The 72089-nt window shown below is 46.1% G+C and overlaps 1 protein-coding gene across 2 annotated transcripts; it reads left to right on the top strand.

Annotated features, from left to right (window-relative positions):
- Positions 1-35288: 35288 nt before the first annotated feature.
- On the top strand, positions 35289-42144 carry LOC780641 (MADS-box transcription factor 15). Of its 2 annotated transcripts, none has more exons than XM_044601126.1 (8): positions 35289-35757; positions 38305-38383; positions 40690-40754; positions 40876-40975; positions 41189-41230; positions 41314-41355; positions 41435-41625; positions 41715-42144. In XM_044601126.1, exons 1-8 carry the CDS (start codon positions 35573-35575, stop codon positions 41830-41832), a joined length of 822 nt encoding a protein of 273 aa, XP_044457061.1. In that variant the 5' UTR covers positions 35289-35572; the 3' UTR covers positions 41833-42144. The 2 variants fall into 2 exon arrangements, with proteins under 2 accessions (XP_044457061.1, XP_044457060.1); XM_044601125.1 differs by having other exon boundaries at positions 35290-35757; positions 41712-42144.
- The last annotated feature ends 29945 nt before the right edge of the window (positions 42145-72089 follow it).

Genomic DNA, 72089 nt, shown 5'->3' with positions numbered 1-72089 from the left:
TCGAGGAGTCCACGAGGCCGGGGGGCGCGCCCTCCACCCTCGTGGGCCCCTTGTTGCTCCACCGACCTACTTCTTCCTCCTATATATATATTCATATACCCCGAAAACATCCAGGAGCACCACGAAACCCTATTTCCACCGCCACAACCTTCTATACCCACGAGATCCCATCTTGGGGCCTTTTCCGGAGCTTCGCCGGAGGGGGCATTGATCACGGAGGGCCTCTACATCAACTCCATGGCCCCTCCGATGATGTGTGAGTAGTTTACTTCAGACCTTTGGGTCCATAGCTAGTAGCTAGATGGCTTCTTCTCTCTCTTTGGATCTCAATACAAAGTTCTCCTCGATTCTCTTGGAGATCTATTCGATGTAATCTTCTTTTGCGGTGTGTTTGTCGAGATCCAATGAATTGTGGGTTTATGATCAAGTCTATCTATGAACAATATTTGAATATTCTCTAAATTCTTTTATGTATGACTGGTTTATCTTTGCAAGTCTCTTCGAATTATCAGTTTGGTTTGGCCTAGTAGATTGATCTTTCTTGCAATGGGAGAAGTGCTTAGCTTTTGGTTCAATCTTGCGGTGCTCGATCCCAGTGACAGAAAAGGAAACGACACGTATTGTATTGTTGCCATTGAGGATAAAAAGATGGGGTTAATATCATATTGCATGAGTTTATCCCTCTACATCATGTCATCTTGCTTAAGGCGTTACTCTGTTCTTATGAACTTAATACTCTAGATGCATACTGGATAGCGATCGATGTGTGGAGTAATAGTGGTAGATGCAGGCATGAGTCGGTCTACTTGTCTCAGACGTGATGCCTATATACATGATCATACCTAGATATTCTCATAATTATTCGCTTTTCTATCAATTGCTCAACAGTAATTTGTTGACCCACCGTAATATTGATGCTATCTTGAGAGAAGCCACTAGTGAAACCTATGGCCGTCGGGTCTATTCTCCATCATACAAGTTTCCAATCTATTTTATTTTGCAATCTTTACTTTCAATCTATATCATAAAAATACCAAAAATATTTATCTTATTATTATCATCTCTACCAGATCTCACTCTTGCAAGTGGTCGTGAAGGGATTGACAACCCCTTTATCGCGTTGGTTGCGGGGTTCTTATTTGTTTGTGTAGGTACGAGGTGACTCACGCGTGGTCTCCTACTGGATTCATATTGTGGTTCTCAAAAACTAAGGGAAATACTTATGCTGCTTTACTGTATCACCCTTTCCTCTTCAAGGGAAAACCAACGCAGTGCTCAAGAGGTAGCAATGGGCCTTAGTGGGCTTTAAGGGAAAAGGAGGAGAAGCCACGAGGGCTGGCCGCGCGCCCCCCATGGGCCTAGTCCGAATTGGACTAGGGGAGGGGTTGCACCCCCTCTTTCCTTCTCATCCCCTACTCCTTCATTCCCCCTCCTAGTAGGACTAGGAAAGGAGGAATCCTACTCCTATTAGGAGGAGGATTCATCCCCCCTTGGCTCGCCTAGAGAGGCCAGCCGGCCTCCCCCTTGCTCCTTTATATATGGGGGCAGGGGGCACCCCAAGACACACAAGTTGATTTTTCCAAGCCGTGTGCGGTGCCCCCCTCCATCATAATCCACCTCGATCATATCGTAGCAGTGCTTAGGCGAAGCCCTGCGTCCTTAGCAACATCATCACTGTCATCACATCGTCGTGCTGACGGAACTCTCCCACAAAGCTCTGTTGGATCAGAGTTCGTGGGACGTCATCGAGCTGAACGTGTGCTGAACTCGGAGGTGTCGTGCATTTGGTACTTGGATCGGTCGGATCGTGAAGATGTACGACTACATCAACCGCGTTCTCATAACGCTTCCGCTTATGGTCTATGAGGGTGCGTGGACGATACTCTCCCCTCTCGTTGCTATGCATCACCATGATCTTGCGTGTGCGTAGGAAAATTTTGAAATTACTGCGTTCCCCAATAGTGGCTTATGAGCCAGGTTTATGCGTAGATGTTATATGCACGAGTAGAACACAAAGGAGTTGTGGGCGTGGGTGACGGAGTCCTGGACTAAGGGGTCCTTGGGCATCCGGCCTGTTATCCATGGGCCGGATGATACATCTCCAACGTATCTACTTTTCCAAACACTTTTGCCCTTGTTTTGGACTCTAACTTGCATGATTTGAATGGAACTAACCCAGACTGACGCTGTTTTCAGCAGAATTACCATGGTGTTATTTATGTGCAGGAGCAAACGTTCTCGGAATGACCTGAAACTTCACGGAGACACTTTTTAGAAAATAAGAAATACCTGCAAAAGATGAAGGCCAGGGGGCCCATCACCTCTCCATGAGGGTGGGGGCGCCTGCCCCCTAGGGCGCGCCCCCTACCTCGTGGGCCCCCTATTGCCTCTCCGACTCCAACTCCGCCTCCATATATTGAGTTTCGGGGAGAAAAAAATCTAGGAGAAGAAATCATCGCGTTTTACGATACGGAGCCGCCGCCAAACCCTAAAACCTCTCGGGAGGGCTGATCTGGAGTCTGTTCGGGGCTCCGGAGAGGGGAATCCGTCGCCATCGTCATCATCAACCATCCTCCATCACCAATTCCATGATGCTCACCGCCGTGCGTGAGTTATTCCATCGTAGGCTTGCTGGACGGTGATGGGTTGGATGGGATATATCATGTAATCGAGTTAGTTTTGTTAGGGTTTGATCCCTAGTGTCCACTATGTTCTGAGATTGATGTTGCTATGACTTTTCTATGCCTAATGCTTGTCACTAGGGCCCGAGTGCCATGATTTCAGATCTGAACCTATTATGTTTTCATCAATATATGAGTGTTCTTGATCCTATCTTGCAAGTTTATAGTCACCTATTATGTGTTATGATGCGTTAACCCCGAAGTGACAATAATAGGGATACTTACCGGTGATGACCGTAGTTTGAGGAGTTCATGTATTCACTATGTGGTAATGCTTTGTTCCGATTCTCTATTAAAAGGAGGCCTTAATATCCCTTAGTTTCCGTAAGGACCCCGCTGCCACGGGAGGGTAGGACAAAAGACGTCATGCAAGTTCTTTTCCATAAGCACGTATGACTATATTTGGAATACATGCCTACATTACATTGATGAACTGGAGCTAGTTCTGTGTCACCCTAGGTTATGGCTGTTACATGATGAACCGCATCCGGCATAATTCTCCATCACTGATCCATTGCCTACGAGCTTTCCATATATTGTTCTTCGCTTATTTACTTTCCCGTTGCTATTGCTATCATCACTACAAAATACCAAAAACATTGCTTTTACTACCGTTACCTTTTGCTACCATTACCACTACTATCATATTACCTTGCTACTAAACACTTTGCTGCAGATATTAAGTTTCCAGGTGTGGTTGAATTGACAACTCGGCTGCTAATACTTGAGAGTATTCTTCGGCTCCCCTTGTGTAGAATCAATAAATTTGGGTTGAATACTTTACCCTCGAAAACTGTTGCGATCCCCTATACTTGTGGGTTATCACCGGACTGATGGGCTGTGAAGACATGAAGGCCGAAGACTATACCTGAGTCCGGATTGGACTCTCCTTGGCGTGGAAGGCAAGCTTGGCGACCGACTATGAAGATTCCTTCTTATGTAACCAACTCTATGTAAACCCTAGATCCCCCCCGTGTCTATATAAACTGGAGGGGATAGTCCGGAAAGGACACACTCATTACCATAGACATATAGGCTAGGCTTTTAGGGTTTAGCCATCACGATCTCGTGGTAGATCGACTCTTGTAACACCCCTATTCATCAATATCAATCAAGCAGGACGTAGGGTATTACCTCCCTAGAGAAGGCCCGAACCTGGGTAACATTGTGTCCCCTGTCTCCTGTTACCATCGATCCTAGACGCACAGTTCGGGACCCCCTACCCGAGATCCGCCGGTTTTGACACCGACATTGGTGCTTTCGTTGAGAGTTCCACTATGCTGTCCATGAAAGGTTCGATGGCTCCTTCGATCATCTACAGCGACGCTATCCAAGGAGAAACCTTCCTCCCCGGACAGATTTTCGTGTTCGGTGGCTTCATACTGCGGGCCAACTTGCTTGGCCATCTGGAGCAGATCGACAGCTACGCCCTTGGCCACCAGGTCAGGTCAGGAAGCCTGACCTACATCGCGTATATCCGTGGAGACTTGATCTTCAATGGATTTGAGACCGCAGTGATCGCTCCCCCTCGCTCTGATGAACATGGCCTAAATCTATCACCGAATCAGATCCAGCGGATGGTCCCTGCTGCTACAATGGCCTTAGAACCGGAGCAAACCGCGCCATCCAAAGCCATAGAGTCCCCGGCGTTGGAGCCACACATGGACTCCGCACCCCGCAATGCATACGTCAATGGAACTCCGAACTCGTCTTCGGCCATGAGTTCGAAATCGGGTATGCCTGCGGACACCGAGCTGGATCGGTTATCGATTTTCGAATTTAGCGCCGCAGACATCTTCCAGCACTCGCCCTTGGGTGATGTGCTAAACTCTTTAAAGAATTTGTCCTTGGAGAAGGACTCACAGTCGAACTATGTTCGGTTCAAACCAAAGGCCGATGATGGGAAATTATGTTTCCCACCCGCCACCCACTTCATAGCCACTGTCGATGATTTAACCGACGTGCTCGATTACGGCTCCGAAGACATCGACGGTATGGACGACGATACCGCCCAGGAGCAAGGCCAAAGCCCGCCATTTACTAGACGTTGGGCGGCCACCTCTTCGTACAATGTGTACATGGTCGAGACACCTAAAGAAGCTAGCGACGATGACAAAGGGGATCCAGTCGCGGACAGGCCTTCTGAGACACAGTCCAAGAGCCGGTGCCCCAAACACCACTCCAAGCCTTGCCCTTCGAAAAATTACAACACTGGCACCGGAGAAAATGGTACTCCAGGCAACGCCGAAAACAATGAAGACCCTGTTGGAGCCGCATCCGAACAAAAGGAACAAGACAACGGGCAAGATGAACCCAATAAACAGGCCACACCCAATGACTCAGATGATGATAGTTATCATCCACTCTCTGAAGATGAGGAGAGCCTCGGCAGCAAGGATTTTATCGTGCCTGAGGCACCCCTAGAGCAGGAATGCTTCAAGCGCCAGCTAATAGCTACCGCCAGAAGCCTAAAACAGAAACAGCAACATCTCCAGACTGATTGTAACACCCCGGATGTAACTTTCCCAATTTGTACCCCAACTCTTGCCGTTTCCGGCGCTAAGTTATATTTATTTTACTCGGGTTCGGGTCTTTGTCTCCGTGTGTTGTTGTCGTTGTCATGCATGTCATATCATATCATCTTGTGTATTGCGTCTACATACGTGTTCATCTCATGCATTCGAGCATTTTCCCCGTTGTCCGTTTTGCATTCCGGCGCTTCGTTCTCCTCCGGTGGTCATTTCTAGCTTTCTTTCATGTGTGGGGATTAAACATTTCCGGATTGGACCGAGACTTGCCAAGCGGCCTTGGTTTACTACCGGTAGACCGCCTGTCAAGTTTCGTACCATTTGGACTTCGTTTGATACTCCAACGGTTAACCGAGGGACCGAAAAGGCCTCGTGTGTGTTGCAGCCCAACACCCCTCCTATTTGGCCCAAAACCCAACAAACTCTACTCCATGTCCTAGAGCGTTCGATCGCGATCGCGTGGCCGAAAACCGCACCTCATTTGGACTCTCCTAGCTCCCTCTATGCCTATTTAAACACCCCCGTTCCAAATCCCAGGTCTCCCCTCGTCCCAAACCCTAATCCTCAGATCCGCGCCGGCCAAACACGTCCGCCCCGGCCGGACGCGTCCGTCGTCGCCCCCACATCCAATCGCCGCCTGCCACGTGGGCGTGCGCCCACATCCCCGCCGCCAGGCCCGTGGCCGGCCCCCGAGGCCCACGCCGCCGCCTGCCTCCACCGGCTCGCCCGCGCCGCCCGAGCGCGTCGCCGGCTCCGCCGCCCCGCCGCCCAGCGCCCTCGCTGCCGACGACAGCCGCCCGCCGGAGCCGCGACCCGCCGCCGAAGCCTCCCGCGGAGGAGCCCGCCGCCTCCCGCCGGCCGTCTCGCCTTGCGCCGCCCCGGCCGCGTCGCCTCGTCGCTGGTGAGGAGCCCGGCCGCTCCGCCCGCGCCCGCCGCCGCCGACCACCACGACGCCATCACCGGCAACCTCGGCTCCGACGTGAACAGTGCCGCCGCCACCTCGGGCCGCGTGCCCCGAAACCCTAGATCTGATCCGGGGTAGTTTTTTTTTCACTAAGTCCCAGAATTTTTTATCCATATGTCCATGTTCACGGCTCCGTAACTTTACATCCGTAGCTCCGATTTGGGCATATAGCATATCAAAATGTTCAAATCAGAGAGTACATCATTTCGTTCCATTGCATCATTTTCATTTGAGCTCATCTTGATGCCCAAAATTCTGTTAGAAGAGGGCTACTTGAGATAATTGTCAGATCTGTTACTCCGTTTAGCACTTTTGTCATTTTTGCCATGATTATTGTGTGCATGATATGCCCGTGAGTTCTTCATATGTTTTGTTAAGGGTTTTGTCATCTATCCAGAGGTGCAACCCATGTATTTTTAGGATGTGTGTGGTGACTTGTGCAAGCTTTCAAAGTGGCGCACTTGCTAATTCTGTTTTCAGGGACTTAGTAATTTCACTAAGTCCTGGGATTGTTTAGTTCACGATGCCATATGTTCATGTTGTTTCCTAGTGATCCGTGCCTCTTTTGAGGATGATCAGTAAGGGAGTTTTTTTAATCTTGTAGTGCTCTATCCATCCATGTATTTGTTTGCAATTATGGATCACCCTAGCTTGAGTCAATCGAGCTCTACTTTTGCTTCGTTGTGAATCTGGGCAGATCGTCAACTTGTTTGCGATTTTGCCGATGTTATTGTAGTTGATCCGTGTATGCTATGCCATTGTTCTTGCCATGTCTAGCTTGCATTTTGTGCCTTCTTGAAGGATTTATTCTTGTCTTGCCATGACTTGCACCGTGGTGAGTGCATCGAGCTCGTAAACATGCCTTCGTGAGTTATGTTTCAGCATGTCCCAGTTTTCACTAAGTCTGAAAACTGATTATGTTTTTGCTATGTTCGTGTGCTTGTTAGTATATTTTGTGGTCCCTTTTGGCTCAAGGTCACTAAGGGACTTTTGTTAAGATTGTTGAGTAGCTCCATGCCATGTCTTTGTTTGTCATGTTCAGGTCCTGTAGCATGTTGTTTCGTTGCTCTGAAGAGGGCTATATGATCTGAAATTCCAGACAAGTGTTAATTTCACTAAGTCTGAGATCTGTTTTACCATTTTCGTTTTTGCCATGCTTGTTTGAACTTGTTAATGGATGAATTGGACGTAGCTTAGTGCTAGACTTTTGTTAAGCATCTTGTTTGCATCCCTGCCATGTATTTTGTTGTCTTGTTTGGGTGCTGTAGCATGTTCATTTCATTGCATTTAGATGCCTACTTGCTGTAAATCGCAGACCGGTGTCATTTTGAATTGCTTGCCATTTCCAAACCGTAACTCCGATTCCGGCGTTCTTTATATCGTTTTCAAGCGATTTCATCTCATCTTTCCAGTGGCACCCTGGGAATTCCAAGTTGAGGCCAGATTCATGCATTTCCTGTCATATCTTGCATTTTGCTTCCCGCATCGCATCCCGCATAGCATATCATCATTTCATCATATTGCTTGATCTTGCACGTGGTTGATTGTATCCTTGTTGCTTGTTTGTCTTGTTTGGGTAGATCCGGGAGACGAGTTCGCTAACGAGGATCCCGTTGAGTTTGCTTTTGAGGATCCAGTCAACTCTAACAACTGTGAAGGCAAGATGATCATACCCTCGAAATCACTACTATCTTTGCTATGCTAGTTTGCTCGCTCTTTTGCTATGCCATTGATACGATGCCTACCACTTGCTTGCAAGCCTCCCAAATTGCCATGTCAAACCTCTAACCCACCATTGTCCTAGCAAACCGTTGATTGGCTATGTCACCGCTTTGCTCAGCCCCTCTTATAGCGTTGCTAGTTGCAGGTGAAGGTTGGAGGCCGTTCCTTGTTGGAACATCTTTTATTTACTTGTTGGGATATTACTATATTGCCATGTTATCTTAATACATCTATATACTTGGTAAAGGGTGGAAGGCTCGGCCTCTCGCCTAGTGTTTTGTTCCACTCTTGCCGCCCTAGTTTCCGTCATATCGGTGTTATGTTCCCGGATTTTGCGTTCCTTACGCGGTTGGGTTATAATGGGAACCCCTTGATATTTCGCCTTGATTAAAGCTTTTCCAGCAATGCCCAACATTGGTCTTACCATTCCCCACCTAGCCTTTCCTTTCCCTTGGGTTCTGCAGACTCAAGGGTCATCTTATTTTACCCCCCCCGGGCCAGTGCTCCTCTGAGTGTTGGTCCAACTGAGCGATGTCCGGGGCTACCAGGGGCAACTCTGGGCTGGCCTACCCGACGTCTGGCTCATCTGAGTGTGCCCTGAGAAAGAGATATGTGCAGCTCCTATCGGGATTTGTCGGCACATTCGGGCGGTGTTGCTGGTCTTGTTTTAACCTGTCGAAGTGTCTTGAGTTACCGAGATACCGAGTCTGATCGGAACGTCTTGGGAGGAGGTCGATTCCTTCGTTGACCGTGAGAGCTTGTCATGGGATAAGTTGAGACTCCCCTACAGGGATTGAACTTTCGAAAGTCGTGCCCGCGGTTATGGGCAGATGGGAATTTGTTAATGTTCGGTTGTAGATAACTTGAACCTTAAATTAATTAAAATGAATCAATTGAGTGTGTTGCCGTGATGGCCTCTTCCCGGTGGAGTCCGGGAAGTGGACACGGTGTTGGAGTAATGTTTGCGCAGGTTGCTCTCTAGTGTCTCGCTCGTGCTTTGCCTCCTCTTCTCGCTCTCTTTTGCGAATAAGTTAGCCTCCATACTTGTTAGTCGCTGTTGCAGCTCCACTCATATTTTACCTTGCCTTACCTATAAGCTCAAATAGTCTTGATCGCGAGGGTGCGAGATTGTTGAGTCCCTATGGCTCACAGATTACCATTGCACCAGATGCAGGGCCTGATGATTCCGCTCCAGGAGATGCGTACGAGCTCATGTGGGAGTTCGACGAAGACTCCCAACGATACTATGTTTCCTTTCCCGATGATCAGTAGTGGTGCCCAGTTGGGGGTGATTGGGACCGTGTCGCATGTTGGGTTCTCTTTTATTTTGGCGCCATAGTCGGGCCATGAGTGTTTGGATGATGTAAAGTTATTTATGTACTTGATTGATGTGGCGAGTGTAAGCCAACTATGTTATCTCCCCTTTTATTATTATTGCATGGGATGTTGTGAAGATTGCCTAACTTGCTACATATGCCTTCAATGCGATTATGTCTCTAAGTCGTGCCTCGACACGTGGGAGCTATAGTCGCATCGAGGGTGTTACAAGTTGCTAATCAGAGCCTTCCCCAACCTTAGGAGCCCCATTGCTTGATCGTTTTTAGCGGCCGAGTTGTGTCTAGAAAAAATGTTTTGAGTCATTTAGGAATTATATATCGGAGAGCTTAGGAATTCTTTTTACTTCCCAGTCTCCTCATCGCTCTGGTAAGGCATCCTGACGTAGAGTTTTGACTCTTCTCTTCTCAAATTTCACTAAATTTTTTTTAGGATCACACGGGTATCTTGGAATCGTTCCGATGGTTTTATGATGAGAATATTGTCTTGGTGCCTCCTGTCAGGGGTTTAGTGGAAGTGTCCCGGGGAGTTGAGCTCTGAGGTGTTGTCATCATAATTTTATCGTTGCAATTCTGGAATACCTGAGTTTAGTACGCCGACATCGAAAATCTCTTTAATGCAGTTCATTGGTGAGATAACCTCGACGCCACCCAGTACTGGGGCGGGAGTTCGGGAGTATCGCCATAACTTGTATAACGGATGCTTTTCGAAGGTTGAGGTAGATGGTTTCCGAAGGTTTCTTGGTTCTGTGTTGAAGGATGGATACAGCTGGATGTAGGATTTGCTAGTTTGGGTGAGATATTATGCTTCCCCTATATCCCCAACACCTGATTGCATAACCGGAAAAGTTCGGGAGTTTCATAGGTGGGAATTCTTGTAGCTCTAGTTCTTCTTCCACGGATATTGGTTTGAGATTCGGATTTCTTACCGATTATTCGTTCTTGATCCGTACCTTGTTGATTTATTTCTCTACCTTAATTCTACGTGGCTTCTCAATTTATGGATATGTGACCATTTCAAGAGGAATGCATTCGTTCATTTTGTTCGGATGTGAAGACTGTATGTTGCAATTTTTCATTCCGTTGGATTCAGCTTCAATATTTATCTGTCAATGTGCTAATGGTGGTCAACCTCTTCAGGATGGCTCCTCCAACGCGCACGACTCCGAATCCTGATCCGCCACCGCCTCCACCTCCTCCAGAGGCATGGCAAGTTGTGATGGCCGCAACCAATGCAAATACACAGCTGATCATGCAAATTCTTCAAGAGCGCAATCAAGGCAGTCAAGGGAATCAAGGCAGCAATCAGAGTCACTTTGCTACACTCAACCAGTTCCTTGCTAACGGGCCAAAGACTTTCAACAATTGTGTTGAGGCAACCGATGCTGACGATTGGCTTGTGGATCTGTGCAAGCATTTCGAGTGCAGTAACGTCAGGCCTGAGGACTTTGTCAAGTTCGCTTCCTTCCAACTCAAAGATCAAGCTGCAGAATGGTTCCAGCAGTACAAGGACTCCAGAGGTGGATGTGTTATCACTTGGGATGATTTCCGTCAAGATTTCCGAGCTCATCATATTCCGCAGAGCGTGGTTGAAAGCAAGTGTGAGGAATTCCACAATCTGAAGCAAGGCTCTTTGTCTGTCTATGACTACAACAAGTTGTTCCAGAAGCTCGCCCGCTTTGCCAAGCAGGACGTCCTTGATGAGAAGAGCATGATATATCAGTTCAGGGGTGGTCTCAGAGAAGATATTCAGCTCGCTCTTGTTCTCTTTGAGCCCTTGAGATACAATGAGTTCTACAACATGGCACTGAAGCAAGAAGGCTGCTCAGTTGAGGTGTGATGCTTCCAAGAAGCAAGTCAGAGATGTTACTCCTTCTTCCTCTACTCAAGTGGCCAAGCAGCAGAAGTTTTGGCTTCCTCCTCCTCCGTTCCGTCAGCGGTTTCAGCAGAAGAGCAAAGGTGGCAGTGGTTCTTCCCACCCACCCAACCCTGGCTTTCAGAACAAGACTTTGTCTCAACCTCCAAGATCGAGTGCTCCGTATCACCGTCCGCTTTCAGAGGTCACGTGCAACAAGTGCCAACAGAAGGGTCACTATGCCAACAAGTGTCTCAACCAGAGGCGTCTTCCTCCTCCTCCTCCTGTCAGATCGACAAGTACAACTATGGTCAAGCATAACCCCAAGTCCGCCAAGGTCAACTTGATGAATGCAGCTCAGGCAGAGGACTTGTCAGATGTGATCATGGGTAACCTTCCTGTTAATGATATTCCTGCTAAAGTTCTTTTTGACACGGGTGCATCGCATTGTTTCATTTCGAGGCCATTTGTTTCTAAGCATGAGTTGCCGTTGCAAGATTTGCCTAGACAGTTATCTGTTGTTTCTCTGGGTAAATTCATGAATGCAAGCGCTTTTGCCCCAGATGTTTCTATCACATTGGGCGATTACAAGTTTATCTCTTCTCTGGTGGTTCTTGGTAACTCGGATATTGATCTTATTCTCGGAATGGATTGGCTTTCTAAGCACAAGGCTCAGCTTGATTGTGCAGCCAGGCAGATTCAATTGACTCATTCATCTGAGGATGTAATTGTCTTTGCCGCTCATGATGATACTATTCGTCTGTTTTCTCTCAATGAGAAGGGGGAATTGGATGCCATCTCTCAAATTCCAGTCGTTTGTGAATATCAAGACGTCTTTCCAGAAGAGCTCCCAGGAATGCCTCCGCACCGGCCAGTTGAATTCCTTATTGATCTTGAGCCTGGTACGGAACCTGTGTGCAAACGTCCTTACAAGCTCGTACCTGAAGAGTTAAAGAAGCTGAAGAAGCAACTCGATGAGCAAGAAAGAATGGGTCTTATCCGGCCTAGTTCTTCTCCGTGGGGTTGTGGTGTTCTTTTTGTGAAGAAGAAGGATGGAACGGACCGACTTTGTGTTGATTACCGTCCAGTGAACAAGAAGACCATCAAGAACAAATACCCACTTCCCAACATCAATGAGCTGTTCGAACAACTCAAAGGTGCCCAAGTATTCTCCAAGCTTGATCTCCGTATGGGTTATCACCAGATTCGCATTCGTGAAGAAGATATTCCCAAGACAGCATTCAGAACAAGCTTTGGTTCATATGAATACACTGTCATGTCTTTTGGCCTCGCCAACGCTCCTCCGACGTTCTCTCGCATGATGAAATTCATCTTCAATGCCTACACCAATGACTTCGTTTTGGTCTATCTCGACGACATTCTGGTTTTCTCGAAGAACAAGGAAGATCATGCCAAGCACTTGCGTTTGGTTCTTGATAAGCTCAGAGAACATCAGTTTTACGCCAAGTTCTCTAAGTGTGAATTTTGGCTCGATGAGGTTCTTTATCTTGGTCATATCATCTCTGCCAAGGGCATTGCCGTGAATCCTGAGAAGGTGTCTGCAATTGTGAATTGGAACCTCCTCAGAACGTGAAGCAACTCCGCAGTTTTCTCAGTCTCGCAAGCTATTGCCGAAGATTCGTTGAAAACTTTTCTAAGATCGCGAAGCCTCTCTCAAATCTTCTTCAGAAGCACGTCAAGTACGTTTGGTCTCCGGAGTGTGATATTGCTTTCAACACTTTGAAAGAGAAATTGATCACTGCTCCAGTTCTGACTCCGCCTGATGAATCCAAGCCGTACGAGGTCTTTTGTGATGCCTCTCTCCAAGGTCTTGGCGCAGTATTGATGCAAGAGAAGAAAGTTGTTGCTTATACATCTCGCCAATTGAAGCCTAATGAGAAGAACTACCCCACTCATGATCTGGAGTTGGCGGCAATTGTGCATGCTCTTTTGACTTGGAGACATCTTCTATTGGGAAGAAAAGTGGACATTTTCACTGATCACAAGAGTCTCAAGTACATCTTCACTCAGTCTAATCTCAACCTCAGGCAAACTCGATGGGTCGAAATGATTCAAGAGTATAATCCGAGTATCGAGTATACTCCTGGCAAGGCCAATGTGATTGCTGACGCTTTGAGCAGAAAGACTTACTGCAACAGTCTGATTCTTAAGCCTTATCAACCCGAGCTTTGTGAAGCTTTCCGCAAACTTAATCTGCAAGTTGTTCCTCAAGGTTTCCTCGCCAACCTTCAAGTCTCTCCTACCTTAGAAGACCAGATTCGCCAAGCCCACCTTCTTGATGCTATGGTGAAAAAGGTGAAGATTGGGATTGCCCCTAGACACGTGGGACCTTTCAAGATTGTCAGCAAGAGAGGCGACCTCGCCTATCAACTCAAGCTTCCTTCAAACTTTGCAAATGTTCATGACATGTTCCATGTCTCTCAGCTTCGAAAGTGCTTCAAGACTCCTGACCACACCGTCAACTTCGAGGACATTGAGCTCCAAGAAGATCTCTCTTATCGAGAGCACCCAGTTGCTATTCTTGAAGAGACTGAACGCAAGACTCGCAACAAGTCAATCAAAATTCTCAAAGTCAAGTGGTCACACCATTCCGGCTGTGAAGCTACCTGGGAACGCGAGGATCACCTCCATTCTGAGTACCCGACGTTCTTTCAGTCCTAGATCTCGGGACGAGATCCTTTCGTAGTGGTGGAGTGTTGTAACACCCCGGATGTAACTTTCCCAATTTGTACCCCAACTCTTGCCGTTTCCGGCGCTAAGTTATATTTATTTTTCTCAGGTTCGGGTCTTTGTCTCTGTGTGTTGTTGTCGTAGTCATGCATCTCATATCATATCATCTTGTGCATTGCATCTGCATACGTGTTCATCTCATGCATTCGAGCATTTAACCCGTTGTCCGTTTTGCATTCCGGCGCTTCATTCTCCTCCGGTGGTCATTTCTAGCTTTCTTTCATGTGTGGGGATTAAACATTTCCGGATTGGACCGAGACTTGCCAAGCAGCCTTGGTTTACTACCGGTAGACCGCCTGTCAAGTTTCGTACCATTTGGACTTTGTTTGATACTCCAACGGTTAACCGAGGGACCCAAAAGGCCTCTTGTGTGTTGCGGCCCAACACCCCTCCTATTTGGCCCAAAACCCACCAAACTCTGCTCAATGTCCTAGAGCGTTCGATCACGATCGCGTGGCCGAAAACCGCACCTCATTTGGACTCTCCTAGCTCCCTCTATGCCTATTTAAACACCCCCATTCCAAATCCCGGGTCTCCCCTCGTCCCTAACCCTAATCCTCAGATCCGCGCCGGCCGGACACGTCCGCCACGGCCGGACGCGTCCGCCGCCGCCCCCACGTCCAATCGCCGCCTACCACGTGGGCGTGCGCCCACATCCCCGTCGCCAGGCCCGGGAGGCCCGTGGCCGGCCCCCGAGGCCCACGCCGCCGCCCGCCTCCACCGGCTCGCCCGCGCCGCCCAAGCGCGTCGCCGGCTCCGCCGCCTCGCCGCCCAGCGCCCTCGCCGCCGACGACAGCTGCCCGCCGGAGCCGCGACCCGCCGGAGCCGCGACCCGCCGCCGCCGCCTCCCGCGGAGGAGCCCGCCGCCTCCCGCCGCCCGTCTCGCCTTGCGCCGCCCCGGCCGCGTCGCCTCGTCACCGGTGAGGAGCCCGGCCGCTCCGCCCGCGCCCGCCGCCGCCGACCACCACGACGCCATCGCCGGCGACCTCGGCTCCGACGTGAACAGTGCCGCTGCCACCTCGGGCCGTGTGCCCCGAAACCCTAGATCTTATCTGGGGTAGTTTTTTTTCACTAAGTCCCAGAATTTTTGATTCATATGTCCATGTTCGCGGCTCCGTAACTTTGCATCCGTAGCTACGATTTGGGCATATAGCATATCAAAATGTTGAACTCAGAGAGTACATCATTTCGTTCCATTGCATCATTTTCATTTGAGCTCATCTTGATGCCCGAAATGCTGTTAGAAGAGGGCTACTTGAGATAATTGTCAGATCTGTTACTCCGTTTAGCACTTTTGTCATTTTTGACATGATTATTGTGTGCATGATATGCCCGTGAGTTCTTCATATGTTTTGTTAAGGATTTTGTCATCTATCCAGAGGTCCAACCCATGTATTTTTAGGATGTGTGTGGTGACTTGTGCAAGCTTGCAAAGTGGTGCACTTGCTAATTCTGTTTTCAGGGACTTAGTAATTTCACTAAGTCCTGGGATTGTTTAGTTCACGATGCCATATGTTCATGTTGTTTCCTAGTGATCCGTTCCTCTTTTAAGGATGATCAGTAAGGGAGTTTTTTAAATCTTGTAGTGCTCTATCCATCCATGTCTTTGTTTGCAATTATGGATCACCCTAGCTTGAGTCAATCGAGCTCTACTTTTGCTTCGTTGCGAATCTGGGCAGATCGTCAACTTGTTTGCGATTTTGCTGATGTTATTGTAGTTGATCCGTGCATGCTATGCCATTGTTCTTGCCATGTCTAGCTTGCATTTTGTGCCTTCTTGAAGGATGTATGATTGTCTTGCCATGACTTGCACCTTGGTGAGTGCATCGAGCTCGTAAACATGCCTTCGTGAGTTATGTTTCAGCATGTCCCAGTTTTCACTAAGTCTGAAAACTGATTATGTTTTTGCTATGTTCGTGTGCTTGTTAGTATATTTTGTGATCCCTTTTGGCTCAAGGTCACTAAGGGACTTTTGTTAAGATTGTTGAGTAGCTCCATGCCATGTCTTTGTTTGTCATGTTCAGGTCCTGTAGCATGTTGTTTCGTTGCTCTGAAGAGGGCTATATGATCTGAAATTCCAGACAAGTGTTAATTTCACTAAGTCTGAGATCTGTTTTACCATTTTCGTTTTTGCCATGCTTGTTTAAACCTGTTAATGGATGAATTGGACGTAGCTCAGTGCTAGACTTTTGTTAAGCATCTTGTTTGCATCCCTGCCATGTATTTTGTTGTCTTGTTTGGGTGTTGTAGCATGTTCATTTCATTGCATTTAGATGCCTACTTGCTGTAAATCGCAGACCGATGTCATTTTGAATCGCTTGCCATTTCCAAACCGTAACTCCGATTCCGGCTTCTTTATATCGTTTTCAAGCGATTTCATCTCATCTTTCCAGTGGCACCCTAGGAATTCCATGTTGCGGCCAGCTTCATGCATTTCCTGTCATATCTTGCATTTTGCTTCCCGCATCGCATCCCGCATAGCATATCAACATTTCATCATATTGCTTGATCTTGCACGTGGTTGATTGTATCCTTGTTGCTTGTTTGTCTTGTTTGGGTAGAGCCAGGAGACGAGTTCGCTAACGAGGAGCCCGTTGAGTTTGATTTTGAGGATCCAGTCAACTCTGACAACTGTGCAGGCAAGATGATCATACCCTCGAAATCACTACTATCTTTGCTATGCTAGTTTGCTCGCTCTTTTGCTATGCCATTGATACGATGCCTACCACTTGCTTGCAAGCCTCCCAAATTGTCATGTCAAACCTCTAACCCACCATTGTCCTAGCAAACCGTTGATTGGCTATGTCACCGCTTTGCTCAGCCCCTCTTATAGCGTTGCTAGTTGCAGGTGAAGGTTGGAGGTCGTTCCTTGTTGGAACATCTTTTATTTACTTGTTGGGATATCACTATATTGCCATGTTATCTTAATGCATCTATATACTTGGTAAAGGGTGGAAGGCTCGGCCTCTCGCCTAGTGTTTTGTTCCACTCTTGCCGCCCTAGTTTCCGTCATATCGGTGTTATGTTCCCGGATTTTGCGTTCCTTACGCGGTTGGGTTATAATGGGAACCCCTTGATATTTCGCCTTGATTAAAGCTTTTCCAGCAATGCCCAACATTGGTCTTACCATTCGCCACCTAGCCTTTTCTTTCCCTTGGGTTCTGCAGACTCAAGGGTCATCTTATTTTACCCCCCCTAGGCCAGTGCTCCTCTGAGTGTTGGTCCAACTGAGCGATGTCCGGGGCTACCAGGGGAAACTCTGGGCTGGCCTACCCGATGTCTAGATCATCTGAGTGTGCCCTGAGAAAGAGATATGTGCAGCTCCTATCGGGATTTGTTGGCACATTCCGGCGGTGTTGCTGGTCTTGTTTTAACCTGTCGAAGTGTCTTGAGTTACCGAGATACCGAGTCTGATCGGAACATCTTGGGAGGAGGTCGATTCCTTCGTTGACCGTGAGAGCTTGTCATGGGCTAAGTTGAGACTCCCCTGCAGGGATTGAACTTTCGAAAGCCGTGCCCGCGGTTATGGGCAGATGGGAATTTGTTAATGTCCGATTGTAGATAACTTGAACCTTAAATTAATTAAAATGAATCAACTGAGTGTGTTGCCGTGATGGCCTCTTCTCGGCGGAGTCCGGGAAGTGGACACGGTGTTGGAGTAATGTTTGTGCAGGTTGCTCTCTAGTGTCTCGCTCGTGCTTTGCCTCCTCTTCTCGCTCTCTTCTGCGAATAAGTTAGCCTCCATACTTGCTAGTCGCTGCTGCAGCTCCACTCATATTTTACCTTGCCTTACCTATAAGCTCAAATAGTCTTGATCGCGAGGGTGCGAGATTACTGAGTCCTTGTGGCTCACAGATTACCATTGCACCAGATGCAGGGCCTGATGATTCCGCTCCAGGAGACGCGTACGAGCTCAAGTGGGAGTTCGACAAAGACTCTCAACGATACTATGTTTCCTTTCCCGATGATCAGTAGTGGTGCCCAGTTGGGGGTGATTGGGACCATGTCGCATGTTGGGTTCTCTTTTATTTTGGCGCCGTAGTCGGGCCATGAGTGTTTGGATGATGTAATGTTATTTATGTACTTGATTGACGTGGCGAGTGTAAGCCAACTATGTTATCTCCCCTTTTATTATTATTACATGGGATGTTGTGAAGATTGCCTAACTTGCGACATATGCCTTCAATGCCATTATGCCTCTAAGTCGTGCCTCGACACGTGGGAGCTATAGTCGCATCGAGGGTGTTACACTGATCAAAACTTGCTCATTGACAGGTGGACTGACGTCCTGGCAACCGAAGAATACGGCCTATAGCGCCAAGTCAAGAGTTACCCAAAGCGCAGACTGCTACCTCAGTTCGACGAGGAGGCACCAAATCCCATACCTCCCTCACGCAATGCGGACCGACCACCACGCGGTCAGGATAGTGCGGCGGACCGACCACCCCGCGGTCGGGATAAAGCGGAAACTCAGGCCGAACAACAGCCCGCCCCACCACCTCGCAAAAACAGGGACAGAACAGCTCGAGACCATACATACGACCTTCGGCAGGAGCTGGACAGCAGAAAAGGACACACCAGATCAATATACGAATCGCGAGGACGCTCCCCGACTCGGGATGAGGGCCACTTACGGGCGTGACAAACCTAGTCACACCCAGGCCGATAACCGCAGACGCACCCCATCAGGGGTGCGCCGTGATGCGGCCCGATATAGAGGCGTCGCACACCCTCTTTACTTTACAGATGAGGTGCTAGACCACGAATTCCCCGAAGGGTGCCAGCCCGTCAATATCGAATCATACGATGGAAGAAACGACCCCGCAGTATGGGTCGAAGATTTTATTCTCCACATCCACATGGCGCCGAGGAGATGACCTCCATGCTATCAAGTACCTCCCATTAAATCTCAAAGGACCAGCTCGCCACTGGCTGAACAGCCTGCCTGAAAATTCCATCGACAGCTGGGAGGACTTGGAAGAAGCCTTCCTCGACAACTTCCAAGGTACATATGTCCGGCCACCTGATGCCGATGACCTAAGCCACATAGTTCAACAACCCAGAGAATCGGCCAGAAAATTCTGGACTAGGTTCCTAACCAAAAAGAACCAGATCGTTGACTGTCCAGATGCCGAAGCCCTAGCGGCCTTTAAAAATAGCATCCGTGATGAATGGCTAGCCCGCCACCTCGGCCAAGAAAAGCCAAGATCCCTGACAGCCCTCACGGCACTTATGACCCGCTTTTGTGCGGGAGAAGATAGTTGGATGGCTCGCAGTACAAACACAGCCAATGAAGCAGGCCCCTCTAAGGCCAAAAATAGCACCAGCAAGCTCCGGCGCAAACAGACACAAACGCCGAAGCAATGGCGATAACACCGATGACACCACAGTTCATGCCGGATTCAGCGGCTCCAAATCCGGCCAGCGAAAGAAGCCCTATAAAAGGAACGGCGGTGGACCATCCAGCTTGCACTGCAGACTCGATCGCCCTTGCGAGATACGTGGCACCCCAGACAAACTGGCCAACCATACTAATAGGATTGTCGGGTCCTTAAGCAAGCGAGCAAGGTAAATAGCGGAAACAAGGGAGGGGAATCGCAGAGCGAGGACGAAGACGAGGAGCCTCGGACAGCCGAACACTGGGGGCAGAAGAAATTCCCGCCTCAAGTCAAAACGGTGAACATGATATATGCTACACACATCCCCAAAAGGGAGCGCAAGCGTGCACTTAGAGCTGTTTACACGGGTAGAGCCAGTCGCCCCAAAGTTCAACCCATGGTGGTCATTCCCGATCACCTTCAATCATAGTGATCATCCAACTAGCATCCGTCACGGTGGTTCGGCCGCATTGGTACTAGACCCAATCATCGACGGATTTCACATGACACGAGTCCTAATGGATGGTGGTAGCAGCCTCAACCAGCTCTATCAGGATACAGTACGCAAAATGGGCATTGATCCCTCACGAATCAAGCCCATGATAACTACCTTTAAAGGAGTTATACCAGGCGTAGAAGCCCGCTGTACGGGCTCGATCACGCTGGAGGTGGTCTTCGGTTCCCCGGATAACTTCCGAAGCGAAGAGCTAATCTTCGATATCGTCCCCTTCCGCAGCGGCTACCACGCACTGCTCGGACGAACCGCGTTCGCCAAATTCAATGCGGTGCCACATTATGCTTATCTCAAGCTCAAGATGCCCGGTCCACACGGCGTCATTACAGTAAATGGAAACACGGAACGTTCCCTTCGTACAGAGGAACATACCGCAGCCTTAGCAGTAGAAGTATAGAGCGGCCTTCTCAAGAGGCTCCATAATCCGCCCGCTGAATCTCTGGACATCGTCAAGAAGGTCCGGACTACACTGCAAAAGGGCAGCCCGGTTTGTCAAGAGCCAAATTAGTAAATTCGGCCTCCGTCCCAGCCCCGAGGAGGAAAGGGCATCTGTGCCGCGCGTACATAATTACACACTCAAAACTTCATGGGTACTAACGGAGGCATAACTCGCTCGCGATCCACAGTGCGGCTTGACCGACCCTGGGATTCGCACGCCTTTATTTTTTCTTTTTATTATCACGGGTATTTTTCTCTTTTCGAGGTCTATATGGATGACCCACTTATAGAACACACCAAGGAGGCAAGAAGCTCTAGCATACAAGGGATTCCCCAGGTGGTCTCCATTAAACGATTGCCATACTTGTTTTACATACCCGCACGTAGCTTGCCCTTGGTTTGCGACATGTTAAATAGCTTTACTTGCTTATCACATTACTCGCACAAAGTACGCCTCGGCGTACTAATTACATCACAATGGTGAATAAATGGTGACATCAGCTTATTACTTAATTTTTCCTCTTTCCTCACCTTTGCATATATTATATATTACACACGTATACTATGGTACGTATTACTACGCCAGGGGCTCCATTACACCCCGTTCTATGGCAATAAAAGTCCAAACATTTTTTCTAGTATAGTTCGGCACCCCAAACTTATAGCATTATATGCATCGGCTTCGAATCATGTCTTTGGTCAATAGTTGGGTTGCCCGGCTCCTGTGCTTACTACCTTACATTCCGATATATCGGCTAGGGTAGTAAAGGGAGAACTACTGCGATTGTGTCCCAGTTCTTCCGGACGAGCACCTTAGTAGAGAAAGCCGAAAACTGTCTATCATGATGCGGCGAGAGCCGGTCAGCCGTTCGAGAGGTTCCAAATCGTTAGAGATTTTTCCGCTTCGTGCGAAGAATCGGTCCCTCCGATTTGGGTGTATAATGCCCCTAGTTCGGCCTTCCGAATACCAGGGGCTTCGCCAACTTTTTAAATTGCCAAACTCCTATGGCTAAGTGAGGGCAGTAAAGGCCGCATAGTCCGATTGCCTTGTTCGTTGCGCTAAACACCTCCTTTAAGGACCAGAATGTGGAGTAAAGAGTGTTTAGATTTATCCCGAACACCCCCGTACTGTCTACGTGGGGGCAGAAGCCGACGACTGGTCAACCCTCAGATTTCATAAACGGCCGCACAGGAGGTAAAATGTAAATCATAAGCATTATAATACATAACATCACTGCTCCATATTACAGGACAAGATAATACAAATGTTCTCATGGGAAAATGATATCCTTCGAACATTGTTCCGCCACAAGGCGGGACCCCTCCAGACGCCATCAAAATAGAGCTCGGGTCGACGATGCTCTTTGCCCTCCGGCGGTCCCTCGGTCATCAGCTTCTTGGCATCCAGCTTTGCCCAATGCGTCTTGACGCGGGCAAAGGCCATACGCGCACCTTCAATACAGACCGACCGCTTCACGGTTTCGAGCCGCGGACAGGCATTTACAAGCCGCTTAACAAGTCCAAAATAGCTGCTAGGTACAGGCTCGGCAGGCCACAACCGGACTATCAGGTCCTTCATGGCTAGCTCTGCCGACTTGTGCAACTCAACCAACTGCTTCAGCTGGTCGAGGAAGGGCAACTGATGTTCGGTTCCAAGATACTGGGACAGAATAGCTTCTCAGTAGACATCCCTTCTTCGGCTCTGTAATGCTCGACAGCATCCGATATACTGCGCGGCAAAACCGCAAACGGCCCTGGAAAACCCAAATTCGGATAAGTACATGGAACGTTTCTTTTACATACTTGATTTGCATGGTGAAAGAATTACCCGCCGCAATCTCCTTGGCCGCCTGAATTTCCTGGAGGGTGTTCTGGGCTTTGGCTCGTGCATCCCATGCGCTCCGGCGGGCCTTCGCCAGTTCGGACTCTTGCGCCTTACAATCACGCTCCAAGGACTCAAATCTCTTGATCGTGTCCTGGAGCTGTTGTTGTGCCTCGCCGACCTGGGCCTCGTGCTTCTCACTCACGGCACGCTCCTTGGCTGCTTTGTCCTCGGCCTCGGTCAGCGCCTTCTTGAGGGCTGCCACCTTGGTCGTGGCCCCTAATAAAGTTCACGACAACTCAGTCTGGATGGACTTTTCATTTTTTCTTAAAAGGTACCAGCAGATCAACACATACCTTGGCTATCCTCTAGCTGCTTCTTTACGAGGCCGAGATCTTCCTCGGCCTGCTCCAGTTTCCGCTTTAGACCGGAGACCTCTGCAGCGTGAGCGGTGGCAGCCTGCAGCGACACCTGCTTATTCACAAAGAAAACTTATGTTAGTCTCCTGCGATTTTTTCTCTTTGATCCTCTGTTCGGCTTCTTTTCGAACACCAAACAGAGCATCAGGGGCTACTGTCTATACTGTGATATTGTTCCTACAAACGCGTTACTTACCTCAAAGCCTGATAGAAGGCTAGTGCAGGCTTCGGTCAGTCCGCTTTTCACGAACTGGACCTTCTATATTACCGTGCCCATAAGGGCGCGGTGTGCATCCACAATAGAGGCGCCTCGTAGCGCCTCCAACAGGTTATCCGGTGCCTCTAGTTGGATAGAGGTCACCGGCAGAACAGGCACACTCCCTTCTCTTGGAGTATGCCGTTCGCTGGACTCCGGAGACGCATAGGTCTCCGGAATGGTGCCCGGCTCAGGTCCAAAGGGAACCCGGCCCCGTCGCCGGTCCTCGCAGGGGCTTTTCCCCCCATGCGTCCGACAATTGAGGAATCATCCTGGGGCACCGCCCCGACGATCTCCGGAAGCCCCCGCGGTCGAGGATGATCTTTTGCGACACCACCTCGTCGTCACCCATGGGAGAGACGGAATGAGCAGGTGGCAAAGACATGCTAGCCATCTCCTTTGAGTCTAGCGATCCCTCGGACGAAGATCGCGGGGAGCCATCGCGCGCTGGACTGCAATAACAAGGTTTATCAATATTACAAACCTGGAAAGCCAGACGTTTTCGGATCCTGATACTTACGAGGCGGCCTGAGGCTTGGTCCGACGAGGTCGCCCCAGACTGCTTTCCACACCCCACACGGAGTTATCCACGTGGGAACCTCTAACCCTTTTAGGCGCTCCCGCCTCCGGATTTGTGGAGGCCGCTCTCTTCTTCCTCCCCACTTCAGGTGAGGAGTCGCTTTCTTCTTCCTCTTTGTCATCATCGTCGGCGGACGAAGAGGAAGTCTCGTCTTCGGACATCATGTCCGGAGCACCTTTTCGGCGAAGGCCCTTCTTGGCCCCTTTGGCCGCTTTCTTTGGCCGTCTTCTCCGGCACCTCATAAGGTGCTGGAAAAAGCATTTTCGTCAACAATGGGAATTCTTAGTCTTCAGGTAGCGGAGCCGGACTATTAATCCCCTCCGCTATCTTGATCCAGGCCTAAAACACGGGTAGGAAGGCTTAGTCTTTTTCTCAAAATATGCTAGTAAGGGTACGCCTTCAAAACATTAGAAGAGCTTACCGGGTTAGCCTGTCGTTTTAAGTTAAGCTCGCGATCTTCGGTCGTGGGCGGTGGCGTCTCACTGGTCTTGAAGAGCACTTTCCAGATTTCTTCGTGCATTGTGCCAAAGAGCTCTTGTAGCGTCTGGTGCTTGGCCGGATCGTACTCCCGACAAATGAGCATGATCTAGACCACATTGACGAGTTTGACCTTCCTATCCATCATATTCTGGACACACGTCTGGAGCTCAGTCAGTTCGTCTGAAGGACCCCAGGTTAGGCCCCTCTCTTGCCAGGAGGTGAGCCACATCAGGAATCCAGATCTGAATTCGGGGGCCGCTACCCAGTTGGCGTCGCGTGACTCGGTGATATAAAACCACCCCGATTGCCACCCTTTCACCGTCTCCACGAACGAGACTTTGGGCCAGGTAACGTTGGGCATCTTACCCACCATGGCACCTCCGCATTCTGCTTGTTGGCCGCTCACCACCTTCGGCTTCACATTGAAGGTCTTCAACCATAGGCCGAAATGAGGCGGGATGCAGAGGAAGGCCTCGCACACAACAATGAATGCCGTAATGTTGAGGATGATGTTGGGGGCTAGGTCATGGAAGTCTAGCCCGTAGTAAAACATCAGTCCACGAACGAAGGGGTGGAGAGGGAAACCCAGCCCGCGGACAAAATGTGTGAGGAAAACAACCCTCTCGTGGGGCACTGGAGTAGGGACGATCTGTCCCTTATCCGGGAGTCGGTGAGCGATCTCCTTGGCCAGATATCCAGCCTCCCGGAGCGCTTTGATATCCTTCTTGACAGAGGAGGCCATCTACTTACCCCCAGCTCTGGGTCCGGACATTTTTGGAGTGTTTTCTCGGTTGAGGGAAAAGCTAGAAGCTTGGGCGCTGGAGCTCAGGGACGGAAAGGCTGAGGAGGGGCTGAGGTGTGGGTGAAGGTAGGGGATCCTTATCTCCTTATAAAGGCCGCGAATGTCAAGCGTCTCCCCACTCGCCTTGAACTCGCCTATTTCCAAGGGCCGTGCAAAACGACATGGTTGGGTCACCCACGCCCGTATTGATGAGAATCCCGTAATAAGGGGGCACGATCTCTACTTCGACAAAACGTGCAAATGGCAACCGCGTCTCGAAACATGGAGCGGCAGATGAAAAACGGTCCAAAATTATGACCGGACAGGTGTGATGTCATATTGTAAAAAGCTGTCAGCGGATTAGACTCGTGCACAAATATATATATATATATATATATATATATATATATATATATATATATATATATGTTCTCTCTACGGTTTTGAATGGTGTGTGTGACAGGTCCGGATACTATCATCGCATCCGAAGACTATTTTGAAGTTCGGATAAAAGGGAACCCGCCTTGCAATGCCGAAGACAATCTGCACGCCGAACTCCTCGTCATTTAAGCCAGGTTCAAGGGCTACTGAGGGAGTCCTGGACTAAGGGGTCCTCGGGCGTCCGGCCTGTTATCCATGGGCCGGACTGATGGGCTGTGAAGACATGAAGGCCGAAGACTATACCTGAGTCCGAATTGGACTCTCCTTGGCGTGGAAGGCAAGCTTGGCGACCGACTATGAAGATACCTTCTTATGTAACCGACTCTATGTAAACCCTAGATCCCCCCGGTGTCTATACAAACCGAAGGGGATAGTCCGGAAAGGACACGTTCATTACCACAGACATATAGGCTAGGCTTTTAGGGTTTAGCCATCACGATCTCATGGTAGATCGACTCTTGTGGCACCCCTATTCATCAATATCAATCAAGCAGGACATAGGGCATTACCTCCCTAGAGAGGGCCTGAACCTGGGTAACATTGTGTCCCCAGTCTCCTATTACCGTCGATCCTAGATGCACAGTTCGGGACCCCCTACCCGAGATCCGCTGGTTTTGACACCGACAGTGGGTATGTACATATTGATTTCCGTCACTAGTTGATTCTTGATTCAGCGGCATTGTTGGATGAAGTGGCCCAGACTAACATTACGCGTACACTTACGCGAGACTGGTTCTACCGACGTGCTTCGCACACAGGTGGCTAGTGGGTGTCTGTTTCTCCAGCTTTAGTTGAATCGGATTCAATGAACAGGGTTCTTTCTGAAGATAAAAAAGCAATCACTATACCGTGTTGTGGTTTTTGATGCATAGGTAAGAGCGGTTCTTGCTCAGCCCGTAGCAGCCACATAAAACTTGCAACAACAAAGTAGAGGACGTCTAACTTGTTTTTGCAGGGCATGTTGTGATGTGATATGGTCAAGACATGATGCTAAATTTTATTGTATGAGATGATCATGTTTTGTAACACAGTTATCGGCAACTGGCAGGAGCCATATGGTCGTCGCTTTATTGTATGAAATGCAACCGCCATGTAATTGCTTTACTTTATCACTAAGCGGTAGCGATAGTCATGGAGGCAATAATTGGCGTGACGACAAGGATGCTTCGATGGATATCAAGGTGTCAAGCCGGTGACAATGGTGATCATAACAGTGCTTTGGAGATGGAGATTACAGGCACAAGATGATGATAACCATATCATATCACTTATATTGATTGCATGTGATATTTATCTTTTATGCATCTTATTTTGCTTAGATCGACGGTAGCATTATAAGATGATCTCTCACTAAATTTCAAGGTATAAGTGTTCTTCCTGAGTATGCACTGTTGCAAAAGTTCTTCGTGCCGAGACACCACGTGATGATCGGGTGTGATAAGCTCTACGTTCACATACAACGGGTCCAAGCCAGTTTTGCACACACGGAATACTCGGGTTAAACTTGACGAGCCTAGCATATGCAGATATGGCCTCAGAACACTAAGACCGAAAGGTCGAACATGAATCATATAGTAGATATGATCAACATAGAGATGTTCACCATTGAAAACTACTCCATCTCACATAATGATCGGACATGGTTTAGTTGATATTGATCATGTGATCATTTATATGACTAGAGGGATGTCTATCTAAGTGGGAGTTCTTAAGTAATATGATTAATTGAACTTTAATTTATCATGAACTTAGTCCTGATAGTATTTGCAAATTATGTTTTAGATCAATAGCTCACGTTATAGCTCCCCATTTATTTTTAATATGTTCCTTGAGAAAGCAAAGCTGAAAGATGATGGTAGCAATTACACGGACTGGGTCCGTAACTTGAGGATTATCCTCATTGCTGCACAGAAGAATTACGTCCTAGAAGCACCTCTAGGTGCCAAACCCGCTGCAGGAGCAACGCCAGATGTTATGTACATCTGGCAGAGCAAAGCTGATGACTACTTGATAGTTCAGTGTGCCATGCTTTGCGGCTTAGAACCGGGACTTCAACGATGTTTGAACGTCATAGACCATATGAGATGTTCCAGGAGTTGAAGTTAATATTTCAAGCAAATGCCTGGATTGAGAGATATGAAGTCTCTAATAAGTTCTACAACTATAAGATGGAGGAGAATAGTTCTGTTAGTGAACATATACTCAGAATGTCTGGGTACCACAACCACTTGACTCAATTGGGAGTTAATCTTCCCGATCATAGTGTCATTGACAGAGTTCTTCAATCACTGCCACCAAGCTACAAGAGCTTTGTGATGAACTATAATATGCAAGGGATGAATAATACGATTCCCGAGCTCTTCGCAATGCTAAAGGCTGAGGAGGTAGAAATCAAGAAGGAGCATCAAGTGTTGATGGTCAACAAGACCGCCCGTTTTTAAGAAAAAGGGTAAAGGGAAGAAGGGGAACTTCAAGAAGAACGACAAGCTAGTTGCTGCTCAAGTGAAGAAACCCAAGTCTGTACCTAAGCCTGAGACGGAGTGCTTCTACTACAAAGAGACTGGTCACTGGAAGCAGAACTGCCCCAAGTATTTGGCGGATAAGAAGGATGGCAAGTTGAACAAAGGTATATGTGATATACATGCTCGTAGTAGCACCTGGGTATTTGATACTGGTTTGTTGATAATATTTGCAACTCGAAACAGGGGCTACGGATTAAGCAAAGATTGGCTAAGGACGAGGTGACGATGCGCGTGGGAAATGGTTCCAAAGTCGATGTGATCGCGGTTGGCACGCTACCTCTACATCTACCTTCGGGATTAGTTTTAGACCTAAATAATTGTTATTTGGTGCCAGCGTTGAGCATGAGAATTATATCTGGATCTTGTTTGATGCGAGACGGTTATTCATTTAAATCTGAGAATAATGGTTGTTCTATTTATATGAGTAATATCTTTTATGGTCATGCACCCTTGAAGAGTGGTCTATTTTTGTTGAATCTCGAAAGTAGTGATACACATATTCACAACATTGAAGCTAAAATATGTAGAGTTGATAATGATAGTGCAACTTATTTTTGGCACCGTCGTTTATGTCATATTGGTGTAAAGTGCATGAATAAAACTCCATTATGATGGACTTTTGGAATCACTTGATTATGAATCACTTGGTACTTGCGAACCATGCCTCATGGGCAAGATGACTAAAACGCCGTTCTCCGGAACTATGGAGCGAGCAACAGATTTGTTGGAAATCATACATACTGATGTATGTGGTCCGATGAATATTGAGGCCCGCGGCGGGTATCACTATTTTCTCACCTTCACAGATGATTTGAGCAGATATGGGTATGTACTTGATGAAACATAAGTCCAAAACATTTGAAAAGTTCAAAGAATTTCAGAGTGAAGTGGAAAATCATCGTAACAAGAAAATAAAGTTTCTACGATCTGATCGTGGAGGAGAATATTTGAGTTACGAGTTTGGTCTTCATTTAAAACAATGCGGAATAGTTTTGCAACTCATGCCACCCGGAACACCACAGCATAATGGTGTGTCCAAACGTCGTAATCGTACTTTACTAGATATGGTGCGATCTACGATGTCTCTTACTGATTTACCGCTATCGTTTTGGGGTTATGCATTAGAGACAACTACATTGACGTTAAATAGGGCGCTGTCTAATCTGTTGAGATGACACCATATGAACTATGGTTTGGCTAGAAACCTAAGCTGTCGTTTCTTAAAGTTTGGGGTTGTGAAACTTATGTGAAAAAGTTTCAGCCTAATAAGCTCGAACCCAAATCGGAGAAATGCGTCTTCATAGGATACCCAAAAGAATTTGTTGGGTACACCTTCTATCACAGATCCAAAAGGCAAGATCTTTGTTGCTAAGAGTGGATCCTTTCTAGAGAAGAAGTTTCTCTCGAAAGAAGTGAGTGGGAGGAACGTAGAACTTGATGAGGTAATTGTACCTTCTCCCGAATTGGAAAGTAGTTCATCATAGAAATCAGTTCTAGTGATCTCTACACCAATTAGTGAGGAAGCTAATGATGATGATCATGAAACTTCAGATCAAGTTACTACCGAACCTCGTAGGTTAATCAGAGTACGGTCCACACCAGAGTGGTACGGTAATCCTATTTTGGAAGTCATGTTACTAGACCATGACGAACCTACGAACTATGAGGAAGCGATGATGAGCCCAGATTCTGCCAAAATGGGTTGAGGCCATGAAATCTGAGATGGGATCCATGTATGAAAACAAAGTATGGACTTTGATTGACTTGCCCGATGATCGGTGAGTCATTGAGAATAAATGGAACTTCAAGAGGAAGACGGACGTTGATAGTAGTGTTACTATCTACAAAGCTCGAATTGTCGCAAAAAATGTTTTCGAGAAGTTCAAGGTGTTGACTACAATGAGAGTTTCTCACTCGTATCGATGCTTAAAAGTCTGTCCGAATCATGTTAGCAGTTACCGCATTTTATCAAATCTGGCAAATGGATGTCAAAACTACATTCCTTAATGGATTTCTTAAAGAAGAATTGTATATGACACAACAAGAAAGTTTTTTCAATCCTAAAGGTACTAAAAAAGTGTGCAAGCTCCAGTGATCCATCTATGGACTAGTGCAAGCATCTCGGAGTTGGAATATATGCTTTGATAAAGTGATCAAAGCATATGGTTTTATACAGACTTGCGGTGAAGTCTGTATTTACAAGAAAGTGAGTGGGAACACTACAACATTTCTGATAAGTATATGTGAATGACATATTGTTGATCAGAAATAATGTAGAATTTTCTGGAAAGCATAAAGGAATGTTTGAAAAGAGTTTTTCAAAGAAAGACCTCGGTGAAGCTACTTACATATTAAGCATCAAGATCTATAGAGATAGATCAAGACGCTTGGTATATTTTCAATGAGTACATACCTTCACAAGATTTTGAAGTAGTTCAAAATGGAACAACCAAAGAAGGAGTTCTTGCCTGTGTTGCAAGGTGTGTAGTTGAGTAAAGACTCAAAACCCGACCATGGCAGAAAATAGAAAGAGAATGAAAAGTCATTCCCTATGCCTCAGTCATAGGTTCTACAAAGTATGCTATGCTATGTACCAAACCTATTGTGTACCTCACCATAAGTTTGGCAAGAGGGTACAATAGTGATCCAGAAGTAGATCACTGGACATCGGTCAAAAATATCCTTAGTGGAATAAGGAAATGTTTCTCGGTTATGGAGGTGACAAAGAGTTCGTCGTAAAGAGTTACATCGATGGAAGCTTTGACACCGATCTGGATGACTCAAAGTATCGATCTAGATACATATTGAAAGTGGGAGCAATTAGCTAGAGTGGCTCCGTGCAAAGCATTGTAGACATAGAAAATGCAAAATACATACGGCTCTGAATGTGGCAGACCCATTGACTAAATTTCTCTCACAAGCAAAACATGATCACTCTTTGGGTGTTAATCACATAGCGATGTGAACTAGATTATTGACTCTACTAAACCCTTTGGGTGTTAGTCACATGGAGATGTGAACTAATCACATAAAGATGTGAACTATTGGTGTTAAATCACATGATGATGTGAACTAGATTATTGACTCTAGTGCAAGTGGGAGACTGAAGGAAATATGCCCTAGAGGCAATAATAAAATTGTTATTTATATTTCCTTATATCATGATAAATGTTTATTATTCATGCTAGAATTATATTAACCGGAAACTTAGTATATGTGTGAATACATAGACAAACAGAGTGTCACTAGTTTGCCTCTACTTGACTAGCTCGTTGAATCGATGATGGTTATGTTTCCTAACCATAGACATGAGTTGTCATTTGATTAACAGGATCACATCATTAGAGAATGATGTGATTGACTTGACCCATTCGTTAGCTTAGCACGATGATCGTTTAGTTTGTTGCTAGTGCTTTCTTCATGACTTATACATGTTCCTATGACTATGAGATTATGCAACTCCCGAATACCGGAGGAACACTTTGTGTGCTGCCAAACATCACAACGTAACTGGGTGATTATGAAGGTGCTCTACAAGTGTCTCCCATGGTACTTGTTGAGTTGGCATAGATCAATATTAGGATTTGTCACTCCGATTGTCGGAGAGGTATCTCTGGGCCCTCTCGGTAATGCACATCACTATAAGCCTTGCAAGCAATGCAACTAATGAGTTAGTTGCGGGATGATGTATTACGGAACGAGTAAAGAGACTTGCCGGTAACGAGATTGAACTAGGTATTGAGATACCGACGATCGAATCTCGGGCAAGTAACATACCGACGACAAAGGGAACAACGTATGTTGTTATGCGGTTTGACCGATAAAGATCTTCATAGAATATGTAAGAGCCAATATGAGAATCCAGGTTCCGCTATTGGTTATTGACTGGAGACATGTCTCGGTCATGTCTACATAGTTCTCGAAGCCGTAGGGTCCGCACACTTAACGTTCAATGACGATTGGTATTATGAGTTTATGTGATTTGATGTACCGAAGGTTGTTCGGAGTCCCGGATGAGATCACGGACATGATGAGGAGTCTCGAAATGATCAAACCGTAAAGATCGATATATTGGAAGGCTATATTCGGACATCGGAAAGGTTTCGAGTGATCCGGGTATTTTTTGGAGATCCGGGAGAGTCACGGGAATACGGAAGTACATATGGGCCTTAGTGGGTTTTAAGGGAAAAAGAGGAGAAGCCACGAGGGCTGACCGCGTGCCCCCCATGGGCCTAGTACGAATTGGACTAGGGGAGGGGCTGCGCCCCCTCTTTCCTTCTCCTCCCCTTCTCCTTCCTTCCCCCTCCTAGTAGGACTAGGACAGGAGGAATCCTACTCCTACTAGGAGGAGGATTCCTCCCCCCTTGGCGCGCCTAGAGAGGCCGGCCGGCTTCCCCCCTTGCTCCTTTATATATGGGGGCAGGGGGCATCCCAAGACACACAAGTTGATTGTTCCAAGCCGTGTGCGGTGCCCCCCTCCACCATAATCCACCTCGATCATATCGTAGCAGTGCTTAGGCGAAGCCCTGCGTCGGTAGCAACATCATCACCGTCATCACACCGTCGTGCTGACGGAACTCTCCCACAAAGCTCTGCTAGATCGGAGTTCGTGGGACGTCATCGATTTGAACGTGTGCTGAACTCGGAGGTGCCGTGCGTTCGGTACTTGGATTGGTCGGATCGTGAAGACGTACGACTACATCAACTGCATTCTCATAACGCTTGTGCTTACGGTCTACGAGGGTACGTGGATGATACTCTCCCCTCTCGTTGCTATGCATCACCATGATCTTGCGTGTGTGTATATTTTTTTTTAAATTACTGCGTTCCCCAACAATATTGGCTCCTACATATTCTACAAAGATCTTTATCGGTCAAACTGCATAACAACATACGTTGTTCCCTTTGTCATCGGTATGTTACTTTCCCGAGATTCGATCGCAGGTATTCTCATACCTAGTTCAATCTCTTTACCGGCAAGTCTCTTTACTCGTTCTGTAATGCATCATCCCGCAACTAACTCATTAGTCACATTGCTTGCAGGGCTTATATTGATGAGCATTACCGAGAGGGCCCAGAGATACCTCTTCGATACACGGAGTGACAAATCCTAATCTCGATCTATGCCAACTCAACAAACACCTTTGGAGACACCTGTAGAGCATCTTTATAATCACCCAGTTACGTTGTGACATTTGATAGCACACAAGGTGTTCCCCCGGTATTCGGGGAGTTGCATAATCTCATAGTCAGAGGAACATGTATAAGTCATGAAGAAAGCAATAGCAATAAAACTGAACGATCATAATGCTAAGCTAACGGATGGGTATTGTCCATCACACCACTCTCCTAATGATGTGATCCCGTTCATCAAATGACAACACATGTCTATGGTCAGGAAACTTAACCATCTTTGATTAATGAGCTAGTCAAGTAGAGGCTTACTAGGGACACTATGTTTTGTCTATGTATTCACACATGTACTAAGTTTCCAGTTAATACAATGCTAGCATGAATAATAAACATTTATCATGATATAAGGAAATATAAATAACAACTTTATTATTGCCTCTAGGGCATATTTCCTTCAGATTATGCCTTGGATGATCTAACTATGCTCAATTCTGTCAATTGCCCAACAATAATTTGTTTACCCTTCGCTATTTTTCTTTTGAGAGAGATGCCTCTAGTGAACCTATGGTCCCAGGGTCCATTCTCCATATATTTATAAGTTCTTACAATTTCTATCAATTTACTATCACTACCTAGTTACTATTATCCTTTGCTATCTTTACTATTATTTACTTTTAACCTTTTGGCTAGCAAGAACAAGGGGATGCCGACCCCCTTGCTTTGTTTGGTGCAAGCAATTATTTTGTTTGTGTGTAGGTGCTGCTAACGTTGTACATGTGTTGCCACCTACTGTTAGATAAACCTTGGTTCTTAACTGAAGGAAATACTTTCTGCTATTGTGCTACATCACCCTTCCTCTTCGGGGAAACCCAACAACTCCTGCAGGAGTAGCACACCCCGGAGCTCCCTGTGTGCCTACGATGTGAAAGCGGTCAAGCTCTTTAGGGATAAGGTGCATCTTAACTTCCATGAGTACGCCGACGCCGCACACTTCCTAGCGCCGAAGAACATGAGGATATGCTCCAAGGCTAAGGAGAAGGAGCACCTCGAGGTCGAGATGCAGTACTTTGACCCTAAAGTGAGGCGTCTCTCCACGAATCCTCGTGTCATGGGGCACAATAAGATGTTGCTCATGGCCTACAAAGCCAGTAAGAAGGTGACGGACGATCACATACATTGTGATGCGCTTGCGAGGGAGTCTGAGGAGGATGAGCTGACCCCTTATCACGCGCCGGTGATAGGTCTACAAGGGACGACCACGTGGTTGGCCCCTCCGGCGTGAGGGGGGGGGGGTGATGACGACTCTGACTAGGACATGAGAGTGTGACTCCCACTAGCTAGATGGGGAGGGTTAGTTGCTGTAGCTACTTTAACTATCAGTTGTTATAGTTGACCGTACATACTATTTAACTTTATGCATGTTTTGTATTTAAAATATATGCGCAACACTATTTGATTACTAGTGTTTAAACTATCCACTGAACCCAACCGTATGTGTTTTATGTTTGAACTATATGCATGGTTGTTTCACCGTATGTTTACTAGACTATTTAAATTATCCAATGCCCTAGCTATATGTATTTTATATTTGAACTATATGCATGGTTGTAGCGCTATTTAATTACTATAATTTTTGAATATCCAAAGAATTACCTAGCTATATACCTGATGTTTGTTTATTTTTTTCAACATGAATGCAGGAAATTGATCCCTCGTGTGCCACCTGTGGGGCCATCAGATGCCACCTGTGGGGCCATCAGATGCCAAAAGAATAAGAAGTTCTTCGTAGATCTTCTAGATGAATTCGTAACTACAATGGTATATTTTTGTTCAACATGTTGTGACTGAGTTTCATAGTTGCGACCAAAATTGTTTGATTGAAGTTTCTTTTTAATTTTTCTCAATTCATCCCTTGCGGGCAAGGAGTGACTTCCTAGAGAGGTTCAACGTTGAGCTTGATGCAACTATCAAATTTCAGTGCACCCTCATGAAGATGCAAACGACTCAGAACTTCACTTGCCTTCTCACCAACGAGACACACCGTACCTATTTCGGTTTCCCTGGTTGGAGATACCTTGCACGTGCCTATGGGATGGAAGCTAAAGAGAGGGCAGCGTTCTACCTCGATTATGATTGTGAGAAGAACATGATGTACTACAGGCCTGTTGGCACTCCTGGTTCTGATACTCCAGACTACGACTCTAATTCCAACTGTTAAATTATTTAGTTAGTAGGCATGGTATCTACTCATAATATGCTAGTATTTTGTTGAATTTTTGTTGAACACGTGTTACATGTATGTACTTGCTACTAGCCATACTACGTTAATTAGTACTTTGTTGAAGTTAAATGTTGTCATTTAGCTCTATTTAGTGATGTCAAACTTAAAAGGGTCATATTTTGAATAGAGCAAAGTAATAATGAGGGGAAAAAACTTTATGTGATTTCCCCACCAGTCAAATAGGTTCCAGTCAAGAGAGAGAAAGAGGGACCAACCTAAGAGACAAGAAAGCGGAGATACCCAAAGGCAGATTTAGAAAGGAAAGGAAGTGAAGAGGGGCTGGCCTGCGTTTGGGTTCGACCGTACGAGGTGCAGACCCATCACACATGGGAAGCGGGCGATGGATGGAGGAGTTCAACCTGCGCTGCCATTTTTTTATGTGCTTGCCGCCGCTGCTGCTACCACTATAAACACAATAGAGAGAGAGAGAGACTGAGACTGAGCGTGTGGGGCCATTTTAGGCGTCTCAGCCAATAGACGCTCGACAGCATACCGCGGCCGGAACCACACTCGATCGCACCCTCCCCCAATTACACCACAAATCCATCCATCCTCTTCCTCTCCCATCTTTAAAGCTGCATCCCATCTCCCCTCACCGCCGCGGCGAGCCAGCGACGTCTCGCCTCCTCCCACCCCGGCCGCCGTGCGCGCCATAGACACAAGAGCCGACAGCTAGATCGCGAAATCAGGATATGGGTCGCGGCAAGGTGCAGCTGAAGCGGATAGAGAACAAGATAAATCGGCAGGTGACCTTCTCCAAGCGCCGCAACGGGCTCCTGAAGAAGGCGCACGAGATCTCCGTCCTCTGTGACGCGGAGGTCGCCGTCATCGTCTTCTCCCCCAAAGGCAAGCTCTATGAGTACGCCACCGACTCCAGGTAGCTCCCCACCCACGCCTATATTAGCTTCCATCTCGATCCATTTCCATTTCTGCCTCTGCTTGCTATATATATGCCCATGCCGCTGCTGCATCGCACATACATATAGGGAGGGAGGTAATACCGTACCTCGCCGTACGCTCCGCTCTTCCTCCGCCAGCTGCATCGTAGCTCTTGCCGTTTCTGGCCTTTGATGCCATGGCGCCGGAAAAGCTCCCTGTCGGTTTTGCCATTTCTGGCATCGATCCATCTCCATGTGCTCATCGGTTTGGTGTCCGTACCGCATGTGCTTCCTCACTTGTTTCTACTGCTAGCCCCAGCCCTGCATATTCTGAGTTTGTGTGCTACAGGCGATGATTTTATGCTGCTGCTGCAGTTGCTAGCTTATTTTGGGTAACGATTTGATTTTCTCCTCAGTCCTCACTCACTAGCTGGCTCGTCTTCTCGGATTTCCTTTCTCGTGCTCCCCACTTTTGCCTTTTCCTCTTGCCTCCGACTGATCCTTTCCTTTTTTGGGATCCACGGCCGCCTTTCTTTCTTTAATTCACATTCACCTATACCCCGCCTAGGACAATATGTATGTGACACGAGAAGGCAGATTATATTATACTGAGCCCCAGCCCCCGCGCGTAATTAGATGATTTTTGTCCCTTTCTTCATCCACATCGTTCTAGACTCGATTGTACTACAAGGAGTATTTTATTCGCTTTCTAGTTCCCGTCCAGTGATTTGGCTTTTTCTTGTGACCAAAAATCACATGCGTTTTTTTGGGTGTTTTTTAAGCTATCAAATAATAATCACAGCTTCCAAGAAGTGAGCTGGACAGTGAGCCAGTGACAGACATGCATGTAATGCACGGAGCTCGGTGAATTAATCGCCTCGCATCTTCTTCTGCCTCTCTAGACATGCAGTGAACCCGACTTATGCATGGTACATCGCTACGTACGTCTTTGTTAAACTATACCAAAAAAAAATCCCTCTTCTTACTCTTCTTCAGTTCTTGCCAAGCAGTGAGATGGATCTGGCTCTTCTTTGATCTTCTTCTTCTTCTCTTTCCTCTTACTCCTATTTATTTCTCTCCCTCTTTGCCTCTTTGATGCTACCCCTACCCTCTAGGTCAATCTTTGCTAGCTCGGTTTTATTTGGTAGAAATAAGATAGACCAGCTTCACAGCTAGATACAGTATAGTAGTACTGGATCTTTGCTTTGTTCATTGATAGGGAGCAATTCGCAATCTTCTATTGAAGAGAGAAATAAAGGTGTACGATGTAAATCGCTAATGATGAAACTATTTGCTGTAACACAACATATACTTTAGCCCCTCTCAATTCCGTGTACAACAGTTTTGTGTTGTACAACGACTCGTACGTACGGTAACAGTATGCATGTATGTATGTCGGCACTTTTATGCCTGTTTTCAAGTGCTTTATTTCCAATATACATATATGTCCGTTGCGTCTCATCTCTTTCTTCCCTCTTTGAGATATATGGTCTATATAAGGCATGGGTACCTACGTGCCACATATACAAGACGACCTGGCCTCTCTCTGGGAAAATTAAAGGAATTAATGCTTCAGGCTTCTGGAACCCCTTCACTAATTCTCTCTCTATATAATCCAGATAAATAGGCTGCACATCTCTATAGTCTATATTTTCGTGTGCCAAAACCAGTGAGGTTCAAGATGGTGGGATATTGTGTTGACCGTACGTACAAACATACGGATTAAGAGCTTCTTTTGTTGCATATAGTACAGTACGTAATATTCTCTATGTATGAAACTACGAAGGGGGCTGGTGCAAACTATCACCTTGGCTGTTTTACAAGAACAGAAGTAGCTAGCTCTATAAGGTTCCTCTACAATTGTTCAGTTTAGGATCGCAATCCAGTTCCCGCGGTACTGCTGCTACAGCCATCCATTCAACTCATTGTTGATAAATTTTTCTTGCCACAGCATCATGCATGCATGTCCTGTAATGCTTCAATCATTATCAACAAACCTTGATATCACATGTGTGCTATATGTATTCCTTTTATCAAGGATTCATGGTTCTTCTATACAGCTTCACTGCTTTCTTAAAGATGGGTGAGATATATGTTTTGTGTGTGCACTCTTTGAAGCTGGCATCCTGTTTCCAAGGCAATCAAGACTGATATTACAACACTTTGAACAGTAAAGGAGCACTGTCAGTCCAAACAGTAACTTCAGATCTGGAGTTTGTTGGGAATTTCTTATTTTTCATTGCTCGGGCCATGGCATAGTGGCTCTTTTTTTTGGGGTTTGTGATAAGCTATTGCATTTATTATATTTTCTTGCAAAAATAACTTGGGTATGCTTCTTAGTGCTGGTTTCCGAATTAGAAGGATGCCAAGCATTGTACTCCAATACAATGCTAAGCCTTGTACTGATTTTCGAAGGCATAATTAGTACTCAAATAATTGTTCTTAAGCATTGTACTAATTAGTACTACTAATTATGGGTTGCAAATGACCGGGATTTGATTGTCCTCAAAAGGCATGGACTGACATGGTGTGAGTTTTCCTTGCAGCATGGACAAAATTCTTGAACGTTATGAGCGCTACTCTTATGCTGAAAAGGCTCTTATTTCAGCTGAATCTGAAAGTGAGGTATAAGCAATTTGCTGCTTTCGCTATTATGATGATTACTCTTGCTGCTTTCATATATTTTGAATCGGGGAGGTTGCCCATGTTACATTGCACAAGCATTTCAGCACATCTCCTTCACATAAACATCATATCTGAATTAACCTTCTTGTTGTTGGATTGTCCAAACAGAGAAAGTTAGTTATGAATAATTATACTTTTTGAGAAATTCAGAATCACCTTACATTTTTTGTTAATGACTTTAAATTACATTTCTTTAGGATACTCTACTATATAGCTTAACATTCCTCAAGTGAAAAGGGGTTTTGTCGACCCACAGATGAGCTTTCGAAATGTGTAGCATTCACATGTCCTTAAACTGATTAATCCCCTTCATCTCGGATTTTGTCTCACCAAGAAAACTTGTAATGTGTGGATGCTCTAGTTCGGCAACCTATGTTAAATACAAGTGGGAATGAATTTCTAGTTGCAAACTTACCGGCAGATAAGATCGTTTAGTAAGGATGAAAAGAACCTAGTAAACACTAGAAGAGTTTGCTAAACTGGTATTGGATATCATCCTCCTTCACATTTTTATTAAATTCGGCCACCTAGGTAAATGAACGAAGAGATCATTGATGGGCATGTGTATTGATCATCTTTGAATGATGTCCACTATACATAGAAATAGTCATAGCATGCAGTATATAATACACAATATATGGGATGCATGAAATTATATGAAATTAGCATCTCCTCTAGATCAATCATAAATACATCACAGACAATATTTTTAACTATAAATTCTGTAAAATAAATATTGTATGTATACATTATAGGATACTAACAAATCAATCAAAATTATATGTTTTTGCCACAAACTTAACCTACCTAAGCTTCACAAAATAGCCTTTGTATTCACATTTCTTGTATTTGGCCCTTTCATAACCATTGTAAACCAACCACGGGTGACACAGTTGCATATGTTTTTGTACACATATGGAATTTACATGAACTTGGCTTGTAAGAGAAGGTTATTGAAGTAGAAGATGGCTGAGAAAGCTACGGACGCAAGCTAATTTATGCTTTTAAGCAGCAAGATACCCCTCCGTGTATTATTATTTCATTAAGCTTTTTTATCTTCACAAAAATTAAGTAATTTATAAAATGAAAATATCGACCATCGTTCTTACCATATTTTTGTCTGCTATCAACTATATGATTAAGAAAGGGCAGGATTATTTTGCTTATAAATACCTAAAATAAAACAACTACATTTGGTTATAGGTTTTTCATTTTAATTTTGTATGGTGTGTGAACTTTTGACGCTATATGTTCTGAAGGGTCCATTTTTTGTGTGTGGTTATTTTCTGATTGGGATATGGGGGGAGGGGGATTATTAAATCCGGTTTACACCCAATATATTTTACGGTAAACAAGTAGACATGGCTTGATGACTATGAATTTGGCTGAGCCTAAAATTCTCAGATAAACTTTGTTATGACCATGATATAAAAAGTTCAAAGTCGATGTCGTAATATATTTATTTTTCCACATTTTCTATTTTTTTATTATTTTCCTCACTTGCAACGTCCATCTCTTCGCTCCATCCAAATAAATCAAATCCGTCAAGTATTTGCTGTTAGTACCTCAGATCCACATGCGAGTACTGATTTTCTTTTCTTTACTTAATTTTTTCTACACATTGAACCTAAACATAGTTTTAGGCAATGATTTAATGATTACTTTACAGAAAAAGCCTAGGACTAGTTTGGTAGATGCTGCTGCTTCATAATACTGAATATCAGAAACATTATTAAGGTGTTCCTGCACTTCAATGGCTGAAACCTGTTATAATAGTTAAGAGCATCTTATGGTAAATTTCTGCTATTCCTACATGTCTGCTGTTCTAGTATCATTGTTAGCGACAAAATGCAAGAAGTGACGTGAAAAAAATGCAAGTGTGAGTGCCCGAAGGTAAATGTGAACTTCTCCTAAAATGGAAGCCTTATTTATCCCTCCTTCCAGGTCTATAAGGAGCGCATGGATTTTGGGATTCCCATTGACCATCAACTAGATCAATCATATGAGTTATGCGACCTAGAAATTAGACCACTGTAAAATTAGACTCAAAATGCATTTACACCTTATAAACAAAGGAGGGAGTAGTTTGTCAACAGTTTCCTGTTCGTTTTCACATTACCTTACCATCTACTCACATTAAATAAGCATATTGATAGTGGTAGTTCCCTATAGCGGTAAAAGATGTTCTTAGTTACGTCCATTCTTGTACTTGCCTACCTCTGACAGAAAATAATTTTCCTGTACAGGGAAATTGGTGCCACGAATACAGGAAACTTAAGGCGAAGATTGAGACCATACAAAAATGTCACAAGTAATAATGAGTATTGAATTGAGATTTGAATTCTGAGTAATTGTGGAACTAGCATATAATTTTGCAGTATGAGCTGCTGAATTAAGATGATTTAAAGTAACTGGATTATATTATCCTGCAGGCACCTCATGGGAGAGGATCTGGATTCTCTGAATCTCAAAGAACTCCAACAGCTGGAGCAGCAGCTGGAGAGTTCATTGAAGCACATCCGATCGAGAAAGGTTGTTATTTTCTAAGATTCAGTAGCCCACCTGAATTGTCTTAACTGGACTGAGGTGGACGTCAGATGCCAGCATTACATATGTGAATGTGGTCCTTGCATTCTGTTGCAAACCCTTTCCTTTTGGACTTTTGAGAATGTTATTATCTGGCATATAATTTCCAATGATAAAGTTTCCGATCAATTGTAACTGCAAACTTGCCTCTATTTGCAGAGCCATCTTATGATGGAGTCCATTTCTGAGCTACAGAAGAAGGTAACAACCAAACTTATTATCATCGATCCGCCTTCCATTATGATATAGCTAGTTTCATCTCATACTGTTGTTGCATGCTGCAGGAGAGGTCACTGCAGGAGGAGAACAAGGCCCTACAGAAGGAAGTAATTAAGCTGCCAAACAAAGCACCTATAATTACTTAAACACTGCCCGTTGCTGATCTAATCCTTCAATTTTCTCTAGCTGGTGGAGAGGCAGAAGGCGGCGGCCAGCAGGCAGCAGCAGCAGCAACAACAACAAATGCAGTGGGAGCACCAAGCCCAGACCCAAACCCATGCCCATACCCAAAACCAACCTCAAGCCCAGACCAGCTCATCATCTTCCAGTTTCATGATGAGGGATCAGCAGGCCCATGCCCCTCAACAGAACATTTGGTATGTACATGCCTACATTGACAATTCACTTAAGATACTATGCGTACATGTAATAACATGTACAGTTCATCTTCTTGTGTATGCAGCAGCTACCCGCCGGTGACGATGGGTGGGGAGGCAGCAGCGGCGGCAGCAGCGCCGGGGCAGCAGGCTCAGCTTCGTATTGGAGGGCTGCCTCCATGGATGCTGAGCCACCTCAACGCTTGAGGAAGAGGTTTAATTGCCATAGCAGCTGAAACAGCATTAATCGGCACACTAGCAATTAAGCTGCTATGGTTATGTTTGCTTGCCCCTACCCTTATATATATGATTTGCAAGGAAAAAAATGAGCAGAGAGATCAGGAATGCTGGTTCGCTGTATAATTTTGTTGCATGTTCAGCAACACGTACCAATTGATGCAAACATGCATGCTTAGCAACCAACCAATTACCTTAGCATGGATGACTTGCTTGGCTTAATTATGGAAAGCTAGGTTGCATGATGACGTGTGTATATATATGATATATTTTTATATTTTATCTGAAATCTAAATGGGTGAATGAATAAGGCCAGGTTCAAGGCTGTGAGATCAGCCATCCCTTGGCCCCGCTGCATGTAATTTCTGCCAACATGGAGGCCCTAGAGGTAAAGCCATCTCTTCGTGAAGATGTATATACATATGGTTCTAGAATCTACGTAGATAGAAAGGAATGTCACGTCTAGAGGTAAAACAGGCAATAATACTGCAGAGACGTCAACACTATCTCTACCATCGTGTATAGCTATGCTTTTGTTTTGTCCCTATAAGTGATACCAGAATGTACAAACGATAACATGCATTCCCTGCCTTTCTTGTGTTTTAATCCTTCCAATGAATAGTAGGTTGTTTTTCTTCATATGCATACCCTACATATATATGCACAATCGTACTTATAAGATTTCTCTAACTAGTTTTTTGCCACCACTTTATAGATAAAGCACCAACCAAGTCCATACAATACATTTTTTTTTTGAAAAGGGGGGCTCCCTGGTTTTTGCATCGGAACGATGCATACGGTCAAGTTTATAAATAAGCAGATAGGTTCAACAAGGTTTTAAAGTCTCAAACGAGAGTAAAGGAAAGCTCACAAAGAGCCAAAGAGCCAATAACAAACTAGCCAAAAAGCCACAACCGGCTGGCATAAGAAAGATAGGAGAACTAATTGCCTATCCTATTACATGACCCCATCCAAATCGGTTGAAAATATCCCGTGCTACCATCTCCCATCGGATAGATCCAGTAACCAAACGCTCCCTGGCCTCCGTCGGAGTGAGTAGCGATCACATAGGGATTAACGCAGTGGCTCGGAAGATAACCTACAAAAAATGAATATTTGTTGTTCTGTTAAAAACCAAATCATTTCTGCAGTTCCAGACTGCCCACAATAAAGCACATACTCCTACGCAAATGTGTCTCGCTGTTTCGGACTCTATCCCGTTAAGCCACGTTCCAAATAATGTGCTGACAGAATTCGGAGGAGTAATGTTAAAGGCTATGTGCACCGTCCGCCATAGAACTTTGGCCAATGGGCAATCAAGAAAAAGGTGTTTGATAGTTTTATCCCGATTATAAAAACTACACCTAGTAGGTCCTGTCCAGTTACGCTTTGCCAAATTGTCCTTAGTTAAGATGACTTGTTTATGTACAAACCACATAAACACTTTAATTTTCAAAGGACTTTGACTTTCCAAACATATTTGGAACTAGGAATGGGGCTGGAATTGATAACATTGAGATACATTGATTTAACTGTAAACTCTCCAGACCTAGTAAGCTTCCAGCGTAATTGATCGGGCTGTTGAGACATCTGAACCTCCATCAGTCTACTCACTAAATGGAGCCACACTTCCCAATGATTACCGGCTAGCGTCCTCCTAAACTGAATATTAAGGAGGATGGACTGAAGTATCGTTGCAACGAAAGCATCACGTCGTTGAACAATACTATAAACAGACGGGTATTGAAGCGCAAGGGGGTCTCTCCGAGCCAAGTATCCTCCCAGAATCACGTGTTAGCGCCATTGCCGGTTATAAACTTTGTCCTATTGAAAAAGGCTAATTTGACTCTCATAAGCCCTTTCCAAAAAGGCGAGTTCGTCAGCCTCGCTGTCACCTGGGACAAAGTTTTGAAGTGAAGATACTTACTACATAGAATCTGCGCCCATGTGGCATCAGTCTCTACAGATAATTTAGACAGCCACTTGCTGAGAAGACATCTGTTCTTGACTTCAAGATTTTCAATGCCAAGACCCCCTTGGTCTTTCGGTCGACAAATAATATCCCATTTGGCGAGTCTGTATTTTCTTTTCAGTTCATCGCTTTGCCAGAAGAATCGGGATCGATAGAAGTCGAGCCTTTTCCTAACTCCAACTGGGACTTCGAAGAAAGACAAGAGAAACATAGGCATACTCGTGAGAACCAAATTAATCAGAATTAATCGGCCTCCGTATGACATGAGCTTGCCCTTCCAGCAACTCAGTTTCTTCTCAAAACGATCCTCGATACACTTCCATTCTCTGTTTGTCAGCTTACGATGGTGAATTGGTATACCTAAATACATAAAAGATAAAGTCCCCAATTCGCACCCAAACAATTGCCTATAAGCCTCTTGTTCCTCATTGGCTCTTCCAAAACAGAACAATTCGCTTTTGTGAAAATTAATCTTTAACCCGATCAATTGTTCAAATAAGCATAACACCAGCTTCATATTTGTCACTTTTGCCAAGTCATACTCCATAAAGATGATCGTATCATCGACGTACTGTAGGATAGACACACCTCACTAGATGAGGTACCAAGCCACCCACCTGATCAGCCTCCTTAGCCCTTCCTATTAGAATTGCCAACATATCAACTACAATGTTGAACAAAATAGGAGACATCGGATCCCCTTGTCTCATGCCCTTATGTGTCTGGAAATAATGACCTATGTCGTCATTCAGTTTAATTCCAACACTCCCTTTTTGCGTGAAAGATTCTACCTGGCGTCGCCAGGCTTCATCAAAACTTTTCATACGTAAGGCCTGTTGAAGGAAAGGCCTTTGACTTTATCGTACGCTTTCTCGAAATCCACCTTGAAAACAACTCCATCTAGTTTTTTCATGTGAATTTCGTGGAGCTTTCCATGAAGGACCACAACCCCTTCTAGGATGTTTCTGTCCGGCATGAAAGCAGTTTGGGAATGTTGCACCACAGAATGCGCAATCTGCGTGAGCCTATTAGTCCCAACCTTGGTGAAAATTGAAACTAACGTTGAGAAGACAGATCGGCCTGAACTACTCAATTCTCACAGCCTTTGTTTTCTTAGGAAGCAAGGTTATCGTTCCAAAGTTGAGGTGAAATAACTGAAGCTGTCCAGAGAATAAATCATGGAACATCGGTAACAAATCCCCCTTAATAATATGCCAACATTTTTTATAGAATTCCGCCGGAAATCCATCCGTCCCTAGAGCCTTATTGTTTTTCATCTGTGTAATGGTTTCAAACACCTCTTTCTCGGAAAAAGGGCAATCAAAATATCATTCTCATCGGCAGCAAGTTGAGGCACATCCTCAATCCTAGACTCATCCAGGGATACACAATTATCCTCCGGAGGCCCAAACAATTGCTTGTAGTATTCAGTTATGTATAATTTTACGTTTTCCTGTCCTAAAATCGTTCCTTCATCTTGTTCAAGCCGAAAGATTCTCTTCTTTCTGTGCTTGCCATTAGCGATCATGTGAAAGAATTGAGTGTTCGCGTCCCCCTGGACAACTTTGCAAATCTTAGCCCGCATCATCCACTTTAATTCCTCTTCACGGAGAAGCTCTTTCAATCTCATCTCTGCCTCAAGTTTAGCATGAAGCTCCGTGGCTTGCAAAATTGTGGACTCGACTTTTAAATCTAGGGACTGAATAAGTGTAAGGAGCCTTTCCTTTTCGACCTTATAAATCCCACTAAGATGCTTAGCCCACCCACGCAAGAAACTTCTCAAGTGCCTTATCTTATTCTGCCAGCGCTCAACCGAAGTCCTACCTCCTACATCTTTAGCCCATTCCCTGGCTATCAGATCCAAGAAGCCTTCTCGATCAAACCATGCCAGCTCGAATGAAAAGGAGTTTTTGTTCCCCATGTGAGTTGGCTCACCAGAGTCCACAAATAAAGGCGTGTGGTCAGAAATACCACGCGAAAGTGCCTGGACCATTACCAAAGGAAATTTCTGTTCCCATTCGACGCTTGCTAGGACTCGATCCAGTTTCTCAAAAGTCGGATTTGGCAAAGTATTAGCCCAGGTGAAGTTTCTACCCGAAAGCTCTTTCTCTCTCAGATCCAAACTTTCAATAATGGTATTGAACATAAACGACCACCTGCCGTCGAAGTTATCATTGTTCTTTTCCTCTCTCTCCTCCTGATGATGTTGAAATCACCCCCAACCAGGAATAGGAGCTGCTCAGAGCCGCAAATTCGAACAAGATCCTCCAAGAACTCTGGTTTGAGTTCGGGCTGCGCGGCACCATAAACCGCCACCAGAGCCTAATTAAACCCGTCAACTTTCGGCCTAACCTGAAACTTAACTGCAAAATCTCCCATCACTACACTTCGGACTTCCAGCAAATCGCATCTCACTCCAAGTAAGATCCCACCCGATCTTCCTCTCGGAGGCAGGCAGTTGTTGGAAATATGCCCTAGAGGCAATAATAAAAGTATTATTATTATATTTCCTTGTTCATGATAATTGTCTTTTATTCATGCTATAACTGTATTATCCGGAAATCGTAATACACGTGTGAATATATAGACCACAATATGTCCCTAGTGAGCCTCTAGTTGACTAGCTCGTTGTGATCAACAGATAGTCATGGTTTCCTGGCTATGGACATTGGATGTCGTTGATAACGGGATCACATCATTAGGAGAATGATGTGATGGACAAGACCCAATCCTAAGACTAGCACAAAAGATCGAGTAGTTCATTTGCTAGAGCTTTGCGAATGTCAAGTATCTCTTCCTTTGACCATGAGATCGTGTAACTCCTGGATACCGTAGGAGTGCTTTGGGTGTATCAAACGTCACAACGTAACTGGGTGACTATAAAGGTGCACTACAGGTATCTCCGAAAGTATCTATTGTTTTATGCGGATCGAGACTGGGATTTGTCACTCCGTGAAAACGGAGAGGTATCTCTGGGCCCACTCGGTAGGACATCATCATTTGCGCAAATGTGACCAAGGAGTTGATCACGGGATGATGTGTTACGGAACGAGTAAAGAGACTTGCCGGTAACGAGATTGAACAAGGTATCGGTATACCGACGATCGAATCTCGGGCAAGTAACATACCGATAGACAAAGGGAATTGTATACGGGATCGATTGAGTCCTTGACATCGTGGTTAATCCGATGAGATCATCGTGGAACATGTGGGAGCCATCATGGGTATCCAGATCCCTCTGTTGGTTATTGACCGGAGAACGTCTCGGTCATGTCTGCATGTCTCCCGAACCCGTAGGGTCTACACACTTAAGGTTCGATGATGCTAGGGTTATAAAGGAAGCTTGTATGTGGTTACCGAATGTTGTTCGGAGTCCCGGATGAGATCCCAGACGTCACGAGGAGTTCCGGAATGGTCCGGAGGTAAATATTTATATATAGGAAGTCCTGTTTCGGCCATCGGGACAAGTTTCGGGGTCATCGGTATTGTACCGGGACCACCGGAAGGGTCCCGGGGGCCCACCGGGTGGGGCCACCTGCCCCGGGGGGCCACATGGGCTGTAGGGGGTGCGCCTTGGCCTACATGGGCCAAGGGCACCAGCCCCTAGAGGCCCATGCGCCAAGATAAAGGAAAAAGGGAAGAGTCCTAAAGGGGGAAGGCACCTCCGAGGTGCCTTGGGGAGGATGGACTCCTCCCCATCCTTAGCCGCACCCCTTCCTTGGAGGAGGGGGCAAGGCTGCGCCCTTCCCCTCTCCCTTGGCCCTATATATAGTGGGGAAAAGGAGGAGCAATCAGACCTAAGGCCTTTGGTTGCCTCCCTCTCCCTCCCGTGACACATCTCCTCTCCCGTAGGTGCTTGGCGAAGCCCTGCGGGGTTGCCACGCTCCTCCATCACCACCACGCCGTTGTGCTGCTGCTGGATGGAGTCTTCCTCAACCTCTCCCTCTCTCCTTGCTGGATCAAGGCGTGGGAGACGTCACCGGGCTGTACGTGTGTTGAACGCGGAGGTGCCGTCCGTTCGGCACTAGGATCATCGGTGATCTGAATCACGACGAGTACGACTCCATCAACCCCGTTCACTTGAACGCTTCCGCTTAGCGATCTACAAGGGTATGTAGATGCACTCTCCTTCCTACTCGTTGCTGGTCTCTCCATAGATAGATCTTGGTGTTTCGTAGGAAATTTTTTGAATTTCTGCTACGTTCCCCAACAGTGGCATCATGAGCTAGGTCTATTGCGTAGCTTCTTTGCACGAGTAGAACACAAAGTAGTTGTGGGCGTCGATATTGTTCAATATGCTTGCCGTTACTAGTCTTATCTTGATTCGGCGGCATCGTGGGATGAAGCGGCCCGGACCAACCTTACACGTACGCTTACGTGAGACAGGTTCCACCGATTGACATGCACTTGGTGCATAAGGTGGCTAGCGGGTGCCAGTCTCTCCCACTTTAGTCGGACCGGATTCGATGAAAAGGGTCCTTATGAAGGGTAAATAGAAATTGGCATATCACGTTGTGGTTCATGCGTAGGTAAGAAACGTTCTTGCTAGAAACCCATAGCAGCCACGTAAAACATGCAAACAACAATTAGAGGACGTCTAACTTGTTTTTGCAGGGTATGCTATGTGATGTGATATGGCCAAAAAGGATGTGATGAATGATATATGTGATGTATGAGATTGATCATGTTCTTGTAATAGGAATCACGACTTGCATGTCGATGAGTATGACAACCGGCAGGAGCCATAGGAGTTGTCTTTATTTATTGTATGACCTGCGTGTCATTGAAGAACGCCATGTAACTTACTTTACTTTATTGCTAAACGCGTTAGTCATAGAAGTAGAAGTAGTCGTTGGCGTGACAACTTCATGAAGACACGATGATGGAGATCATGATGATGGAGATCATGGTGTCATGCCGGTGACAAGATGATCATGGAGCCCCGAAGACGAAGATCAAAGGAGCTATATGATATTGGCCATATCATGTCACTACTCTTATTTGATTGCATGTGATGTTTATCATGTTTATGCATCTTGTTTACTTAGAACGACGGTAGTAAATAAGATGATCCCTCATTAAAATTTCAAGAAGTGTTCTCCCCTAACTGTGCACCGTTGCTACAGTTCGTCGTTTCGAAGCACCACGTGATGATCGGGTGTGATAGATTCTTACGTTCACATACAACGGGTGTAAGACAGTTTTACACAGCGAAAACACTTAGGGTTAACTTGACGAGCCTAGCATGTACAGACATGGCCTCGGAACACAGAGACCGAAAGGTCGAGCATGAGTCGTATAGTAGATACGATCAACATGAAGATGTTCACCGATGATGACTAGTCCGTCTCACGTGATGATCGGACACGGCCTAGTTTGACTCGGATCATGTAATCACTTAGATGACTAGAGGGATGTCTATCTGAGTGGGAGTTCATAAGATGAACTTAATTATCCTGAACATAGTCAAAAGACCTTTTGCAAATTATGTCGTAGTTCACGCTGTAGTTCTACTGTTTTAGTTATGTTCCTAGAGAAAATATAGTTGAAAGTTGAAAGTAGCGATTATGCGGACAGTAGAAAGCTTATGTCCTTAATGCACTGCTCAATGTGCTGAACCCCAAACGTCGTTTGTGGATGTTTCGAACATCGAACATACACGTTTTGATAACTACGTGATAGTTCAGTTAAACGGTTTAGAATTGAGGCACCAAAGACGTTTTCGAAACGTCACGGAACATATGAGATGTTTCGAGGGCTGAAATTGGGATTTCAGGCTCGTGCCCACGTCAAGAGGTATAAGACCTCCGACGATCTTCTTAACCAGCAAACTAAGGAGAGAAGCTCAATTGTTGAGTTTGTGCTCAGATTGTCTGAGTACAACAATCACTTGAATCAAGTGGGAGTTGATCTTCCAGATGAAATAGTGATAGTTTCTCCGAAGTCATTACCACCAAGCTGCTAGAGCTTCGTGATGAACTATAACATATCAGGGATAGATATGATGATCTTTGAAATATTCGCGTTGTTTGACATCGCAAAAGTAGAAATCAAGAAGGAGCATCAATTGTTGATGGTTGATGAAACCACTAGTTTCAAGAAGGGCAAAGGAAAGAAGGGATACTTCATGAAACGGCAAATCAGCTGCTGCACCAATGGAGAAACCCGAGGTTGAACCCAAACCCGAGACTAAGTGCTTCTGTAATAAGGGGAACAACCACTGGAGCAAGATTACCCTAGATACTTGGTAGATGAGAAGGCTGGCAAGGTCGATAGAAGTATATTGGATATACATTATGTTAATGTGTACTTTACTAGTACTCCTAGTAGCACCAGGGTATTAGATACCGGTTCAGTTGCTAAGTGTTAGTAACTCGAAATAAAAGCTATGGAATAAACGGAGACTAACTAAAGGTGAGCTGACGATATATGTTGGAAGTGTTTCCAAGGTTGATATGATCAAGCATCACACGCTCCCTCTACCATCGAGATTGGTGTTTGCGTTGAGCATAGACATGATTGGATTATGTCTATCGCAATACGGTTATTCATTTAAGGAGAATAATGGTTACTCTATTTTTGAATAATACCTTCAATGGTCTTGCACCTAAAGGAATGGTTTATTGAATCTCGATCGTAGTGATACACATTTTCATGCCAAAAGATATAAGATAGTAATGATAGTACCACTTACTTGTGGCACTGCCATATAAGTCATAATGGTATAAAACACATGAAGAAGCTCCATATTGATGGATCTTTGGACTCACTCGTTTTTGAAAAGTTTGAGACATGCGAACCATGTCTATTGGTGTATATGCATGAAGAAACTCCATGCAGATGGACCGTTTGGACTCACTTGATTTTGAATCACTTGAGATATGCAAATCATACCACATGGACAAGATGACTGAAAAGCCTCGGTTTCAGTAAGATGGAACAAGATAGCAACTTGTTGGAAGCAACACATTTTTGATGTGTGCAGTCCAATGAGTGCTGAGGCATGCAGTGAATATCGTTATGTTCTTACTTCACAGATGATTCGAGTAGATGTTGAGAATATTTACTTGATGAAACACAAGTCTGAATTATTGAATGGTTCAAATAATTTCAGAGTGAAGTGGAAGATCATTGTGACAAGAGGATAAAATGTCTGTGATATGATCATAGAGATGGATATCTGAGTTACGAGTTTTGGCACACAATTAAGACATTGTGGAAATTGTTTCATAATTAAATACCGCCTGGAACACCATAGTGTGATGGTGTGTCCGAACATCATAGTTGCACCCTATTGGATATGGTGCGTGCCATGATGTCTCTTATCGAATTACCGCAATTGTCCATGGGTTAGGCATTAGAGACAACCACATTCACTTTAAATAGGGCACCACGTAATTCCGTTGAGATGACACCGTATGAATTATGGTTTAGAGAAACCTAAGTTGTCGTTTCTTAAAGGTTTGGGGGTGCGACGCTTATGTGAAAAAGTTTCAGGATTAAGCTCGAACCCAAAGCGGATAAAATGCATCTTCATAGGAAACCTAAAACAGTTGGGTATACCTCCTAATTCAGATCCGAAAGCAATATGGATTGTTTCTAGAATCGGGTCCTTTCTCGAGGAAAAGTTTCTCTCGAAAGAGTTGAGTGGGAGGATGGTGGAGACTTGATGAGGTTATTGAACCGTCACTTCAACAAGTATGTAGCAGGGCACAGGAAGTTGTTCCTGTGGCACGTACACCAATTGAAGTGGAAGCTTATGATATTGATCATGAAACTTCGGATCAAGTCACTACTGAACCTCGTAGGACGACAAGGACACGTACTACTTCGGAGTGGTAAGGTGATCCTGTCTTGGAAGTCATGTTGCTGGACAACAATGAACCTACGAGCTATGGAGAAGCGATGGTGGGCCCAAATTCCGACAAATGGTTAGAAGCCATAAAATCCGAGAGAGGATCCATGTATGAAAACAAAGTGTAGACTTTGGCAGAACGGCTCGATGGTCGTAAGGCTAATGAGTACAGATGGATTTCAAAAGGAAGACGGACAATGATGGTAAATGTCACCATTAAGAAAGCTTGACTTGTCGTTAAGATGTTTTCCGACAAGTTCAAGTAGTTGACTACGATGAGATTTTCTCACTCGTAGCGATGCTAAGAGTCTGTTGGAATTATATTAGCGATTACTGCATTATTTATGAAATCTTGCAGATAGGATGTCAAAACATTGTTTCCTCGACGATTTTAATGAGGAAAGGTTGTATGTGATACAACCGGAAGGTTTTGTCAATCCCGAAAGATGCTAATAAGTATGCAAAGCTCCAGCAATCCTTCTAAGGACTGGAGTGAGCATCTCGGAGTTGGAATGTATGCTTTGATGATGATCAAAAATTTTGGGTTTGTAAAAAGTTTATGAGAAACTTGTATTTCCAAAGAAGTGAGTGGGAGCACTATAGAATTTCTGATGAGTGTATGTTGTTGACATATTGATGATCAGAGATAACGTAGAATTTCTGGAAAGCATATAGGGTTATTTTGAAAGTGTTTTTTAAGCCTGGATTAAGCTACTTGAACATTGAGCATCAAGATCTATAAGGATAGATCAAAATGCTTAATGGTACTTTCAAATGAGCACATACCTTGACATGATCTTGAAGGTATTCAAGATGGATCAGTCAAAGAAGGAGTTCTTGCCTGAGTTGTAAGGTACGAAGTTAAGACTTAAAGCTCGACCACGGCGGAATAGAGAGAAAGGACGAAGGTCGTCTCCTATGCTTAAGACATAGGCTCTTCAGTATGCTATGTTGTGTACCGCACATGAAGTGTGCCTTGCCATGAGCCAGTCAAGGGGTACAAGAGTGATCCAAGAATGGCTCACAGGACAGCGGTCAAAGTTATCCTTAGTAACTAGTGGACTAAGGAATTTTCTCGATTATGGAGGTGGTAAAAGAGTTCGTCGTAAAGGTTATGACGATGCAAGCTTGACACCTATCCGGATAGCTCTGAGTAGAGAGACCGGATACATATAATGGAGCAATAATTTAGAATAGCTCCAAGTAGAACAGTTATTTGGAATAGCTCCAAATAGAACGTGGTAGCTGCATCTTGGAGATGACATAGAGATTTGTAAAGCACACACGGATCTGAAAGGTTCAGACCCGTTGACTAAAACCTCTCTCACAAGAAACATGATCAAACATAAAACTCATTGAGTGTTAATCACATAGTGATGTGAACTAGACTACTGACTCTAGTAAACTCTTGGGTATTAGTCACATGGCGATGTGACCTGTGAGTGTTAATCACATGGCGATGTGAACTAGATTATTGACTCTAGTGCAAGTGGGAGACTGTTGGAAATATGCCCTAGAGGCAATAATAAAAGTATTATTATTATATTTCCTTGTTCATGATAATTGTCTTTTATTCATGCTATAACTGTATTATCCGGAAATCGTAATACACGTGTGAATATATAGACCACAATATGTCCCTAGTGAGCCTCTAGTTGACTAGCTCGTTGTGATCAACAGATAGTCATGGTTTCCTGGCTATGGACATTGGATGTCGTTGATAACGGGATCACATCATTAGGAGAATGATGTGATGGACAAGACCCAATCCTAAGACTAGCACAAAAGATCGAGTAGTTCATTTGCTAGAGCTTTGCGAATGTCAAGTATCTCTTCCTTTGACCATGAGATCGTGTAACTCCTGGATACCGTAGGAGTGCTTTGGGTGTATCAAACGTCACAACGTAACTGGGTGACTATAAAGGTGCACTACAGGTATCTCCGAAAGTATCTATTGTTTTATGCGGATCGAGACTGGGATTTGTCACTCCGTGAAAACGGAGAGGTATCTCTGGGCCCACTCGGTAGGACATCATCATTTGCGCAAATGTGACCAAGGAGTTGATCACGGGATGATGTGTTATGGAACGACTAAAGAGACTTGCCGGTAACGAGATTGAACAAGGTATCGGTATACCGACGATCGAATCTCGGGCAAGTAACATACCGATAGACAAAGGGAATTGTATACGTGATCGATTGAGTCCTTGACATCGTGGTTCATCCGATGAGATCATCGTGGAACATGTGGGAGCCATCATGGGTATCCAGATCCCGCTGTTGGTTATTGACCGGAGAACGTCTCGGTCATGTCTGCATGTCTCCCGAACCCGTAGGGTCTACACACTTAAGGTTCGATGACGCTAGGGTTATAAAGGAAGCTTGTATGTGGTTACCGAATTTTGTTCGGAGTCCCGGATGAGATCCCAGACGTCACGAGGAGTTCCGGAATGGTCCGGAGGTAAAGATTTATATATAGGAAGTCCTGTTTCGGCCATCGGGACAAGTTTCGGGGTCATCGGTATTGTACCGGGACCACCGGAAGGGTCCCGGGGGCCCACCGGGTGGGGCCACCTGCCCCGGGGGGCCACATGGGCTGTAGGGGGTGCGCCTTGGCCTACATGGGCCAAGGGCACCAGCCCCTAGAGGCCCATGCGCCAAGATAAAGGAAAAAGGGAAGAGTCCTAAAGGGGGAAGGCACCTCCGAGGTGCCTTGGGGAGGATGGACTCCTCCCCATCCTTAGCCGCACCCCTTCCTTGGAGGAGGGGGCAAGGCTGCGCCCTTCCCCTCTCCCTTGGCCCTATATATAGTGGGGAAAAGGAGGAGCAATCAGACCTAAGGCCTTTGGTTGCCTCCCTCTCCCTCCCGTGACACATCTCCTCTCCCGTAGGTGCTTGGCGAAGCCCTGCGGGGTTGCCACGCTCCTCCATCACCACCACGCCGTTGTGCTGCTGCTGGATGGAGTCTTCCTCAACCTCTCCCTCTCTCCTTGCTGGATCAAGGCGTGGGAGACGTCACCGGGCTGTACGTGTGTTGAACGCGGAGGTGCCGTCCGTTCGGCACTAGGATCATCGGTGATCTGAATCACGACGAGTACGACTCCATCAACCCCGTTCACTTGAACGCTTCCGCTTAGCGATCTACAAGGGTATGTAGATGCACTCTCCCTCCTACTCGTTGCTGGTCTCTCCATAGATAGATCTTGGTGTTTCGTAGGAAAATTTTTGAATTTCTGCTACGTTCCCCAACAGCAGTGCCAATCGAAATCGACACCTCCCGATAAAGTACTAAGAAACTGGGGCGAAAAATTATCTCTACCAGTTTCCGAGAGAGCAATAAAATCCAACCTATGCTCGATAGATGCATCTGCAAGAAACCTTCTTTTAGCCAAGTCTTTCAGACCTCTGCTATTTCAGAAGATTCCTTTCATATTTCATCATGAATTTTTTAGTAGTACGGATCCTAGCAATCCTACGCACCACTGAAGCAGGGTAAATCTTCCGCTTCCACTTGTGTTTAGGTTTGTTTTGATCCTCCACCCGGTCCTCACAACCAGGCTCCATGGACCGAACTACGGTAGCCTCAAAAGTGTCATCCTCTTCCTCTGACTCAGGAATGGATGGTGTAAGATCCACACAAAAATTATCGAGCACCCTGACCCCCAACACATCTATATCTGCATCATTCATGGGTTTAACCGCTGCTAAGTTTCGAATCATTTCTAAAGCGCGTTCCACTTCCAAATCCAGAATATCATTTACGGAGTTAAAAATTTCACTATCATTACTACGTAGTGAAACTCCTAATTGATTTGCATTATTAATAATCTCATTATTAGAAAAATGCAGAATGGAATTAGAAGTGTTGACGGACATACCCATAGTGACTCAATGTCACGAAGCTTGGCCGCCCTCATGGCGCACCGCTGCTGCATGTCATCAACCTCCGGATGATCCTGGAGACGACAGCTCATTCGTCGCCCCGCAGAGACCGGATCCGGAATCCCTCCAAAGGCAATGACCTCCTCCCGAGTGACCCCCTCGGAGTGAGGCCTCCGGCGTCACCCCCAGCACACCACGGCGGGGATCTCCACGGCCCCACCGACTTCGGCCTCGAACCGTGGCCCTGGGATGCCGGCGCGCCGGGGGAGGGAAGCGCGTGGGCCTCCTGCCCGTACTCCCCACCCGTCCCAACCCTCTGGCTAGAGGGAGTCGTCGGTGCCACAGGGGGTGCAGCCTCCCTAGCCTCCAAAGGGGAAGAGGGGGCCGAGGCCACCTGCCCGGACCCCCTCCCCTAAGCACAACCGCCATCTGCAGCTCCGGCGCCGCGAGAGGAGAAGAAGGAGCCGAGGCCACCTGCCCCGGACTCCCTCCCCTAGGGACAACCTCCATCATCGACTCCGTCTCCCGAGGTGAGACAACAGGGAGAGCGGGAGAAAGAGGGGCCACCTGCCCAAGCTCCGTCCCTCCCCCGACTGAGGTCGTCATAGAGACAATCCCCTCCGAGCCTCCGAGCATGGGACTATCAGTAGCATCAAAATCCAGGGTAGGTAGCGTGCGCTCAAACACGTCATCGGACTCCATCCGGTCACTCCAGAGTCTGGGAGGAGCAGAAGCCGGCTCAAATGACCCAAATCTTGGAGAGCTCATTGGCACCGAAGGGGATGGTGCCGTCCCGTCCCTGGGCGTTTGAGAAACGGGCCCCGATCCGTTGGACAACTCTCGTCCAACATCATCGACTGGTGCCTCCTTAGCACCCGAGCTGTCATATCCCTTGTGCATATCTACATCAGTCCCATTGATAGCCTCAGCGAAAAGAGCAGCATCCTCAAACTCAATCTCAAGGTTGAAAATCTGTCCCCTATATGTCCACTTAACCACATCAGGCACGAACTCAATATCCAGAACACTCACCAATAGTTGGGCCACCCAGTGAGCTCGGGTAAAGGCCATATCTACTCTCTCAGTTTTCCCAACCATGATTCCCAAGCTAGCCACGACCCGAGAATCCTGCATCAGCTTCGAGGGAGCCCCGGAAAAATGTGACCATACCTAGGTAAGCGGCTTGCCCTGTGGCTGAACCTTGTTCCACTCATGGAACTCCAGGATGCATTCTGTGCCAGGCACTCTGCATAACCCAAAACTCAGAAGTCTCTGCAAATCCTCAACAGAAGGGAAGTCAGCCTTAAACATGTTGGCCTCGAGACTAACTAGCTCCCACTGGAAGTCACCTGGAGCTAACTCCTTAAGCCTCTGCACAATCTGAGTCTCAGAGACATCTCCTTTGGTAACTTTCACAACCCTAGTGGTCAAACTCTGGTTCTCCTCTGGGATCTCCCTCGCACTAGGAGACTCAAAGAACATCAACTCAGCATAGTATACTCCATAAATTGTAAGAGTCGGCATCTGATGACGCAAAATCGAGCATTCCCCCATATCATGTGCTGGCTTGCCGCAAGAATCACAAAGCTCAGCCACGCATTCAGCAATAAAGTGGCCCTTCTCGCCACAACGATAGGACAACATCTTCTCCTTCTTATGCGCCCACTTGGACACTTTATCCGAGTCTGCCCTGTCTGCCTCCTCGACCGAGCCCGACGCTATGGTCACAGTCCCAGGTACCTCAGCATTGGCCAGCGCCGTCACCACGTCCATAGCCTGACTGGACAGTTCCTGCGTCTGACTGGGATCGGCTGCCCCCGTGGAGGCCATCTGCTTGACGACTACAGGCTGAGGAGGCTGCCGGTGACGGTATCAACCTTGACCACCACGATGACCATGGTATCCACCTCGCTGTCGATAGTCAGGGCCAGACGCCCCCTCAACAAAACCACCCGGAGGGCCAAGAAAAGGTCTCTTAGCAGTACCATCGCTCTGCCAAGCATATCCGCGGCCACCACCCGTCGATGACGAACCACGGTGTTGGGCATCACCATGCGCAGTGTAACCATCGTCCCCCCACTATCCCCGGGGCTGTCCATTAGCACCTCCGGCATCCACGTTTTGATGCGGCGGTGCATGTGTCTGCACCGGCCCAGGCCGTTTTTGCGCCGGCCTCGCGACATAGTGAGGCAGCGGCGCAGCGCGAGGCTGATGACTGGTCGTCACAACCTGGTTTCCGGGCAGAGTCAGTCTCATTCCTTGCGCACCACCCCGCCCCGCAGCAGCAACCATAGCCGGGCCCTGCATCGTCGGCCAAGGACCATGAGCCGGCCCGCCCCGACCCACAGCTGGCACCGCAGCAGGGCCCTGCACCGGCGGCCGAGCCCCGAGGTGGCCACCTCCGCGACCCGCAGCGGCCTGCGCTGTCCCGACAACCACCGGAGGTCTAGGGCCTGGTATAGCCGCGACACCACACCCAACGCCAGCAGGCGGTGGCGGCGCAACCCCGGCACGGCCAGCACCAGCCGACACCGACGGTTTCTTCCCCGACGGCGCACCAGCCCCTCGGCCAGCCATGGCGACAAGGGGAGGGATCTGTTTCGCGCGCCCAGGACCACAGGAGGGAAACCCCGGCTTCCCGCATCGATGAACCCTAGCTAGCGATGAAGAAGAACAAGCAGAAGAATGATCGATCGATCCGCTGCATGTGTCGGCGCCGCCAATATGGGTGCGAACTGGATTAGCCTGGGCCTCATACCCAGCTATCCTCGGCCCAGCCAATTTCGGCATAGAGACAGTCAGAACCGGCCCATCGCGGCACATGATGGAATTCAAACGAGACACACGAGCCGCCCTGATCCCGATCGCCGGGTTTGCCGGTGTGAATGCCGTGGTCACCGCCGGCGCCGGTCCAGCCACTGCCCGGCGTGTGTTTTCTTCCTCCTCTTAACTGTAATCCACGAATCTGGACGAATCATATAGAAAAGCGTTAGGTTTGGAAGACTTACCTTAGGCAGGGGCCCCTTCCATGGCCTGATCGTCGTCCACGATGGATCATCTCCCTCTTCTCTCCCGCGTGAAGTCCAACTCTAGCTGGATCGTCGGGGGGCAAGACCTTGTCGACCTTCGTTGCCACTTCGTCTTCGTCGTAGCCGGAGTTAAAGAACTCGCTGATGAGATCCGATGGCGTCGGCGACGGCGGGGAAGCCGCCGGGATCGCATCCCCGTCCCCATCTTCATCGTCCTCATTGGAGTCGGCCATGGCCCAAAACCGGCCGCCGACTCGCCGTCGATCCCCAGAAGATGGGGGCGGCGCACCCGTGATCGCCGCTCTGGTCGCCCCTGCAGTCGCACTCATCCTAGCTGGAAGGTTTCTTCAATCCGTCAATACATACAATAAGTTATTCAAATACAAGGAAACTAAATAATAAATTAGTTGGGGCAACATCACAGATACGCCCAAAAGCGAAACAACAAATCGATACAAGACACCTCCTGGGTGATGTGTCAACTGCTTGTGTGTGTGTGTGGGGGGGGTTGTCCCGCTGCCTATAGAGCGGGTGCAATCACCGGATAAAATCTAACAATTTAACACATAGAGTCAGCAACACAACGCAGGAAGACCTCGTTAACAATCTTATTACGTGTCATCCACAAGGTCCAAGACATCACCCTGAACACCTACCAGAAGAGATGCCTCATCCAATCAGTATGGCGAGCATGCACATTTAGTAAGTCAGGTTCGAGGCCTGCCACTCAAGCCCCCGAGGCTCATGGGCATAGGATCCGAGATTTGCAAGATATATGTATATATATATATATATATATATATATATATATATATATATATATATATATATATATATATATATATATATATATATATATATATGAAAATGCTCTACGACGGTGACAGTGTCGTGGTCCCGATCACGGATCACACTTAGCAGGAACGCGCGAAACCTTTTCCATGGTCGATGTTAGATCGGACCTTGAAGCCGCTCTCCCAGTTTTCGGTGTCAGACCAGGCGCAGGCGGAGCATGATAAACTTCTCCAGGACAAGGTTTAGATCAGTTCTAGAAGCTTGTAACACTGGATGACCCAGTCTCGGTGTACCATCAGATCTGAAATCCCTGGGTGCAATCGATTTTTTCAACCGACCCACTACCCATCTTGTTGTTAACGTCGAAGATCTGACTGACGTCCTGAAAGGCACCATGGATGAGACTGGAGACATGGATGAGTAGGATTATGTGTCTAATGATAGCCCGCCAATACCGGGACGGAACTGGGACTGATGCCTGCCTAGGCCCGGCCGGCGTCCTAGCCGCTCGAACCGGGGTTGATGCTCACATTAGTCCTGGTTCGTAACACGACCGGGACTGTTGCTTTGATCTGGCCAGAACCAAAGCCCTATTTTCTACTAGTGCAACAACCACCAGAACCTAAGGTAATTGGACGGTGACCTCGACCTACAACATCCACATGGTTGACACACCACGCGCCAGTGATAATGGCGATGACAACAACAGCGACGGCAATGGTGCCAATAGCGGTGGCAATGGAAACCTTGGAGGTCCCCCACATAACAACGCGGACGACCCTCAAAATGACCTTGTTCTTGAGGATGTGGACATACTAACCAAGTCACTCGATAGCCCACACCATGATGCGTTAAGGAGAAGATTGGTCAGTACAACCGAAAGATAACCATCGAGAAGCAACGCCTTCGCGACAAGGCGGAAGTTCATTGAGGACCACTGGAATGAGCTCTTCCGAGATGAAGAGGAGCTAAACAAAAGAAAGTAGGGCACATACAAGGCAGCTGCCAAGTACGGTAGGAACCTGCTCGAGGACATGGATGCCATTATGAGCCATGACATGGTTTCCAAACATCCATGCCTGGGCAAACAACCTCCACCGAGGTGTAGGAGACCGTCCTCCCTGTCAGGAGGTCTGGTGGACCAATAAGGGCAAACACGCTCCCGAGGAAACGACACGTCGCCCTGTTGCATCGCATAACGAGAGCAGCTCGGCTACACAGAGTAAGTCCAAAATGAGCTACCACCCCAATGAGAAACACCCGGTCCCGCCCAAGGACAAACCTCCCCGGACAATCTGTCAACCTAGGTGCCGCCCGGATTATTTTTCCGAGCTCACACAATGGTTACGCTAGAAGGCCAAGTTAGGACTCTTTCTCTAAATACAACGAGGAGTGTGACTATGACGATGCGCAGCAAGATCGACGCAGTCCGTGGTCGAGGATACCCATCGATGATGTATCCACCATGTGTTCTCTGGTAGGGTGATGGCTCACCAGCTCCCTCCCAGCTTCAAGATCAGTAATTGTGATAAATATGATGGGAACAGGGATCCCTCTGCCTGTATGGAGGAATATATCATTGCCATCTACATGGAGAACAACCATGATTTGCATGCCATAAAATAATTTCCACCCATGCTTAAGGGCTCAGCCCGACACTAGTTGCACACTCTGTGATCGGGCTTGGTCAACACCTGGGCAACTCTACATTCCAATTTCCTGGCAAATTTACATGGAACTTATGGTGAACCTACCGACATCGACGATCTGGCCCTCATCAAACAAAAACCAGGTGGGTCCATATGTAAGTTCTTGACTTGGTTCCTGAAGAAGAAAAATGAAATCGATGACTGCAATGACGCGAAGGCCCTCGTTGCCTTCAGGAATAGTATAAATGCTGTTTGGTTCTCCAGAGACTTCGGGCATTATAGGTCGAAGACTATGGCCGCACTTACGGTCATGATGACCAAGTTTTGTGTCAGGGAAGATGACTGGCTGACCAAGAAAAAGGGCCATAGCAACGACTCCGGGACATACAAGGTACTCAGCAGCAACAGAAACCCAAGGCAAAACCGATGGAACAAACGATGCAAGAATGGCAGCGACCCCAAAGATGGCAAGGTCAATGCAGGTTTTGAAAACCAGCACCAGGGTAGCAGTGCTAGGAAGGAGCTATTCTAGGGAAACAATGGGGGCAAGGAATCATAGTTGAACATAACTTTACATCGGCCTTGCGCCATTGTCACATCCCAGATTTTTCCCAAATCTGGTACGTTAAAAATTTCACAAGGAATTATTTTTTCCCAGCAAAACCCCTTGCTTGATTTATTGTTAGCTAAAAATTGCTTGGTTGCTTGCCTGATTGCTTGATGTTGGTCTTGACTCTACTTTAGTTCACCTAGAGTATCAAGGACCCTATGGCCAGTTTTGAAACCCTTGTTTGAAATTTGGGAAAACATAATGAACCTCAAAAGTGTTTGGGGGTAATTTTGAAATATTTAGGTGGCCAATTGAAATATTTATTTGGGCATAAGGCTATCCCTAATGAGTCCCAAGTAATATTCAAGCCTAAAAAAATTTCCCTAAACTTTTGGGATGGATTTATTTTGGAGCCAATTCAAATCAAGATGGAACTCTTAAAAAGGGCTTTGCAATTATTTGGCAGGAAAAGGAATTTCATAAGTCCAAATGATGTGTTGACCTTCTACCAATTTTCCAAATTGGATTTGAAGCACATTTGATTTTTAAACCAAATTCAAATTCAAAAGGAAAATAATAAGTGCAGAAAGTGCAATATGCCCAAACAAAATGTTGACGCAGTCACAACCCACAAATATTCCCTTTTGAATTTAGAGCAAGTTTGTAGTTTGAAGAAAATTCAATTTCAAAGCCTATTTGAATTTACAGAAGAAATAGAAAAGAAAAGGAGAAAACAGAAAGAATTAAAACAAACAGCCGAACAAGCCAGCTAGGCCGAAGCCCAGCAAGCCAGCCTAGCAGACCGTCGTGCCCCTCTCTCACCCACTCACCAGTGGACCCCACTGGTCAGGTTCATCCGTCACCTCTGATCACGGCCCTGCTCACGACATGCGAACTATGCCCACGCGCTCCCCATGCACCCAACCCCCACGGCCATGTCCTATTTAACCGCCTCATTGCGCATGCCATTTTGCCCAAGGTCGCAACACCCCTCACCGCCAGGCTACCGCTGTCGAGACCCTCGAGCTCCGCTCTGACCTAGAATTTCGTCGGTGGAATTCTGGCAAGTCGCATCTCCTGGGGGACCGCCTAGTGCCACCACTCGATCCGCCGCTCGTTGGCGAGTCCCTTGTGTTGGGGAACGCAATATTTCAAAAAATTTCCTATGATCATGCAAGATCTATCTAGGAGATGCATAGCAACGAAAGGGGAGAGTGTGTCTACGTACCCTCGTAGACCGAAAGCGGAAGCGTTTAGTAACGCGGTTGATGTAGTCGGACATCTTCAAGATCCAACCGATCCAAGTACCGAACATACAACACCTCCATGTTCAGCACACGTTCAGCATGATGACATCCCTCGAGCTCTTGATCTAGTTGAGGATGAGGGAGAGTTCCGTCAGCACGACGGCGTGGCGACGGTGATGATGATGTTACCGACGTAGGGCTTCGCCTAAGCACTACGACGATATGACCGAGGTGTGTAACTATGGAGGGGGGCACCTCACACGGCTAAGAAAAATCTTGGAGTGCCTTTGGGGTGCCCCCTGCCCATGTATATAAAGGAGGGAGGGAGAGAGGCCGGCCCTAACTTCCCCCAGTGAATTCCCGTAAATCTCCGGTACTTTGAAAAATACCCGAATCACTCGAAACCATTCCGATGTCCGAACATAGCCTTTCAATATACTGATCTTTACCTCTCGACCATTTTAAGACTCCTCGTCATGTCCGTGATCTCATCCGGGACTCCAAACAAACTTTCGTCATCAAATCAGATAACTCATAATATAAATCGTCATCCAACATTAAGCATGCGGACCCTACGGGTTCGAGAACTATGTAGACATGACCGAGACACATCTCCGGTCAATAACCAATAGCGGAACTTGGATGCTCATATTGGCTCCTACATATTCTACGAAGATCTTTATCGGTCAAACCGCCTAACAATATACATCATTCCCTTTGTCATCAGTACGTTACTTGCCCGAGATTCGATCGTCGATATCATCATACCTAGTTCAATCTCGTTACTGGCAAGTCTCTTTACTCGTTCCATAATGCATCATCCTGCAACTAACTCATTAGTCACATTGCTTGCAAGGCTTATAGTGATGTGCATTACCGAGAGGGCCCAGAGATACCTCTCCGATACTCGAAGTGACAAATCCTAATATCGATCTATGCCAACTCAACAAAACACCATCGGAGACACCTGTAGAGCATCTTTATAATCACCCAGTTACGTTGTGACGTTTGATAGCACACAAAGTGTTCCTCCGGTATTCAGGAGTTGCATAATCTCATAGTTAGAGGAATATGTACAAGTCATGAAGAAAGCAATAGCAATAAAACTAAACGATCATTATGCTAAGCTAACGAATGGATCTTGTCCATCACATCATCCTCTAATGATGTGATCTCGTTCATCAAATGGCAACACATGTCTATGGTTATGAAACTTAACCATCTTTGATTAACGGGCTAATCAAGTAGAGGCATACTAGGGACACTCTGTTTGTCTATGTATTCACACATGTACTATGTTTTCGGTTAATACAATTCTAGAATGAATAGTAAACATTTATCATGATATAAGGGAATATAAATAGTAACTTTATTATTGCCTCTAGGGCATATTTCCTTCACCTTGGACATTGTCCGCACACCCAAGGGCCTCTGGAACCCCATGACCACCGAAGGCCGAAGCGCTCCGCCGCCACACCATTGATTCCAGCGAGGTGAGCACGCACTAGACTCCCTCGCCATGTCCTTTGTCTCTGAAACACGTGTGTGCACCTCTTTACCCATTCGTTTGTCCAGAAAGGTACAATATCGAGCAGTGCGTCTGCACTCGATGACCTCCGCCATCAGTAGGACTCCTGTTACCCCGCCCTGGCCATCTCTGTTGTCCCCAGCCATATCCAGGACCACCACCGCCCTCCCTGTGAAGTACGGCATCCGTTCATGCCGTCAGACATCTCTGGCGACCTCCCAGGGCCCCCAAAAATCACTCACAACACTATAGCTCATTACGTCATTTATTTTCCAAGTTGCAGCCCAGTTCGCCCCATTGGTGTGTCCAAACAATTTGGGTAAGTGTCTTTCTAAAAACAGCCTCGGCAAGTCATCCAAAGGTTCACTTGTGTTTGGCTAATAATGGAACACTTTTTCCATTGGTAATGGTTGGCTGCCTCGTAAGATCTTTAGTGTGTGTTCGATTATTTTTTCATCTTGTGAGTACGTCCATAGCTTATTTTATTTTATTTTTTTGCATACTAGACGTCTAGTGTTTCAAGACCCAAGTAATATCTTCATCTAGAACATGAATCTGGTTATCAAAAGTGTAAGAAAAACATAAATAAATGAGCGTTTAACTCAATCTTAGAAAAAATTTGTGTTTAACTCAATATTAGAAAGGAGGTATGTATAAGTTTTTTTTGAGGTTGAGCTATGTATAAGTTATTTATAAAAGAATCAAAAATGTGCTCAACCAGTGAATTGATCAAGGCCATGTACTTGATTACAATGCTGACAATCCTAGTTCCAGAGATGGCTGGATAGAAACATAAAATAATGTTGATGTTGAAGAAAGTTATGATGATATCAGGGCCATTTTTCTAGTTTTGCACAGGGCCGTTGATTTTGTCGGCCTAACCTTGTGCGAAGCAACTGTAGAAGAGCTTAACATGTTGTAATACAAAGCTCAAGCATGTGGCATTCTCTTCAATGGTTTGCGCCCCCAAGGAGTTCAACAAGATTAGCCGCCTCGAGAATGCAAAGGAATTTGGGATACTTTGGTTGATATGCATGAAGGTACCGGGTCCATCAAGGAATCCAAGTTGGATGTGCTTCAAAGTCGACTTGGCAAGTTCAAGATGAAGGATGGTGAAGGAGTCGCCGAAATGTACTCTAGGTCGATCTCATCAGAAATGAGATTGTCGGCGTAGGAAGTGAAGAGATGACCGAAAAATTCATCATCAAGAAGATCCTTAGAGCCTTGGATGGAAAGTATGATATCGTGTGCACATTTATCCAAATGATGCCAAACTAGAATGATCTCAAGCCCATAGAAGTCATTGGAAGGATTGTTTCTCATGAGATATCACTCAGGGACAAAGAGGAGCTGCACAACAAGTCAAGTGGTGATTACAAAGCTTCAAGTGATGCTCCCACAACATCAAGTGACAAGCTTTTATTCAAAGAAGATATAAGCCTAATTTTCAAGAACTTCAACAATTTCTACAAGAATAGAGGTAAAGAGAGAAGCTCCAACTCAACACACTATGAGCAAATATCTTCATGTCATGACCGAAATTGCTACAATTGTGGAAAAGCTGGAAACTTCTCCAGTGAGTGTATGACACCTCTCAAGAAAAGAGACGAGTCACCTAGAAGGAGTAGAATAGATGAATCACCTCACAGAGACAGGAGTAGAGATGATCGTTATGAACGAAGACCTTCTCGGAGGATCAATTATTCGAAAAGGGAAGACAAGTCAACCAAGAGCTACTCTAGAAGAAGACATCAATCTCATGTTGGTGAATGGGTTTCCCGCTCCGACTCGAAAAACTAATCCGGAGAAGCTATCACTCCAACTCTGACTATAGTCAAGATGAAGGTGTTGCTGGACTAGCCCCCGTATCCTCCAACTCCTATGACCTATCTGATTCACCAAATGAAGGAATTGGAATATGCTTCATTACTAAAGGCCCCAAGGTATCACACCCTGAATACCTTGACTTTAATAGTGATGAGCATGCGATGGTGACTTGCTCAATGATAAAACTAGTGATGTTAGCTATAATGAACTTGCTAGTAATCATGATAGCCAAGATGAAACAAATGACAATACTATGAGGGAGATTGAGAGCTTAACTAAAAAACTAAACACTCTTAAGTTAGCTCACGAAACAACTCAAGAAGATCATAGAGAGCTCCTAAGAACTCACGAGAAGCTACGCTTTGAGAAGCTAAATTTAGAGCAAGAGCATGAGTTTCTAAAAGCCATAAATGACAATCTTCGAAATAAGAGTTCCTCTTACCTTGCCCAATGTGTTCTCTTGTCTACTTATGCCACAAGTTAAATCTAAGCAATCTAGTAATAAGAGCAAGAAAGGTTCTACCTCTAGTGGTAACAATAACAATGTTAATTACAATGCTGTTACTTCTAGTAGTTCTATTGATTCCACTAATGATTCTCTTAGCCAACTTACACTTGATCAAGAAAAAAATTTATTGAAAGAAATTTTAGAAAAGGGTGTCTACAAGAACCTTGCCAGGAGTAAGCGGTTTGATGAAATTGTTCGCAATCAAGGATGGCATCGGAAGAACCAAGGTGTTGGTTTTGAAAAAACGGTCAATGACAATGGAGTTGAGTGGGAAGAAGATGAATACCCCAAGACAAAGTTTGTTCCTCAACAAGATAAGTATGATCCTACTTCTTTCAAGGGGACACAAGCTCAAGATGATCTTCCACCACAATACCACAAGCTAAAAGGCAAGGACAAGCTTTAAGAAGAGATTGACTCATTTGAAAAACCACCTCAAGCCTTGGTGAAGTGGGTTCCCAAGAATACTTCGAGTTCTACTTCATCAAGTACAACTACAACTCCGAGGATTTCCATCAAGTTGATGTGGATCCCAAGAAGAAGAACTAGAGAGTTCTTGAGGGTGACTCCACCAACAACCTTCACTAATATTCATTTATGGCAATAACTTGTGCAAACAACTTCAGTGTCATGCACTAGTTCATGGAGTCACAAACTCTCTTATTGGTAAGTCAAGGGACAAGGTTATCAATGCATTCATGGACATCATCATTTGTGTACTACACTCTATGTCTATGGATATCCTTCACTACTGCGGGATGCTACTAATGCGACACTACGATCAGAGACCCTTCGAGAAACTGTGTGCGATGCAATAATCGCAAACAGTGGTGTATGAAAACCGTCAAAAATGTGTAAAATGTTTGCGTGACGGATGCATCAAACAGGGTTCAGATTTTAGTTGCGTGTGCGATGAAGGGCATATGGTTTAGTTCAATTAACTATTTGCGATGAGGAGGAACAAAAGAAATGGGCAGCCAGATGAAGGCGTGTGCGATACACAACATACGGTTCACTCGGATGAACTGTTTGTGATTAGGCAACACAAAAGAAACGGGCAGCCAGATGAAGGTGTGTGCGATATACAACATACAGTTCACTCGAATGAACTGTTTGTGATTAGGCAACACAAAAGAAACGATCAGCTGGATCAAGGTGTGTGCGATATATGGCATGCGGTTCACTCGGATGAACTGTTTGCGTTGACACAAGAGAACAGAAATGGTTCAACTTAACAAGACGTGTCTATTGTGTGATGGGATTGCATGCGGTTCACTCAGCCATTGTCGTCAGTGTGTGACCTCTGTGGCAACCGTTCGCTCCCCAGGCGCCTCTTCGTGTATCGTGGCAACCGTCCACCGACTCTTCGCCTTTCCCTCTCGATTTGGAACTGCTGTCGCAGGCTAGCTCTTCCTCCCTCCTCCATTTTCCTCCACCCTTCCTTCTGCCATTGTTTGATCGTCTTCTCCATGGAGGAAACAAGCCGGAAATGACCCTGTTATTCTTGCCTCGATCTGAATGATGACGCGGTGGAGGAACTCATTGATCGGTGCGAGGTCATCACCTCGGCTAACATGGCAGGTTCATTCAAGACCATTCTCGACTCAACCAATAAAATCATTACAAGGAACCCAAGGGTCCAGGAGCGGTTTGATCTCCTCTATCTTCTTTGCCGTGACCCTGCCGACTGGTGCGGGGACAAGGGAAGCCTTGCCTTATGTAAGTTGATGCCGCTTGATAATGATATGTATGATGTTAAGATGCCATCGCTTGAGGGAAAGGCTTGGGCAGGCGCAAATGGAGATTGGGTTGTTTATATTTGGTACAACTGCGAGTGGGAACTTGTGAATGTGTACACTCATCACCGGGTTCCACTTCGAAAAATCCCAGACGACTGCCCAGAGGTTGAGTACACCGGTATTCTACGTGAGTTCAAATACGATCATGCTGACTGTCGTCGAAGATAGCAATTTGTCGAGTTCCCTACCGCTCTTGGGGTTATAGGAATGCTTGTGTTGTCGCTATCTTGGACAAGCTTGTTGCGTCCTGCATAGTTCGACTCGATGGATATTGCTCAAAAATCAGTTTCTATACACGGATGAGTACTGTGATGCAATTCAATACGAGGGTCTTGTGTTTGCTGCCACCACTCGTGGCACTGTTTTTGCATGGAATCCTTATGATTTCAGTACGTTTGTCTTCCACCGTAATTATAATTGTTTCATCCACATGCATACGGGTTAGCTAGTTTCCCTTTACTAATTAACCTTCTTGTGTTTCCAAGGTCCTTGAACATTCCACCACATGCATGAGGATGAGCAGGACCCATATACTTAGTGGCGTGTGGCAACTTATTCCGATGGATCACCTCTTCTTGTCTATATACAGGGCATTGCTGATGTTACTAAGGAAGCAGATGTTGTCTCGTATGGTCGCACTCTCCGGACCTGTTCCAACATCCGCTGCATGGTATTCGGGGTGGATACTAGTGTACTAGCGCCAACACCTTCTCCCTGGTTCAGTATTGAAAGTCTTCGAGGAAACTCACTCTTCCTTGGACAAAACTATCCAATGATGGTGGAAGGCGATCTAGCTGTTGTTGACACAACATTACTACCTTTTATGAGAAGCAACTGTATCTATACCTCGGACATTAATATGCTTCCCTACCATCCCAATATGGGTCCTAACATAGGCCGCTTCAGCCTCGATGATCAGTCCTGCGTTGGTCTCAAGATTGACAGTAGCTGGCACTTCCCAGAGAATCTCTTCTGGTTCAAAGCAAGCATTTCCAACGCCAACGAGTGGTTGAGCTGAAGTTCATTTCATCGCTTTGTTTTTGTTGTGTGAGAAAAACTTTACTAGAATGTTTTGTTGGAAATTATCTATAATCCAACGTGTATCCTCGTTGCCGTTGTGGGTTGATGACTTGTTGTATGTAATCAATGGTACATTTTCATATGCATCCATGAACTCACGCCTTCGAGTGGTGTCCATATGAACAGTGCTAGTGATTTTAGATGCAAAAATTAGGTAGTGCTAGTGATTTGTAGCTGCATATTTTGACAAATCGCAGTGTTACAAGGTTGACAAATGGCAATGTTACTGGATAAAAAATGTCAATCTTTCCAGTTTGAGAAATGGCAACATACCCAAAATGACATATATGCAAATCTTACCCAATTGTTTGTACGTGGTGGCACACGGGTCATGCAAAACAACCGTTTGCGTTGAAGGGATGCAGAAATCCTGCTCGGCACATTTTCCCTTGGCTTCCTGTGGAAGCTGTCAGTTTGCATATGGGTGTTCTAACTAAAACATTTGCGATGAGTGTTTTATATTTAAAAACCATTGATGTTTTTTTCAAAAGAAAATCGTTTGATAAGTCGGTACATTAAGAGAGAAAAACGCAAGTTCGTTCAAACCATATCTTTCATTCAGTCACACTGCGAATTTATATTCATATGATCGAGAATTCGAGATACAATATTAAACCCCGAAAAAACTATTTCCGGCGGCGGTGGAGACGGCGTGCCGTGCCATTTTTTTCATTGTCGTCCTCTGGGACGCTGTTGTTGAAGTCTTCAAGGCAGAACAAAATGTTCTTCACTTGTAAATCAAACATCATGTCGTTGCGCGATCGACGAGTGGGGCGCGGGAGGACGGCAACTGGTGCCGCTGAGAGGTAGCGGTCGATGGCAGGCCGCTGAGGGGGGGGCGCGCGCACGGGCACGGCCACGGGCGCGGCGGGTGCAGCCAAACGCACGGGAACCGGCACCGCGGTGGGTGGAGGGGCGTGCATGGGCGCGGCGGGTGCATCCAAACGCACGGGGGCCGGTGCCTTGGTGGGTAGAGGGGCACGCACAGGGACGGGCGCTGGCGCTGGCATGTACACGAACTCGCATGGGTTCGTGGAGACCTTGCTGACGCCCATGGCTTCCAGCTCTCTGATAGTGCTCGGTGACCAGCCCGTCAATGCTATGGGGATGGTCGCTGGCGCGGGCGTGGGGATGGGATCTGGGATGGGAGCGGGGGCAGCAACCGCCGCGGCCAGCTCGTTATGGGCCATATCCATGAGGCCCCATTCCTCCTTATTTTCTATATCCTCTGTCTCAGTGTCGACTTCACCAAACTTGAAGACTAGTGGCAGATGACCATTCCGCGCCATGGCAGCGGAGGTCTGCGGGGGGGGGGGGGGGGGGGGAATGGGAGGTGATTAGTAAGGCCGCCCGTATTAAACAGCGGCTCAGGCGCCATTAATGGAGAGGAAGGCGGGCGGCCATGGAAGTCAAAGGGCTCGCTTCCCAGTGAGCTTGCGCAGCGTATAGCTCACACGCTTCTCGGTGAGCGTACGCATTGGAGGACAACTTGCACGCCTCTCGGTCAGCCTGCGCATTGGACTGCACTCGCACGCCTCCTGTTCAGTCAAGGTCAAGCAGCTGTCTGCACGGCACCTCCTACAACCATTAAAAGTTAACAGAACGCACACGATTTGAATTATACAAACGTTTGAGATATTAAAGTGGCAGCTATTTTTTTCAAAATGCCTTTGTTGGCTATCATTGTTCGAGTGCGCCTTCTCTCAAAATGGACACGAAAAATAGCACATCATGTCGGGTGCCATTCCATGATAGCATGCCAAGTTTCATGAATTTTAGACGAGTTTTGGACTTACTAGAATCTATAAACCAGGCATCTCAATGTTTTGCCGGCAATCAACGGTGCCCTGGTGTTTGAAATTCATTCCCATTTCTTGCATGGGACCTAAGCATCCACCCAAGTACACATATTTGATTTTTTCAACCAATTTATATGCACTGGAGCATGTGCATGTAGTTCAAATTTGAATTATGCACATAAATGCATTGAAAACTCAGTTAATGCATACAAATGTCCAAAAGAACCCCGAAAAATCACAAAAATTGACACAACACTCCTGTTGTTCTATGTTGACACGAGAAATTTTTTGGAAGCAATAAGAGGCAGTGGATATCGTTTCGTCCCCAGAGGTGGGACGTTCCCTACCGAAACCATGATGCTTGTTGTGAGAAGATCTAGTTTGTGAGAAACATATCCCCGAACCTGCCCCCAAAGGGACAAAAATTTTACCACGGCATGTTGATGCTTCTCCATGAAAGCATGCCAAGTTTCATGAATTTCATACGAGTTTTGGATTTACTAGAATTTAAAAACGAGGCATCTCGATGTTTTGCCGGCAGTCAACAGTGCCCTGGTGTTTGAAATTCATTCCCATTTCTTGCATGGGACATAAGCATGCACCCAAGGACACATATTTGACTTTTCAACCAATTTATATGCACTGGAGCATGTGCATGTAGTTCAAATTTGAATTATGCACATAAATGCATTGAAAACTCAGTTAAT

Source organism: Triticum aestivum, chromosome 2A (assembly GCF_018294505.1).
Source record: "Triticum aestivum cultivar Chinese Spring chromosome 2A, IWGSC CS RefSeq v2.1, whole genome shotgun sequence".
Lineage (NCBI taxonomy): Eukaryota > Viridiplantae > Streptophyta > Magnoliopsida > Poales > Poaceae > Triticum > Triticum aestivum.
This window is presented reverse-complemented; position numbering and strand designations above follow the sequence as displayed.

Excerpts from the sequence above, each read along its gene's own strand:
- LOC780641 (XM_044601125.1), top strand. The coding sequence starts at position 35,573 with ATGGGTCGCGGCAAGGTGCAGCTGAAGCGGATAGAGAACAAGATAAAT. Across the intron at positions 41,356-41,434 it reads ACAAGGCCCTACAGAAGGAA|CTGGTGGAGAGGCAGAAGGC; the intron begins GTAATTAAGCTG and ends AATTTTCTCTAG. Across the intron at positions 41,626-41,711 it reads GCCCCTCAACAGAACATTTG|CAGCTACCCGCCGGTGACGA; the intron begins GTATGTACATGC and ends TTGTGTATGCAG.